The 72089-nt window shown below is 38.1% G+C and overlaps 1 non-coding gene across 1 annotated transcript; it reads left to right on the top strand.

Annotated features, from left to right (window-relative positions):
• The first annotated feature begins 44315 nt into the window (after nucleotides 1-44315).
• Nucleotides 44316-44418, top strand: LOC128280327 (small nucleolar RNA R71). Its single transcript, XR_008270507.1, has one exon. It is a non-coding gene; the product is annotated as a small nucleolar RNA R71 (small nucleolar RNA).
• The last annotated feature ends 27671 nt before the right edge of the window (nucleotides 44419-72089 follow it).

Raw genomic sequence — 72089 nt, 5'->3', positions numbered from 1 at the left:
TTATGATATGGCTATGGTTTGGTAAGAAAAGGGTTTGTAAATGATTAGCCATTGGAATGGCCAATCTAAGTCATATTTCATGTTATGTATGTTTAAAATGCTATTTAATCCATGAAAATATATAGTAAAGTAAAATTTGCCATAAAACAGAATCTAACAGCAGAAGTGATGTAAACTTGAAAAATCACTAAAAATAGTATAAATGGAATTAAATGATGAGTAAGTCATGAAATTGAAGCTTGGTGAGTCTATTTTCATATGGATGGAACAAAACATGTATATGAGTTATATTTTGTAAGATATTTAAGTTTTGGTGGAACAAGGTCAGAGTGATCTTTGTATCCCCTATTCTTAGTTTAAAAATTTACTATAAATTGTACAAAAACAATTACGAGTTTTATCTTACATTTATTAAATCCTTATTGAGTCTAGTTTTCTAAGAAACAAACATCATAGTCATTGAAACTCTGTACAGGGAGATATCTGATTTGTAATACATAGGGGTCAGAGTAGTCGAACCCTAAAATAGGGGAGACTTTAACTAAGAAACTATACTAATTGGCTCAACCAAAAATTATAGAAACAAATTAGTAAATATATATATGAGTCTGGTTTCAGGAAAAATTTACAGAATTGGATTTCGAGTTTCGGAACTCGAGATATGAATTTTTAAGAGACTATGATGCAGATTGCCAGCTTGACTGGAAATTTTAAAAATAAATGGTTTGAGCTGTTTAAGTAATGAATTAAGCCCGTTAACACCTTGTGTTCGACTCCAGCGACGGTCTCGGATATGGGACGTTACATTTGGTGGTATCAGAGCAGGTTTAGTCGGTTCTCGGACTAATGTGTTGTATGTACGGGTTTTGCTATACATGCCATATATATTGTGATAGTGTGACGACTTCTGACCTTTTAAATGATTTTTTTATAGTAATTGGATCCCGATCCAGTTGCGGCTGATGATGTAGAAAGTAATGCATCAGCTCCAGCTGAAGGGTGGTGCCAACTAAAAATCCACCTCCTACTGTTTGTCAAGGAGGAGGAGAAGGGGCTCAGGAAGCCTTTCTCCAGAAGATGAATGCCTGGTATACTGAGTTCGTTCGTACGAGCCCGAATGCACAACCTCCCCCACCTGCCCCGATTCCTCAACCTGTACCCTCGATGCCTCAAGGTGTAAATCTGATGAAATTTCACAGAACTCCAGTTGACAGAATCTGTAAGCAAGGGGTCGAAGAATTCAGGGCAAATATTGATGATGATGCCGAGAAAGTAGAGTTTTGGCTTGAGAATTCTATTCGAGTATTTGATGAATTGTCTTATACACCTGAGGAATGCTTAAAATGTGCCATATCGTTGTTGAGGGATTCAGCTTATCATTGGTGGAAGACATTGACTTCAGTAGTACCGAAAGAGAAAATAACTTAGGAGTTCTTTCAAGAAGAATTTCGGAAGAAATACATCAGTGAAAGATTTATTGATCAGAAGCGTAAAGAGTTTCTTGAATTAAAGCAGGGAAACATGATAGTTACTAAATACGAAAGGGAGTTCGTCAGGTTGAGTAAGTATGCTAAAGAATATATTCCTACAGAAGCTAAAATGTGCAGACGATTTGAAGACGGACTCAATGAAGACATCAAAGTATTTGTTGGGATTCTTGAATTAAAAGAACTGGTAGTACTGGTTGATCAAGCTTGCAAGGCTGAAGAACTACTTAAATAGAAGAAAAAAGTAGAGGCTGAGACTAGAAATTGGAAGAAAAGATCGACGAGCAGTTCATTCTCACAGCAATCTAAAAAATCTAGAAATATGAATTCTCGTTCTCAGGTTTCGATCGGACAAACATATGGAAATTTTAAGAAGCAAAATGTGGGTCTTAAAACTCAGACTACTTCCGTGGCTAGTGTCGAGAATTTGAGATTTGCTAAGCCCGAGTGCCAGCAGTGTGGTAGAAATCATTTTGGCCCGTGTAGAGCGAATGAATGTTTTCGGTGTGGTTATCTAGATCATTTTATTAGAGACTGCCCAGAGAGAGTTGAGAAAGAAAAATTTCAGAGTGTAAAAGCTAGTGGTACAGACTCGAGGGGAAGATATTCGAGAAAAGCTGGAAATGAAGCAAGCAGCAAAAATGTAGTTAGAGATTCAGTACTGGTATATTTTCTCTTTATAATGTTAATGTTATTGCTTTGATTGATCCCGATTCTACTCATTCATATGTATGCATGAAACTGGTGTCTAGTATGAATATACCTGTTGAGAACACAGAATTTATGATTAGAGTGTCAAATCCATTAGGCAATTGTGTGATAGTTGATAAAGTATGCAAGAAATGCCCTTTAATGATTCGGGGTCATTACTTTCCGGCCGACTTGATGTTGTTGCTGTTTGATGAATTTGATGTTATTTTGGGTATGGATTGGTTGACATTGCATGATGCTATAGTAAATTGCAAAGAAAAGGTTATAGAATTAAAGTGTGAAAGTGATGAAATTTTGCGGGTTGAACCAGATAAATCAGAGGCATTATCTAGTATGATTTCTTCGATGTCGGCTCAGAGATATTTGAAAAAGGGTTATGAAGCTTATTTGGCGTATATAATTAATACAAAAGAAGTTGAAAAGAAAGTTGAATCAGTGCCGGTTGTGTGTGAATTTGTAGACGTATTTCCAGAAGAGTTGTCGGGTTTGCCTCCAGTCAAGGAAGTAGAATTTGGTATTGATTTGATACCGAGAACAGCTCAGATATCGATTGCTCCGTATAGAATGGCACCAGCAAAGTTGAAAGAATTAAAGTCGCAATTGCAATAGTTGACTGACAAAGGCTTTGTCAGACCGAGTTTTTCACCTTGGGGTGCTCCCTTGTTATTTGTGAAAAAGAAAGATGGTTATATGAGATTGTGTGTTGACTATCGGAAATTAAACAAGGTGACAATCAAGAACAAGTATCCATTGCCGAGAATTGATGATTTGTTTGATCAGCTGAAAAGAGCACCATGGTTTTCAAAGATTGACTTGAGATCTGGGTACTACCAGCTACGAGTAAAAGAGTCGGATGTGCCTAAAACTACTTTTAGAAGAAGGCACGGTCATTATGAATTTTTAGTTATGCCATTCGGGTTGACAAATGCTCCTTCTGTGTTTATGGATTTGATGAATCACATATTTCGGCCATACTTGGACAAATTTGTTGTGGTATTTATAGATGACATCTTAATTTATTCGAAAGATGAGACAACGCATGCCGAGCACTTGAAGATAGTTTTGCAAACTTTGAGAAATAAGCAGTTATATGCTAAGTTTAGTAACACCTCGTACTCGACTCCGGCGACGGTCTCGGGTACTGGGGCGTTACACCTGTAGAATGCATAAAATGTGTTGTTTCCCTCCTGAGAGATACGACGTATCATTGGTGAAAGACTTTGACGTCTGTGGTTCCTAGTGAACGAGTTACGTGGGATTTCTTCCAAGCTGAATTCCAGAAGAAATATATCAGTCAGAGATTCATTGATCAGAAACGCAAAGAGTTTCTCAAGCTTAAACAAGGTCGTATGTCTGTCACAGAATACGAGTAGGAATTTGTAAGGTTGAATCAGTATATCGGTGAATGTGTATCTTCGAAAGCAATAATGTGCAAGAGATTTAAAGACGATTTGAATGAAGATATTCGTCTGTTAGTTGGGATTCTAAAAATAAAAGAATTTGTAGTGCTTGTTGAACGAGCATGTAAAGCTAAAGATCTCGGGAAACAGAAAAGAAAAGTTAATTTTGAAACTAGAGAGGTATGAAAGAGATCATCGAACAAATCATTTCAATCTGGATCAAAGAAGTTTAGAGATGATAGCAGTCGTTCAAAGACTAGTGGGGGATATTTGAACTGAGATCGTGTTAGATCGCAATCAAATTGTTGCTAGTGTTGATAATGCAAAGAATGAAAAGCCTGAGTGTGATCAATGTGGAAGATGGCATTTCAGATAATGCTGAGGAAAAAGTAATAATTGAGCTTGTATAGTTGTGGTTCAAGAAATCATTTTATAAAAGATTGCCCAGATTTAGTTGAAAAAGATAATGTTCAGAATCCAAGGCAGAGTGGTAATGATACTCGTGGTAGACCTCCCAAAAATTTGAAATATATAAGTGGTAGTCAAAGAGGAACAAAGGACACAGCTATTAGATTTGAGGCTCGTGCACCTGCCAGAGCCTATGCTATCCGAGCTCGCGAGGAAGCTTTATCGCCAGATGTGATTATGGGTACATTTACTCTTTATGATACTTATGTTATTGCTTTGATAGATCCTGGATTGACACATTCATATATATATGCATGAGCTTAGTGAACAATAAGACTTTCCTTGTAGAGTCTATTGAATTTGTAATTAGAGTTTCGAACCCCTTAGGCAGATGTGTTCTGGTTGATAAAGTATGCAAGAATTGTCTGTTAATGTTTCGGGACACTTGTTTTCTAGCTAATCTAATGTTGTTACCTTTTGATGAGTTTGATATAATTTTGGGTATGGATTGGTTAACTTTGCATGACGCTGTGGTGAACTGTAAACAGAAAACTATTGATTTGAGATGTAAGAATGATGAAATGTCAGAATTGAATCTAGTGATTTGAATGGATTGCCTGCTACAATATCTTCGGTGCAAGCTTTAAGTATTGTGAGAAAGGGTTGTGAAGCTTATTTTCCATACGTGATTGATTTGAGAGTGTCAGAAAAGAAAGTTGAATCAATGCCTGTCGTGTGTGAGTTCCCTGATGTATTTCCTGAAGAACTTCTGGGATTACCTCTGGTTAGAGAGGTAGAATTTGGTATTGAATTGGCACCTAGTACTACTCCGATTTTAATAGCTCTGTACAAAATGGCTCCGACCGAGTTAAAAGAATTAAAGTCTCAGTTGCAAGAGTTGACCGATAAAGGATTTGCTAGACCGAGTTTCTCACCTTGGGGTGTTCCGGTTCTATTTGTGAGAAAGAAAAATGGTACGATGAGAATGTGTATCGATTATCGTCAGTTGAATAAAGTGACTATCAAGAATAAATATCCTCTACCCCGAATTGATGATCTGTTTGATCAGGTGAAAGAAGCTACTATGTTTTCGAAAATAGATTTGAGATCAGGCTATTATCAGTTGCAAGTGAAAGACTCAAATATTCTGAAAAATGCTTTTAGAACGAGGTATAACCACTATGAATTCTTAGTTATGCCTTTTGGATTGACTAATGCACTTGCTATTTTTATGGATTTGATGAATAGAATTTTCAGACCGTATTTAGATCAATTTGTTGTTGTATTTATTGATGACATTTAATTTATTCACGTGATAAATCCGAACATGCCGAGCATTTGAGATTAGTGCTACAGATTTTACGAGATAAGCAGTTGTATGTGAAATTCAGTAAATGTGAGTTCTAGTTATGAGAAGTTGGTTTCTTGGGTCATATTGTATCAGTATCTGGTATCCGAGTTGATCCAAGCAAAATTTTAGCTATTCTGGATTGGAAACCTCCGAGAAATGTCTCTGAAGTCCGTAGTTTTCTGAGACTTGCTGGTTATTATAGAAGATTCATGAAAGGTTTTTCGATGATTGTGACTCCGTTGACAAAACTGCTACAGAAACATGTCAAGTTTGAGTGGTCCGAAAAGTGTCAGAACAGCTTTGATTAGTTGAAAACATTGTTGACTGAAGCTCCAGTATTGGTACAACCTGAATTGGGTAAAGAATTTGTGATCTATAGATGTGTTTTAATGCAAGAAGGTAAAGTCATTGCTGATGCTTCGAGACAGTTAAAGCCGCATGAAAAGAACTATTTGACACATGATCTTAAACTAGCTACGATTTTGCTTGCTCTAAAGATTTGGCACCATTACTTGTTCGGTGAGATGTGTCACATATACTCTGATCATAAGAGTTTGAAGTATTTGATGACTCAGGAAGATCTAAATTTGCGACAGAGAAGATGGTTAGAACTGCTAAAAGATTATAAACTTATGATTGATTATCATCTGGGAAAAGCAAATGTTGTTGCCGATGCCTTGAGTCAAAAATTGTTGTTTGCTTTGCATGCGATGAATACTTATTTGGTTTTATCAGATGATGGTTTAGTTTTAGCTGAATTAAAAGCAAGACCTTTGTTCTTACAGCAGATTATCCAAACTCAGAAGATTAATAATGAAATTTTAGCTAAACGAGCTCAGTGTGATGTAGAGTCTGATTCAGAATTCACAGTTGATAAAGATGATTGTTTGAGATTTCGAAATCGAATATGTTTTTCAAGAAATCCAAAATTAATTCAAATGATTCTGAGTGAAGCTCACAGTAGTCATTTATCTGTGCATCCGGGTAGTACGAAAATGTATAATGATCTGAAACAACATTATTGGTGGTCCGGAATGAATAGAGATATATCTGAATTTGTTTCTAAATGTTTGATCTGTCAGCAAGTTAAAGTGGAACATCAGGTGCCATCGGGATTGTTACAATCGATTATGGTTCCAAAGTGGAAATGGGATCGAGTGATCATGGACTTTATTTCGGGTTTCCCCTATCTCAGAGAAAGAAAGATGCAAGTTGGATTGTGGTTGATCGTTTGGCTAAATTAGCTCATTTTATTTTGGTTCGATCCAATTACTCACTTGATAAATTAGGTTAGTTATATATTTCTGATATTGTGAGATTGCATGGTATGCCATTGTCTATAGTGTCAGACAAAGATCTGAGATTCACATCACGATTCTAGAAGAAGTTGCAAGATGCTCTGGGTACTAAATTGCATTTCAATACTGCTTTTCATCCGCAAAGGACGGTCAATTAGAACAAATTATTCAGATACTCGAGGATATGTTGAGATGTTGCATTCTTGAGTTTGAAGGTACATGGGAACAATTTCTGTGACATCCCAAAATTGACCCTAGTCGGGATGTGGTTTCGGGACCACAAAACTGAGGCATAAAAATAATTTATAATTTATTTTGATGCCTATAATATGTGTTAATTCATGTGTGACATTTTTGATGTTTCGATTTAGAGTTATAAATGTGAATTTCACTAGAAAGGGCCTAGTAGTAAACATTGAAAGTATGATGGGGAAATGTGGGATGACTAGTTGATAATACATGCAAAAATAAGGGATTTGCATGTCAAATTTCCCCCCCCTAACATGAAGTGGCCGGCCATGACAAGGAATCATGGGCTAAACATGTCATGAAACATGTTTTGTTGGTGCACTAGGAGAAACAATAAACAAATGAGTATGGGTAATAAAGAAAGAAAAAAAAAAAATGTGTGTGTGTGAGTGAAACCCCCTTGCCGTGCATTGTGGAAGAGAAAAGAAAAATTTTGTTCATCCATTTTCTCTTCTTTGGCCGAAAATACTAAGGAAAAGGGAGGATTTTTGCTTCATGCTTGGTTTAGAAGAGAACTAGAAGGATTTGGCTATACTTGCATCAAGATTAAGCTCAAGAAGCTAGAGGTGGAGAATCAAGCAAAGGCAAAGGAAAGATAATCGAGTAGTCGATTGGAAATCGTTTCATCCAATATAAGGTAAGTCATTAAGCATATATTTGGTGTTGATGTAAATGACCATAATATATACACAATTGTGTTTAAATGAATTGATGTGTAAATGGAAATGTATGTGTATGGAATGATGCCATTGTTGAATGTATAAAGGCAGCAAAATGCATAAGGTATTGGTCTCGGCACTAAGTGTGCGGGTATAAATGGACACGGTGACAAGATTGGCACTAAGTGTGCGGGTTTAAATTGTACAGCACTAAGTGTGCGAGTTTGATTATATAGCACTAAGTGTGCGAGCTGAAAATTATATAGCACTAAGTGTGCGAGCTGAAAATATATAGCACTAAGTGTGCGGATTCACTATATGCTCTTGTATTACAATTGGCACTGAGTGTGCGACATTATCGAGTTAATCCGGACAGCGGATCGGGTAAGTACCTCGAGCTCATGATGAATAGAGAATACGTTCATGCTTGGGGTTGAATTGGTAAGCCTTAAATCTATGTGATGATTGAAATTGTATGGTTGTGCTGGAAAATGAGTTAATGTGTAAAAATGCTTGATTATCTTGTTGTGTAGAATATGAAATGTGGATGTATGACTTGATGCGAGATTGGACCGAAAGGTCCGAGGTATTATGGTATAGATTCGATATGGATGAGTACCTAGCCTCGTTCTTTGTACATGTTGTAGTGATATATCGGTGGATTGATGAATGCTTATGACTTACTGAGTTGTAAACTCACTCGGTGTTTTTTCTTGTCACCCATTTTAGGTCTCTCGGATTCGTATTGCTTGCGTGATCGGGACCGTCGTTGAAGTCATCACACGGCTGAAATCTTGTGGTATTGTTTTCGTTGTTGAAGAACATTTGGCATGTATAGGCTATTATATTTTGTCGAATTGTGGGTTGTAAACTTTAAGCCATGTGAAAATGGCCTATGTGGTCGTCGAGTGGGATGCTAGAACCTATAGCCACGAGTCTTAGAAACTCTAATTTTGATAAGGTGGCCACAATTTGTGTCATGTATGATGGATGATTAAGGCCAAGGAAAGATTCATGAAATTGGCATAGTCTACTGCAGTAACTGTTGCGGACAGCAGCAGTGAGATGAGATTGAAAAATCACTAAAAATAGTAGAAGTAGAATTAAATAGTGGGTAAATTATGAAATTGAACCTTGATGAATCTATTTTCATATGGATGAAACGAAACGACCATATGAGCAGTATACTGAGAAATATTAAAGTTCTCGTGAGACAGGGCCAGAACGGTTTCTGGGTCCCCTGACGCGACTTTGAAAATTTACCATAAATTATCCAGAAAGAATTAGGAGTCATGCCTTATATGTACAGATTCCATTTTGAGTCTAGTTTCATTAGAAACAAACGGCACCAGTATTATAGCCCTGTACAGAGAGATATTCAAGTTGTAACGCGCAAAGGTCAGAGCAGTCGATCCCTGTAACATGGGTGACTTTAACTAATAAACTGTACCAATTGGCCCGACAAAAAATTCTAGAAATAAATCCATGGATGGGTATGTGAGTCTAAATTCAGGTAAAATTTACGAAACCAGTTTCCGAGTTTTGAAACTCGAGATATGATTTTTAAGGCGACGGTGACGCAGTTTTCCAGCCTGACTGGAAATGACAAATTGGTTGGTACCTTGAGAGGATTTGGCCGTTAACCTCTCGTGTCCGACACCGGCGACGGTCACGAGTTAGGGGTGTTACAATTTTATTGGTATCAGAGCTATGGTTTAGTCGGTTCTAGGACTACCATAGCGCGTGTGAGTCTAGCTATACATGCCAAATTGTTAGTGCTGAATAATGTGATGACTTCTGACGGTTGAAATTTTTGTTTTAAATAGCAATAGAACCCGGATAGAGAGACCCTTGGAGGATGACGTTGAAGGTGTAGCGGCTGCTCCGACAAGGGACACCGCCTGTTGAGCCTCGGTCATCCGCGAATAATCAAAATGAAGGGCGAAACAAGCCTTCTTCACCATGATGAATGAGTGGGTCGCATAATATGCCCGAACCGACCCATTGTCCAACCATTCCCGAATTTAAATACTCCACCCAAGAGCCCGTAATGCCATGCGATTCTTGATCTGTGAGGCTGAGTAAACCACCGTGGACTTGATTAGGAAGCGTGGGGCGAGGAGTTTAAGGCCATAGTTACCGCGATGCCGAAAGGGCCGAAGTTACGGCTTGATAACACCATTAGAGTGTTTGATGAATTGTCATGCACACCGATGAATGTCTTAAGTGTGCTATATCTTTGTTGCGAGACTCACCTACTATTGGTGGAGGACCTTGATTTCCATAGTCCCAAAGGAACAAGTTACTTGGGATTTCTTTCAAACGGAATTTCGGAAGAAATATATTAGTCAACGGTTCATTGATCGAAGCGTAAGGAGTTCTTGGAACTCAAGCAAGGCCATATGATCAGATCTGAATCTGAACATGAGTTCGTAAGACTTAGTCGGTATGCTCGGGAGTGTGTGGCTGATGAGGTTGCGATGTGCAAAAGATTTGAAGAAGGATTGAATGAAGAGTTAAAGTTACTAGTGGGAATTTTGGAGATAAAGGAGTTCGTGACACTAGTCGAACGAGCACGCAAGGCGGAAGAACTTGGGAAGGAGAAGAAGAAGGCTGAATTTAAAGCAAGAGATTACCGTAAAAGATCGACGAGTAAAGCTCCGTTCTCGGCTGTAAAGAGGTTCGGGAGGACACCGAGAAGTCGAGGACGATCGGGAATTTCCATTAGAGCCCGACCATTGACGGACTCGAGAGCTACTTGATAGCTAGTGTGGGCAATAATCGTCAAGAGAGACTGAATGCCCCAATGTGGAAGACGACACCTAGGTGAATGTTGGGGTAAGTCATTAATAGGGCTGTTATGGATGCGGTTCAAGGACCACTTCATTAGAGATTGCAGAGCTAGATGAGAGGAATAAGGCGCAAGGTGCAAGGCCGGTGGAACGACGGCTAGAGGTAGGCCCCGAGAATCTCTGGAGGTAGGGGTGGTAATCGAGAGGAGCCTCTAATCTGGCTGTCCGATCCGAGACCGTACTCTGCTAGAGCATATGCCATCCGCGCACGAGAGGAGGCATCCTCCCCGACGTTATCAACGGTACTTTTACTCTCTTTGATACTAGTGTGATTGCATTGATTGACCCGGCTCTACTCATTCATATGTATGTGAAACCTTAGCATCCAAAGAAGACTCTACTGTTGAGTCTCTCGAGTTCATAATTCGAGTGTCAAACCCTTTGGGTCGACATTACTGTTGATAAAGTGTGCAAGAGATGCCCCTAATAATTCGAGAATCTCTGTTTTCCGGCCGATCCGATGCTTCTACCATTTAATGAATTCGATGTTATTCTTGGTATGGATTGGTGACCGTACATGATGCAAAGTGGTGGATCGCAAAGGAAAACCATTGATTTGAGGAGTGCAAATAATGAGATAGTCCGAGTCGAGTCTCTCGATTTAAAAGGAGCGCCAATGATAATATCTTCTATGACCGCTCGGAGGTATGTGAAAAAGGGTGTGAAACATACCTTGCGTATGTGTTTGGAAGTAAAGAGACGGAAGGAAACTCGAATCGGTACCGGTGGTTTGTGAGTATTCGGATGTTTTTACGAGGAGTTCTGGGATTGCCACCGGTTCGAGAAGTGGAATTCGACATCGAAGTTGTACCGGTACTACGCCGATTTCAATAGCCCCGTATCGTATGGCATTAACAAAATTAAAGGAATTGAAGGTTCAATTGCAAGAATTGACGGATAGAGGTTTCGCTCGACCGAAGTTTTTCTCTATGGGCGACTTTGTATTGTTTGTGAAGAAGAAGGACGGAACCATGAGGTTGTGCATCGACTATCGTCAACTCAATAAAGTGACGATAAAGAATAAATATCCATTGCCACGAATTGACGATTTGTTTGATCAATTAAAGGGAGCCTCGGTGTTTTCAAAGATAGATTTGAGGTCGGGGTACTATCAGTTGAGGGTCCGAGAATCGGACATACCCAAAACCTCTTTTAGAGCGAGGTACGGTCACTACGAATTCTTGGTGATGCCGTTTGGGCTCACTAATGCCCCTGCGATGTTTATGGATTTAATGAATAGAATTTTCAGGCCATACTTGGATCGGTTCGTAGTTGTATTTATCGATGACATTTTGGTCTATTCGAGAGATGAAACCGAGCATCTTGAACACTTGAGGCTAGTGTTGCAAATCTTACGAGATAAGCGATTATACGCAAAGTTCAAGAAATGTGAATTTTGGTTGAAAGAGGTTAGCTTTTGGGGCACGTGGTGTCCGTGATCGGGTATCGAGGTGGACCGAACAAAATTCAGCCATAGTCGATTGGAAACCACCAAGGAATGTTACGAAGTTAGGAGCTTTTGGGGCTTGCCGGTTATTACCGACGATTTGTAAAGGTTTCTCGACGATAGCCACGCCAATGACGGCTACTCCAAAAGGATGTTAAGTTCGAATGGACGGAGAAATGTCGAAAAGTTTCGATCAACTGAAAGCTTATTTGGTGAAGCCCGATTCTAGTGCAACCCGAATCGGGCAAAGAGTTTGTCATTTATAGTGACGCATCCCTACTTGGGTTGGGTTGCGTATTGATGCAAGAAGGGCGAGTTGTGGCCTATCGTCGAGGCAATTAAAGCCACATGAGAAAAATTATCCGACCCATGATCTCGAATTGGTCGCCATCGTATTCGCCTTAAAGATATGGCGACATTACTTATTTGGTGAGAAGTGCCATGTGTATTCGGATCACAAAAGTCTCAAATATTTGATGACCCAAAGAGACTTAAATCTGCGACAAAGGCGATGGCTCGAGTTGTTAAAAGATTATGAGCTCGTCATTGATTATCACCGGGAAGGGCTAATGTGGTTGCGGATGCCTTAAGCCGAAATCACTATTTGCTTTATGACGATGAATGTACACTTGTCTATCCTACCCGACAATGTGTTAGTAGCTGAATTGAAAGCCAAACCATTATTGATCGTCAAATTCGTGAAGCTCGAGAAAGTCGACGATGAGTTGGTTGCAAAGCGGGATGAGTGTGTTCGAACAAGGACTCGGAATTTCAAATCGATGATGACGATTGTTTGAGGTTGAAGTCGTCTGTGTGTCCCAAAGAATTGAACTTATTCCGATAATTTTGAACGAAGCCCTTTGTAGCCGAATGGCAATCCACCCGGAGTACGAAGATGTACAACGATTTGAAACGTCGGTTTTGGTGGCATGGTATGAAGCGGGACATCTCAGACTTTGTTTGAGATGTTTAATATGTCAACAAGTGAAAGCGGAACATCAAGTGCCTTGAGATTGCTTCACCGATCACGATACCCGAGTGGAAATGGGATCGAGTCACAATGGACTTTGTGTCCGGCCGCCATTGTCGACTAATAAGAAGGATGCGATTTGGGTTGTTGTTGATAGACCGACTAAGTCGGCTCACTTTATCCCGTCGCGTCACGGATTTTTCATTGGATAAACTAGCCAATTGTACGTTTCTCAGTTGTGAGATTACACGGGTACCGATTTCTATTGTGTCGGATAGAGATCCGAGATTTACCTCGCGATTTTGGAAGAAATTTCAAGAAGCTTTGGGTACCAAGTTGCATTTCAAAGACCGCCTTTCACCCCAAACCGATGGTCAATCCGAACGGATAATTCAAATACTCGAGGATATGTTGAGATGTTGTATCCTTGAGTTTAGTGGTTCATGGAAGCAGTATCGCCTTTGATTGAATTCGCACAACAATAGCTTTCAATCAAGTATTAAGATGGCGCCTTACGAGGCTTTATACGATCGTAAATGCCGTACCCTATTATTCGGGTGAACTTAGTGAAGGTAAATTCTTGAGGTTGATTTGGTTAAGGATGCCGAGCAAAAGTTCGAGTGATTCGTGAAAGTTTGAAGGCGCTACGGATCGCCAAAAGTCGTATCGGATTTGAAAAGGAAAGACATTGAATATCGGGTTGGAGACAAGGTATTTCTCAAAGTCTCACCACGGAAGAAGGTGCTTAGATTTGGCCATAAGGGCAAATTGAGTCCGAGGTTCATCGGTCCGTATGAAGTGTCTCGAACGAGTTGGGCGATGGCGCATCGATTAATTTTACCCCCTCACTCGAAAAGATTCTAGCGTTTTCCATGTTTCGATGCTTGACGATATAGCTCGACCGACGCACGTAATTACTCCATCCGAGGTCGAGGTTTAGCCTAATTTGAGTTATGAAGAAGAGCCGGTTCGCATTACGATGCGTGAAGTAAAAAGCTACTGAAACAAGAAAATCCCATTAGTGAAGGTGTTGTGGCATAAACACGAATTGAAGAAGCCACTTGGGAACTTGAGGACTCTATGAGAGAGCGATACCGAGCCTATTTACCGTAAGATTTTGGGACGAAAATTTCTAAGTGGGGAGAGTTGTGACATCCCAAAATTGACCCTAGTCGGGATGTGGTTTCGGGACCACAAAAGCGAGGCATAAAAATAATTTATAATTTATTTTGATGCCTATAATATGTGTTAATTCATGTGTGACATTTTTGATGTTTCGATTTAGAGTTATAAATGTGAATTTCACTAGAAAGGGCCTAGTAGTAAACATTGAAAGTATGATGGGGAAATGTGGGATGACTAGTTGATAATACATGCAAAAATAAGGGATTTGCATGTCAAATTTCCCCCCCCTAACATGAAGTGGCCGGCCATGACAAGGAATCATGGGCTAAACATGTCATGAAACATGTTTTGTTGGTGCACTAGGGAGAAACAATAAACAAATGAGTATGGGTAATAAAGAAAGAAAAAAAAAAAATGTGTGTGTGTGAGTGAAACCCCCCCTTGCCGTGCATTGTGGAAGAGAAAAAGAAAAATTTTGTTCATCCATTTTTCTCTTCTTTGGCCGAAAATACTAAGGAAAAAGGGAGGATTTTTGCTTCATGCTTGGTTTAGAAGAGAACTAGAAGGGGATTTGGCTATACTTGCATCAAGATTAAGCTCAAGAAGCTAGAGGTGGAGAATCAAGCAAAGGCAAAGGAAAGATAATCGAGTAGTCGATTGGAAATCGTTTCATCCAATATAAGGTAAGTCATTAAGCATATATTTGGTGTTGATGTAAATGACCATAATATATACACAATTGTGTTTAAATGAATTGATGTGTAAATGGAAATGTATGTGTATGGAATGATGCCATTGTTGAATGTATAAAGGCAGCAAAATGCATAAGGTATTGGTCTCGGCACTAAGTGTGCGGGTATAAATGGACACGGTGACAAGATTGGCACTAAGTGTGCGGGTTTAAAATTGTACAGCACTAAGTGTGCGAGTTTGATTATATAGCACTAAGTGTGCGAGCTGAAAATTATATAGCACTAAGTGTGCGAGCTGAAAATATATAGCACTAAGTGTGCGGATTCACTATATGCTCTTGTATTACAATTGGCACTGAGTGTGCGACATTATCGAGTTAATCCCGGACAGCGGATCGGGTAAGTACCTCGAGCTCATGATGAATAGAGAATACGTTCATGCTTGGGGTTGAATTGGTAAGCCTTAAATCTATGTGATGATTGAAATTGTATGGTTGTGCTGGAAAATGAGTTAATGTGTAAAAATGCTTCGATTATCTTGTTGTGTAGAATATGAAATGTGGATGTATGACTTGGTACGAGATTGGACCGAAAGGTCCGAGGTATTATGGTATAGATTCGATATGGATGAGTACCTAGCCTCGTTTCTTTGTACATGTTGTAGTGACTGTATCAGTGGATTGATGAATGCTTATGACTTACTGAGTTGTAAACTCACTCGGTGTTTTTTTCTTGTCACCCATTTTAGGTCTCTCGGATTCGTATTGCTTGCGTGATCGGGACCGTCGTTGAAGTCATCACACCGCTGAAATCTTGTGGTATTGTTTTCGTTGTTGAAGAACATTTGGCATGTATAGGCTATTATATTTTGTCGAATTGTGGGTTGTAAACTTTAAGCCATGTGAAAATGGCCTATGTGGTCGTCGAGTGGGATGCTAGAACCTATAGCCACGAGTCTTAGAAACTCTAATTTTGATAAGGTGGCCACAATTTGTGTCATGTATGATGGATGATTAAGGCCAAGGAAAGATTCATGAAATTGGCATAGTCTACTGCAGTAACTGTTGCGGACAGCAGCAGTGAGATGAGATTGAAAAATCACTAAAAATAGTAGAAGTAGAATTAAATAGTGGGTAAATTATGAAATTGAACCTTGATGAATCTATTTTCATATGGATGAAACGAAACGACCATATGAGCAGTATACTGAGAAATATTAAAGTTCTCGTGAGACAGGGCCAGAACGGTTTCTGGGTCCCCTGACGCGACTTTGAAAATTTACCATAAATTATCCAGAAAGAATTAGGAGTCATGCCTTATATGTACAGATTCCATTTTGAGTCTAGTTTCATTAGAAACAAACGGCACCAGTATTATAGCCCTGTACAGAGAGATATTCAAGTTGTAACGCGCAAAGGTCAGAGCAGTCGATCCCTGTAACATGGGTGACTTTAACTAATAAACTGTACCAATTGGCCCGACAAAAATTCTAGAAATAAATCCATGGATGGGTATGTGAGTCTAAATTCAGGTAAAATTTACGAAACCAGTTTCCGAGTTTTGAAACTCGAGATATGATTTTAAGGCGACGGTGACGCAGTTTTCCAGCCTGACTGGAAATGACAAATTGGTTGGTACCTTGAGAGGATTTGGCGTTAACCTCTCGTGTCCGACAATCGCGACGGTCACGAGTTAGGGTGTTACAATTTTATTGGTATCAGAGCTATGGTTTAGTCGGTTCTAGGACTACCATAGCGCGTGTGAGTCTAGCTATACATGCCAAATTGTTAGTGCTGAATAATGTGATGACTTGACGGTTGAAATTTTTGTTTTAAATAGCAATAGAACCGGGATAGAGAGACCCTTGGCGGATGGCGTTGAAGGTGTAGCGGCTGCTCCGCACAAGGGACACCGCCTGTTGAGCCTCGATCATCCGCGAATAATCAAAATGAAGGCGAAACAAGCCTTCTTCACCATGATGAATGAGTGGGTCGCGCAATATGCCCGAACCGACCGGCTGTCCAACCATTCCGAATTTAAATACTCCACCCCAAGAGCCCGTAATGCCATCGATTCTCGATCTGTGAGGCTGAGTAAACCACCGTGGACTTGATTAGGAAGCGTGGGGCGAGGAGTTTAAGGCCATAGTTACCGAGCGATGCCGAAAAGGCCGAGTTCGCTTGATAACACCATTAGAGTGTTTGATGAATTGTCATGCACACCGATGAATGTCTTAAGTGTGCTATATCTTTGTTGCGAGACTCACCTACTATTGGTGGAGGACCTTGATTTCCATAGTCCCAAAGGAACAAGTTACTTGGGATTTCTTTCAAACGAATTTCGGAAGAAATATATTAGTCAACGGTTCATTGATCGAAGCGTAAGGAGTTCTTGGAACTCAAGCAAGGCCGTATGATCAGATCGAATCGAACATGAGTTCGTAAGACTTAGTCGGTATGCTCGGGAGTGTGTGGCTGATGAGGTTGCGATGTGCAAAAGATTTGAAGAAGGATTGAATGAAGAGTTAAAGTTACTAGTGGGAATTTTGGAGATAAAGGAGTTCGTGACACTAGTCGAGCGAGCACGCAAGGCGGAAGAACTTGGGAAGGAGAAGAAGAAGGCTGAATTTAAAGCAAGAGATTACCGTAAAAGATCGACGAGTAAAGCTCCGTTCTCGGCTGTAAAGAGGTTCGTGGAGGACACCGATGAAGTCGAGGACATTGCGGGAATTTCCATTAGAGCCCGACCATTGACGGACTCGAGCTACTTGATAGCTAGTGTGGGCAATAATCGTCAAGAGAGACACGAATGCCCCCAATGTGGAAGGCGACACCTAGGTGAATGTTGGGGTAAGTCTGCATTAATAGGGCTCTGTTATGGATGCGGTTGAAGGACCACTTCATTAGAGATTGCACGGAGCTAGATGAGAGGAATAAGGCGAAGGTGCAAGGCACGGTGGAGCGACGGCTAGAGGTAGGCCCCGAGAATCTCTCGGAGGTAGGGGTGGTAATCGAGAGGAGCCTCTAATCTGGCTGTCCGATCCGAGACCCGTACTCTGCTAGAGCATATGCCATCCGCGCACGAGAGGAGGCATCCTCCTGACGTTATCACTGGTACTTTTACTCTCTTTGATACTAGTGTGATTGCATTGATTGACCCGGCTCTACTCATTCATATGTATGTGAAACCTTAGCATCGAGAAGACTCTACCGTTGAGTCTCTGAGTTCATAATTCAGTGTCAAACCCTTTGGGTCGACACGTACTCGTTGATAAAGTGTGCAAGAGATGCCCCTAATAATTCGAGAATCGCTTTTCTACCGATCCGATGCTTCTACCATTTAATGAATTCGATGTTATTCTTGGTATGGATTGGTGATCAGTACATGATGCGGTGGTGGACTGCAAAGGAAAACCATTGATTTGAGGAGTGCAAATAATGAGATAGTCCGAGTCGAGTCTCTTGATTTAAAAGGAGCGCCCGTGATAATATCTTCTATGACCGCTCGGAGGTATGTGAAAAAGGGTGTGAAACATACCTTGCGTATGTGTTTGGAAGTAAAGAGACGGAAAGGAAACTCGAATCGGTACCGGTGGTTTGTGAGTATTGGATGTTTTTCCGAGGAGTTTACGGATTGCCACCGGTTCGAGAAGTGGAATTGACATCGAAGTTGTACGGGTACTACGCCGATTTCAATAGCCCGTGTCGTATGGCATTAACAAAATTAAAGGAATTGAAGGTTCAATTGCAAGAATTGACGGATAGAGGTTTCGCTCGACCGAGTTTTTCTCTATGGGCGCTTTGTATTGTTTGTGAAGAAGAAGGGCGGAACCATGAGGTTGTGCATCGACTATCGTCAACTCAATAAAGTGACGATAAAGAATAAATATCCATTGCCACGAATTGACGATTTGTTTGATCAATTAAAGGAGCCTCGGTGTTTTCAAAGATAGATTTGAGGTCGGGTACTATCGGTTGAGGGTCGAGAATCGGACATACCCAAAACCTCTTTTAGAGCGAGGTACGGTCACTCTGAATTCTTGGTGATGCCGTTTGGGCTCACTAATGCCCCTGCGATGTTTATGGATTTAATGAATAGAATTTTCAGGCCATACTTGGATCGGTTCGTAGTTGTATTTATCGATGACATTTTGGTCTATTCGAGAGATGGCCCGAGCATCTTGAACACTTGAGGCTAGTGTTGCAAATCTTACGAGATAAGCGATTATACATAAAGTTCGATAAATGTGAATTTTGGTTGAAAGAGGTTAGCTTTTTGGGGCACGTGGTGTCGCGATCGGTATCGAGGTGGACGAACAAAATTCAGCCATAGTCGATTGGAAACCACCAAGGAATGTTACCGAAGTTAGGAGCTTTTTGGGGCTTGCGGTTATTACCGACGATTTGTAAAAGGTTTCTCGACGATAGCCACGCCAATGACGGCTTACTCCAAAAGGATGTTAAGTTGAATGGACGGAGAAATGTCGAAAAGTTTCGATCAACTGAAAGCTTATTTGATGAAGCCCGATTCTAGTGCAACCCGAATCGGGCAAAGAGTTTGTCATTTATAGTGACGCATCCCTACTTGGGTTGGGTTGCGTATTGATGCAAGAAAGGCGAGTTGTGGCCTATCGTCGAGGCAATTAAAGCCACATGAGAAAAATTATCCGACCCATGATCTCGAATTGGCGCCATCGTATTCGCCTTAAAGATATGGCGACATTACTTATTTGGTGAGAAGTGCCATGTGTATTCGGATCACAAAAGTCTCAAATATTTGATGACCCAAAGAGACTTAAATCTGCGACAAAGCGATGGCTCGAGTTGTTAAAAGATTATGAGCTCGTCATTGATTATCACCGGGAAGGGCTAATGTGGTTGCGGATGCCTTAAGCCGAAATCACTATTTGCTTTATGACGATGAATGTACACTTGTCTATCCTACCCGACAATGTGTTAGTAGCTGAATTGAAAGCCAAACCATTATTGATACGTCAAATTCGTGAAGCTCGAGAAAGTCGACGATGAGTTGGTTGCAAAGCGGGATGAGTGTGTTCGAACAAGGACTCGGAATTTCAAATCGATGATGACGATTGTTTGAGGTTCGAAGTCGTCTGTGTGTCCCAAAGAATTTGAACTTATTAGATAATTTTGAACGAAGCCCTTTGTAGCGAATGGCAATCCACCCGGGAGTACGAAGATGTACAACGATTTGAAACGTCGGTTTTGGTGGCATGGTATGAAGCAGGACATCTCCGACTTTGTTTGAGATGTTTAATATGTCAACAAGTGAAAGCGGAACATCAAGTGCCTTGAGATTGCTTGACCGATCACGATACCCGAGTGGAAATGGGATCGAGTCACAATGGACTTTGTGTCCGGCCGCCATTGTCGACTAATAAGAAGGATGCGATTTGGGTTGTTGTTGATAGGTGACTAAGTCGGCTCACTTTATCCCCGCGTGCACGGATTTTCATTGGATAAACTAGCGAATTATGCGTTTCTCGATTGTGAGATTACACGGTACCGATTTCTATTGTGTCGGATAGAGATCCGAGATTTACCTCGCGATTTTGGAAGAAATTTCAAGAAGCTTTGGGTACCAAGTTGCATTTCAGCACCGCCTTTCACCCCCAAACCGATGGTCAATCCGAGCGGATAATTCAAATACTCGAGGATATGTTGAGATGTTGTATCCTTGAGTTTAGTGGTTCATGGGAGCAGTATCGCCTTTGATTGAATTCGCACAACAATAGCTTTCAATCAAGTATTAAGATGGCGCCTTACGAGGCTTTATACGATTCGTAAATGCCGTACCCTATTATTCGGGTGAACTTAGTGAAGGTAAATTCTTGAGGTTGATTTGGTTAAGGATGCCGAGCAAAAGTTCGAGTGATTCGTGAAAGTTTGAAGGTGCTACGGATCGCCAAAAGTCGTATCGGATTTGAAAAGGAAAGACATTGAATATCGGGTTGGAGACAAGGTATTTCTCAAAGTCTCACCGGAAGAAGGTGCTTAGATTTGGCCATAAGGGCAAATTGAGTCCGAGGTTCATCGGTCCGTATGAAGTGTACGAACGAGTTGGGCGATGGCGCACCGATTAATTTTACCCCCTCACTCGAAAAGATTCAGCGTTTTCCATGTTTCGATGCTTGACGATATAGCTCGACCGACGCACGTAATTACTCCATCCGAGGTCGAGGTTTAGCCTAATTTGAGTTATGAAGAAGAGCCGGTTCGCATTTCGATGCGTGAAGTAAAAGAGCTACGAAACAAGAAAATCCCATTAGTGAAGGTGTTGTGGCATAAACACGGAATTGAAGAAGCCACTTGGGAACTTGAGGACTCTATGAGAGAGCGATACGAGCCTATTTACGGTAAGATTTTCGGGACGAAAATTTCTAAGTGGGGAGAGTTGTGACATCCCAAAATTGACCCTAGTCGGGATGTGGTTTCGGGACCACAAAAGCGAGGCATAAAAATAATTTATAATTTATTTTGATGCCTATAATATCATGTTAATTCATGTGTGACATTTTGATGTTTCGATTTAGAGTTATAAATGTGAATTTCACTAGAAAGGGCCTAGTAGTAAACATTGAAAGTATGATGGGGAAATGTGGGATGACTAGTTGATAATACATGCAAAAATAAAGGATTTGCATGTCAAATTTCCCCTAACATGAAGTGGCCGCCATGACAAGGAATCATGGGCTAAACATGTCATGAAACATGTTTTGTTGGTGCACTAGGAGAAACAATAAACAAATGAGTATGGGTAATAAAGAAAGAAAAAAAAAATGTGTGTGTGTGAGTGAAACCCCCCTTGCAGTGCATTGTGGAAGAGAAAAGAAAAATTTTGTTCATCCATTTTCTCTTCTTTGGCCGAAAATACTAAGGAAAAAGGAGGATTTTTGCTTCATGCTTGGTTTAGAAGAGAACTAGAAGGGGATTTGGCTATACTTGCATCAAGATTAAGCTCAAGAAGCTAGAGGTGGAGAATCAAGCAAAGGCAAAGGAAAGATAATCGAGTAGTCGATTGGAAATCGTTTCATCCAATATAAGGTAAGTCATTAAGCATATATTTGGTGTTGATGTAAATGACCATAATATATACACAATTGTGTTTAAATGAATTGATGTGTAAATGGAAATGTATGTGTATGGAATGATGCCATTGTTGAATGTATAAAGGCAGCAAAATGCATAAGGTATTGGTCTCGGCACTAAGTGTGCGGGTATAAATGGACACGGTGACAAGATTGGCACTAAGTGTGCGGGTTTAAAATTGTACAGCACTAAGTGTGCGAGTTTGATTATATAGCACTAAGTGTGCGAGCTGAAAATTATATAGCACTAAGTGTGCGAGCTGAAAATATATAGCACTAAGTGTGCGGATTCACTATATGCTCTTGTATTACAATTGGCACTGAGTGTGCGACATTATCGAGTTAATCCCGGACAGCGGATCGGGTAAGTACCTCGAGCTCATGATGAATAGAGAATACGTTCATGCTTGGGGTTGAATTGGTAAGCCTTAAATCTATGTGATGATTGAAATTGTATGGTTGTGCTGGAAAATGAGTTAATGTGTAAAAATGCTTGATTATCTTGTTGTGTAGAATATGAAATGTGGATGTATGACTTGGTACGAGATTGGACCGAAAGGTCCGAGGTATTATGGTATAGATTCGATATGGATGAGTACCTAGCCTCGTTTGCTGTACATGTTGTAGTGGCTGTATCAGTGGATTGATGAATGCTTATGACTTACTGAGTTGTAAACTCACTCGGTGTTTTTTTCTTGTCACCCATTTTAGGTCTCTCGGATTCGTATTGCTTGCGTGATCGGGACCGTCGTTGAAGTCATCACACCGGCTGAAATCTTGTGGTATTGTTTTCGTTGTTGAAGAACATTTGGCATGTATAGGCTATTATATTTTGTCGAATTGTGGGTTGTAAACTTTAAGCCATGTGAAAATGGCCTATGTGGTCGTCGAGTGGGATGCTAGAACCTATAGCCACGAGTCTTAGAAACTCTAATTTTGATAAGGTGGCCACAATTTGTGTCATGTATGATGGATGATTAAGGCCAAGGAAAGATTCATGAAATTGGCATAGTCTACTGCAGTAACTGTTGCGGACAGCAGCAGTGAGATGAGATTGAAAATCACTAAAAATAGTAGAAGTAGAATTAAATAGTGGGTAAATTATGAAATTGAACCTTGATGAATCTATTTTCATATGGATGAAACGAAACGACCATATGAGCAGTATACTGAGAAATATTAAAGTTCTCGTGAGACAGGGCCAGAACGGTTTCTGGGTCCCCTGACGCGACTTTGAAAATTTACCATAAATTATCCAGAAAGAATTAGGAGTCATGCCTTATATGTACAGATTCCATTTTGAGTCTAGTTTCATTAGAAACAAACGGCACCAGTATTATAGCCCTGTACAGAGAGATATTCAAGTTGTAACGCGCAAAGGTCAGAGCAGTCGATCCCTGTAACATGGGTGACTTTAACTAATAAACTGTACCAATTGGCCCGACAAAAAATTCTAGAAATAAATCCATGGATGGGTATGTGAGTCTAAATTCAGGTAAAATTTACGAAACCAGTTTCCGAGTTTTGAAACTCGAGATATGATTTTTAAGGCGACGGTGACGCAGTTTTCCAGCCTGACTGGAAATGACAAATTGGTTGGTACCTTGAGAGGATTTGGCCGTTAACCTCTCGTGTCCGACACCGGCGACGGTCACGAGTTAGGGGTGTTACAATTTCTGCCCTTGATTTAATTCTCTTGGCACCATACGAAGCATTATATGGTCGTAAATGTCGTACACCTTTGTATTGGACGGAACTCAGCGAAAATAAGATTCACGGGGTTGGTTTGATAAAAAAGACTGAACTGAAAGTAAAAATGATTCGAGATAGTTTGAAAGCAGTTCCAATCGTCAGAAATCATATGTAGATTTGAAAGGAAAAGACGTTGAGTTTGAGATCTGCAATACAGTGTTTTTGAAAGTGTCTCCATGGAAGAAAGTGCTTCAGTATGGTAGAAAAGACAAGTTAAGTCCAAGGTTCACCGTGCCGTATGAGATTATCGATCGTATTGGGCTGGTAACGTATAGATTGTTATTGCCCCCAGAACTAAAAAAGATTCACAATATGTTTCACGTATCGATGCTTCGACGATACAGATCCGATCCTTTGCATATAATTTCTCTGTCTGAGATTGAAGTTCTGTCTGATATGACTTACGAAGAAAAGTCGATTCGTATCTTAGCTCGCGAGGTTAAAGAACTGTGAAATAAGAAAATTCCATTAGTAAAAGTGATGTGGCAACGACATGGTATTGAAGAGGCCACTGGGAGCCTGAAAATACAATGAGACAATTATCTCTGAATCTATTCAATGGCAAGATTTTCGGGGACGAAAATCCCTAAGGGCGGAGAATTGTAACATTTCAATTTTGACCCTAGTCAGAATAGTGGTTTTGGGACCACAAATCTGAGTTAGAAAAATATTTTAAATATTATTTTCTGTGCTTGTGATATGTGAATTAGCATGTGAGAAAGTTTCGTATTAAAATTTAATCGTATGTGTGTTTAATGTGATAAAAGGATCTAATCGCGTAAAATGTAAAAGTTGTGTGCCAGATGTTAAAAGTGCCTATTTGGCTTCGCTTTGTTTGTGAGAGGTCCTTATGTGGTTATTATGCCTTTTAAAAGGTTAATGGACATAAATGACCATTGTAAAATGGTTTGTTAATGTTTTATACTAAGGATAAATTGGTAAACTAATTATAAAATGAATTATAATTAAAATAAGGTATGAAAATAAGCCATTATACATGTTCTTGGCCAAAAATAAGAGAAAAAGAAAAGAGAAAATCTTTGGCTAGGGTTCGGCACTTGCAAGCTTTGATTTAGGTATGTTTTTGCTTCAATTTTTGATAATTTCTACGTTTTTGTAATCGTTACTTCGTATATTATCGAACCCATGCCTCAATTTCTTATTTTGTTGATGATTTTGAAATCTGCCATGGATGGATTTATGAGCTTTGTGATGTTATGAGATGAAAAATTAAAGTTTGATATTGGGTTTACATGTTTTGTCTTTGGATTTTTGATGAAATTGAGTATTTTAGGCTAATTTGTAAAAAAATTATTTCGAGGGACTAAAATGTGAAATAAATGAAATGTATGGACTTGTATGAGGGCTATGAAAATTCGGCTAAGCTTGTGTATAAGAAAATTTTATGTATTTTGTGATTTTGTGATTAGAGACTAAAGTGTCGAAATGTGAAAATATGAGGGCTAGTTTGCAAAATGCTCCAATTATGTGTTTATGGATTGTTTCAAATAATTTGGTGAATAAAAGGGTTAATTTTAAATAAATTTAGATCAAGAAAAGAGTAATTTGGATTTAGACCGAGGGAAGTCGAAGATTGTAGAATAAACAGTCCGAGTTGACAATTCAGAGTACGAGGTAAGTTCGTACATAAAACATGGTGTTATAAATATATTTTGTTGTTTTGATTATACCTAGATTGTATATATATTTGTTTTGGATGAATAAATTGATAAATGAAGGGTATTTGGCACTAAGTGTGCGATTTAAACTAGCTTCGGCTATATAAGGCAGTAAGTGTGCGATTTAAACTAGCTTTGGCTATATAAGGCACTAAGTGTGTGACACCGAAATAGATTCGATTAGTTGAGATGGCACTAAGTGTGTGGAAATATTATATCTTGGCTAACCTTAAAAGCACTAAGTTTGCGAATGATTAAAGCATTGATGATCTTCAGAAAATTTTAAAATATCCGAAGGAGAGGTGAGAATGAAAATGAATGAATGCGAGAATGTTCAGGTAAGTATAATACCTATGTGGTAGATGGTATAATGCATAAGTTTATTGAATTCGGTATAAACATATGGATTATGTTGGCAAGGACTTAACGAATGAGTTGAGAATATATAAGTACTTATGTGTTGGTGTTTCATATTTCATGTACTGTTGAAGTTTTTAATACGAGCTTACTAAGCTTTTGATACCCTACTTTCTATATGTTTGCTTTGTTTTATAGATATCGGCGCTATTGTAAGCTTGGGGGTCATCAAGGATTGTCACCACACTATCGAACATCATTTTGGTACTTTTGAGAATGCATATTTCTAAAGTATGGCTTATATAGACTAGTGGTTATGGGATCATGTTTTGTGATGTATATACTTAGCCATGTGATTTGTCTAGTTGGTGTTTAAACTCATAATTGATAATGGCTTATGGTATGTGATATTAATATGCAATTGTGGTATGTTATATTAGGTAAGTTTTGGTAAGTTTAGTTTGAGATTGAATGATGTATGGAAGGAAATGTTTTGGTATGATCTTATCTTATGTTGGCATGAATTGGTAAGGTTTATAAGTAGGAAAATGGTTGATATTGTTATGATATAAATGATGAATGTTTTGCCATATATTTGGCTGAAATGGTAATGCAATATATGTTTGTTTCTTTGCTTGTAGGTTGACCCAAATTTGGGGTGGCAAATTGGCTATTCAAATGGCCTATTTTTGTCCACACGAGTAGATACACGGGCGTGTGTCTCAGCCGTGTGCGACACACGGCTATGTTGCACGATCGTGTGTCCGTTAAGGTACCTTACAATTGTAAGTCAGGCCCGAACACAGTCAACACACACAGGCGTGTGGCTACCCGTGTGGCCTAAGTCAGGTTGGACCACGGCCAAGGCATACGGGTGTGTTTTGGAGCCGTGTGAGCAAGTCAGTAGATATGCCCTGTTTTAACACGGCTTAGACACCACGGGCGTATATAACACCGTGTGAGGCACATGGCCTATTCATACAGGCGTGTGACCTTTGAAAAGTTGAAAATTTTATAAGTTCTGAAACTTTTATATGTTATCAATTTAGTTCCTAATACACGTTTACATATCGTATGCTCGATTTTATGATCTTAATGAATGTGAATGAATGACATTTACTGTAATGATTTGATATTTGATATACGATTATTCTAAATTGTGTTGTGGGTTAAGTAATGCCTCCTAAACTATTCCAGCGGTGGTTACGGGTTAGGGGTGTTACACATGATCTTACACTGACTATCAAAATTGAGGCCGACGCCATGTCCTAGACATGGTCTTACACTAGCTCTTACATATCCATGCCGATTCCATGTCCTAGACATGGTCTTATACTAACACATCTCGTAGCCAATGCATGTCCCAGACATGCCTTACACTGGCTCGTGTCTCAATGTTGATGCATGTCTCAGACATGTCTTACACTGGCATTTCATAATGTGGTTGATGCATGTCCCAGACATGTCTTACACTAGCACACACATATCGCCCAAATGTCATGGCATGAATATTCGTTTATTCCTAAGGTTCAACCGGGAGATTCCTCTACATCAATCCTCATCATACATAATCATTTCAACAATCAAGCAATTTATGCTATATCTATTCCAATAGGTGTAATAACGATGTAGTTATATTATTTACATACGACTTACTCGTTTCTATGGGATATCATATTCCATTGAATTTCTAATGTATTCTACCATCACGTGAATGTTATTAACTTTTGGCATCACTTTCATCATACTCAATATCATCAACATATAATTCAATATAACCGAAGCAAGATAGATTCAAGTACATTAACAATAACATGGATAACATGTTTATTTAGTCATACGAACTTACGTCGAATACGAAAACGACAATTTTACCATTAGTCCACAACCTTGTATTTTCTTGATTTAAGCTCGAATCTCGATTTCCTTGATCTATCATTTCAAATATAGCCCATTTAGGACTCACATTATTCAAATTGACCCAAAACTCATATTTTGACAAATTTAAAATTTTGCCCCTAAATTTTGCCAAAATTACATTTTTGTCCCTAGGCTTGTAAAATGATTTTTATTCAATTTTCTTACTCTTTAAGCCTAGTCGAACCATTTTCATAGCTATAGCAACTCAAGATTTCGTTTATTACATACATTTACTCTCTAATTTGCAAACTTTATAAAATGATACTTTTAGGTGTCTTCATGCTAACACCTTTCACAAAAGTTGTTTATTTCACAACTAAGATTCATTTTCTTCCAAAAAAATGCAGCAAACAACATGAATATTCTTAAGGGAGAGAAGAGTGTTGAATGTGTTAATGAAACCCTAATCGTTTTAATCCCTAAAATCGAAAATCCTTGTGAGATGGCTAATTTCTGTCCTATTAGCCTATGCAGGTTTGTCTATAAAATGGTTGCTAAGACGCTTGCTAACCGGCTCAAGAAGGTCCTTCCAGAGTGCATAAGCCAAAATCAAAGTGCTTTTTTCCCCAACCACATGATTCACGACAATGTTCTCATATCCCACGAGCTTGTGCACTATCTTAGGAGCTCAAAAAACAGCCCGAACAAAGGATGTGTGATCAAACTGGACATGAGCAAGGCGTATGATAGGGTGGAGTGGAGTCTTATTAAGAATGTGATGGAAAAAATGGGTTTCTCTTCTGTTTGGGTTAAAAAAATCATGGATTGTGTTTGTACTGTTAAATATAGGGTTAAGTGTAATATGATTCAGTCGGATGTTATTATCCCGGAGAGGGGTCTTCGTCAAGGGGACCCTCTATCCCCCTATTTGTTTCTGTTCTATATGGATGCTCTGCCTCGTATGCTAATCCATGCACAAGAGACTAAGATGATTAAGGGCATTCGTGCTAGCTTCAATGGCCCTCGGATTAATCATTTATTCTTTGCTGACGATGCCCTTTTATTTGTTAGGAATAAACAAAGTGAAGTGATGGCGTTTTCGAAGATATTGGAGTCCTTTGAACGTATTTCGGGTCATCGCATCAATTTTGACAAATCCATGGTGTATTTTAGCCCGAACACCCTTGCTTCTCAGCGGGAAAGGTTGAGCAGCTTACTTAGGATGAGGGTGGTTCCCAACCTTGATGCTTATCTGGGGTTGCCTATCCCGGTGGGTAAAAAGAAGCGCGATGCTTTCAAGAGTATCCTGGATCGAACTGCTTACAGGATTAATAATTGGTCAAAGCGACTTTTATCTTATGGGGGTAAGGAAATTTTTATTAAATCGGTCCTTCAAGCAGTCCCTACGTATGCGTTTTCGGTTTTCTTTGCTCCTAATGGCGTGTTGGAGGAACTTCAATCTATGATCAGTCGGTTTTGGTAGGGTGGTCAAGATAATAATCGATGCTGGCATATGCTTTCTTGGGACCGCATGTGTTTTCCTAAAGGGATGGGGGGTCTTGGTTTTAGGGATCTTCGTCGCTTTAACGTGGCCTTGCTTGGTAGACAAGTGTGGCGCCTTATGAGCTATAGAGATACGCTTTGATTTCGGGTCTTGAGCGCCAAGTATTTCCCGGATAGGGACGTCCTTCACCCTAAGCGTGTTGAAAAACCCTCCTTCACTTGGCAGAGCATTGCAAAAGCGGCCAGTACGTTGTATGACAGTTTTGGGTAGAACGTGGGTCGGGGTGATAAGATTGATATTTGGCGTGATAACTGGGGCTTCAATAACCTGTCGGGTGCCTCTATTAAGCTTAGCAGGAAGGAGGTCCATGAGGAGAAAGTGAGTGACTTGCAAAATATCGAGAAAGATGGGTGGAATGTGAGAAGGGTTCTTGCGATCTACGGTGAAGACTTGGGGGACCAAATTTACAAAATCCCCATTATTCATAATGGCCCTAACGATGACCGTATCTTGTACCACAACTCCCTTGGCTATTATTTGACCAAGTCAGCCTACTCCTGGCTGACTCTGAAGCATGTGGGCCTCGGTCCTCACCGGTTTATTTGGAAGCTAGCGTGGAAACTTCAGACTCTCCCGAAGATTAAGGCTTTTTGTTGGCGAGTGGGGCACAATATCCTTCCTACGTACGAGAATATCTCCAGCATCCGTAGGGAACAGAGCAGCAACTGTCCAAGATGTGGGCTGGCTAGAGAGAACCTGCTTCATGCTATGAGAGACTGCCCTAGTGCTAAAGCGGTTCTGGTTCATGGAGGCCTGAATAATAACTTGCTTGAGGGTAGCTATGGCCGTTGTGTGGACTGGCTTGAGGATGTGGCTCGTACACTTGATCTGAAAGCCTTTTCTGATTTTATTACGGTGCTCTGGAATATTTGGAATAGTAGGAACACTAAAGTTTTTCAGGATGTGGAGGAGGAGGCTAGAGTGACGTGGGAAAGGGCTGCTGTGTTGAACAGGGATTTTCGTATTTTTAACTTCATGGATAAGCCGCTGCTTCCTAAGCCGATTATGGAGAAAGGTTGGAAGAAGCCAGATCAGGGGGTTGTTAAAATTTATTTTGACGCGTCTCCGAACGATAGGAAGTTGCGTTTTCGGCTGGTGGCGAGGGATCACGACGGTTTTGTCCTTGGCGGGCGGGCTCGTATGGTAGCGCAGAATGTTCAAGCCGAATGGGCTGAGTTTCATGTGCTGGTTGAGAGCTTCAAATTTGCACGCTCCAGGAACTGGCTTAAGCTGGAAATTGAAACCGATTGTGCCAGCTTGGTGAATAGGCTTAATAGGCGGTGGGTTGATTTGTCCACTATGGGCTACAGCATTCGGGAGAACATTAAAATTTTGGATTTTTGTGATAGTTATATTTTTGTTTGGGCCCAGCGTAGTTGTAATAAAGCTGCTGATTCTCTTTGTAAATGGGCTAAGGCTTTGAATTGTATTAAGGATTTCGATATGGATCATCCTGTCGAAATTCATAATGTTATTTTAAGTGATGCAATAAATTGAGGTCGACCTTCGGGTCTTTTATCAAAAAAAAAAACTACAAGGGTTCTAAAAGTACAACAATTATAAAAAATAAACATCTAAATCACTTACTTGTAAGGGTGAAGAGTTTGCTGAAATTTCAAGCTTCCAAACCCTTATTTTGCTAGTATTTTTGGTGAAGAAAGATGGTGAAGAAGGGTGACTACTTTTGTTTTATTTTATTAGTGTTTGCTTATGTCATCAAATACCAACCATACCAAATTTTGACTTTTCAACTCTTTTGCTCCCCCTATGGCCGACCATCACTTATTTAATGGCCTAATTTCACTTTAAATACCCCCAATTAAGGTTCTCTAGCAATTTGACACCTTTGACTATTAAAACAAAACTTTTGCCTTTTATGCGATTTAGTCCTTTTTTGCAATTAAGCACTGAAATGCCAAAATTAATTCACCAAAATTTTCATGCACTTATAGAATCATGCTATAACACATAAAATAATATTAAAATAATTTCTTGACCTAGGATTTGTGGTTTCGAAACCACTGTTCCGACTAAGCCCTATTTTAAGATGTTACAAACGTAGATCGGCAAAAGCCAGAAAACTATGACTATAAGCGCTACATGAGTGTACACTCGCTCGTGTGGTAATCCGAACACATAAAACATGGGCGTTTCATCGTAGAGGCCACCATGAGCGATTTCATGGGTTTAGGCTATTTTGGGCCACGTTGGGCCGAAATAGGCCGTGTGGGCCCCACGGGCTCATGGAACCCACACGAGTAAACCACACAATCGTGTGGAGATTAGAGGGCCAGGCTGTGCAGTTTACATGATCATGGCCATTGTTGGGATTTGTGGGCCACACGGGCGTGTGGGCCTACATGGGGTCATGTTATGGGCTTTGGGCCCATTTCCATTGTTTGACCGTTAAGGTTGCACGAGTCGCTCGAGACGACTGTGGACCTATTGTTGAGTCGGTAAGTACACTTGGACCCCATACTGATGAAATGACTGTTATACCCCTATGAGGTAAAATAACTAATATACCCCTATGATATGTATAACTGTATTCGAGCATGATATTTTTGCCTACACGTATGATATTATGACATTACATGTTGCATGGGGGTGGGTTTGATCTATTTGGAGGAAGTGTATTGTACTGGCAGCTCTATTGCAAATACTGTTTAGTGTCACAACCGGTACTATATTTTAGACTGTAGGGATGGGTGGGTCGATTTTATCCCCCACATTGAGTGTAGGGTTGCACGGAGTGGAGTGTAGAGGATAGATGGGTAGGACTTCTAATTGTATTTCTATTACTGTACTGTAATGGGCTAAGGCCCACACTGATATTATTACTATAATGGGCTATGGCCCTAACTGATACTAGACTGTCACAGAAACGAGTTCAAACTGTATTTTCCTACTGTTTGACTGACTATTGTTAAGGGATTATACACTGAGTTTACTTAAACTCACCCTTCTGCTATTTTGCGCAGGTAATCCTTAGACGAATTGGTACTGCGAGGGACTCGAGGGTCGCCACACAACTGTGTTTGCTTCTTTTTAAACTTTTAATTTATAAGTAGGTTAATTTGGGGTTTTTGTTTGTAATAAGCCCTTTTTAAGTTTTTATTTTGATTTTGGGATTTGTTTACTTTGAATTCTATCTGTTAGAAGTAGGCGGTTTTACAAAGAGATAAATGCATTTCAAAAGACCACGCTATTGCAACACATTTTAAAATGCTTCCGCAACAATCATGGTTTTTTTTTAAAAAAAAGGCAATAACAATCTAATATGATTAACACTTTGCTAAACAAACTTGAGTTTTAACAATGAGCAAGTTATTCTAAATTTTTCGTAAAGATCACAAAGAGGTTTTAACAGAGAACAATTGTAACGCCCTCACGCCCGAGACCGTTGCCAGAGTCAAGCTCGAGGTGTTACTAAACTTAATTCATCAATTTAACAGCTCAAACAATTTATTTTTAAAACTTCCAGACAAGTTGGCAATCCGCGTTATAGTCATTTAAAAATTCATATCTTGAGTTCCGAAGCTCAAAATCCAATTCTGTAAATTTTTATTGAAACTACACTCATATATCTATCTATTAATTATTTTTCTAGAATTTTTAGTCAGGCCAATTAGTATAGTTTATTAGTTAAAGGCTCCCCCTGTTTCAGGGTTTGACTACTCTGACCCCTGTGTAATACAAATTAGATATCTCCCTGTACAGAGTTTCAATGACTATTCCATTTCTTTCTTATAACACTAGACTCAATAAGGATTTCATACATGTAAACTACAACTCCTAATTGTTTTCATACAATTTATAGTGAATTTTTAAAGTCAGAACAGGGGATACAGAGATCACTCTGACCCTGTTCCACTAAAATTTAAATATCTCACAAAATATAACTTATATACCAGTTTTGTTTCTTTCATATGAAAATAGACTCATCAAGCTTAAATTAAATAAATTATTCATCATTTAACTCCATTTCTACTATTTTTAGTTATTTTTCAAATTCACGTCACTACCGCTGTCTGAATCTATTTTATGGTAAATTTTATCTATTTCATGGTTTCCATGGATTAGCTAGCAATTTGACATACATAACTCCAAATATGATCGTGATTAGCCATTCCAATGGCTAATCATTATCAAGCATTTCCATACCACTCAATAACCATATCATAAGACCATATATACAAAATGATTATAATGCTATACATGCCATACCCAAAATATACAAGCCATTATGCCAAGATGGTATACGGATAGTGTGAGCGAGCCTCCGACCATTCCCGATTTCCGAGCTGACTTGTCAAAACTACAAGGAATGAAAAGGAGGGAGTAAGCATAAATGATTAGTAAGTTCACATGCAAATAGCAAGTAACATAACCATATAAGCAAACATAAAACATCATTTGCATAATCATCACCAAGACATTCATATCATATTTTCATTTATCATCTTACCATATTGTTGTTATATTAAGTTTTCAACCCGAGGGTTAAGTACATACCTGTTCAAAGTATCCATTTCACAGCACTTACCAAAATTTCCGTTTCATCTCGAGTATTCCTCCATTTGAGTAGAACTTTACCCGTTGAACACATCGGAATATAATTCGGATACATGGAAAGTTTGCACATAAGTGCCACATATGTAGCCAAGCTACCATGTAACCCGCCCATAAGCGAACTCGGACTCAACTCAACGAGGTCAGGCATTCGTATCCATAAGTGAACTCGGACTCAACTCAACGAGTTCGGATGCCTAGTTACATCTCATGAACTTGGACTCAACACAACGAGTTCGGACATTCGCATCCATAAGTGAACTCGAACTCAACTCAATGAGTTTGGATGCCCAAATATCCCAGTGACATGTCACTTGTATCCTAATCCATTCCTAAGGTTCAACGGGACCTTTTTCCCAATCATGTGTCTCAACCATCTTCTACGGAATGCCAATACCGATACTCGGTAGTATTTCACATTTTCCAAGTATATCACATAATTTGACATATTATCAAACAATTATCACAAGTATAATATTTCATAATAATTATCATATCATTTAAATAACATTAAAACATTTAAAATAATAACTATGTTACCGACATTTACATATGAACTTACCTCGTAGACGAAAGTGGCTGCTTTTACCATTTCGTCGACAACTTGGTATTTTCCCCATTTTAACCCGAATTTCAGTTTTCCTTGCTCTATCATTTAAAATATAGTCTAATTAGGACTCACATTATTCAAATTGACCCAAAATCATATTTTAGCAAAATTATAGTTTTGCCCCTAAACTTTTGCATATTTACACTTTTGCCCCAAATCTCGTAAATTAAACTTCTGCCCATTTTCTTATGTTTTATGACATGATGATCATTTTTCCCTTCTATAGCAACATCAAATTCTCACTCTAACATGTACTTATGACTATTAGGTATTTTTACCGATTAAGCCTTTTACTTGTTTTCACTTAAAACCGAGTAGCACAAGTTGTCTAACATTATTTTATTACCTCATATTCTATCATAAAACACCAAAATACACAAATTTCACCTATGGGTATTTTTCCAATTGTGAACCTTAGGTTGAATTATTGCTAGCATAAGCTAAATCAAGTTACTAGGACTCCAAAAACGTAAAAAATATTAAAAACGAGGCTAGAATAGACTTACAATCGAGCTTGGAAGCTTGAAAAACCCTAGCCATGGTTTCTTCTTGCTATATTCAGCCATGGGGTTGAAGATGGACACATTTGGGTTTTAAAATTTGTCTTTTAATTCATTTTACCCCTAAATGACCAAAATGCCCTTTTTACTATTCTTTAAATTTTTATCCAAGCCCATTTTTGTCCAGATTTTTTAGAAATTGGTCAAATTACTCTTTAAGGACCTCTAATTAATAATATAATTCAATTTTATGCAAAATGCTTCTAGAACACAAGTTTTGCAATTTATTCAATTTAGTCCCTAACTTCAAATTAAGCACTTTATGCATAGAATTTCTGCATGAAATTTTCACACAATCATGCAATCATATCATAGACCTCAAAATAATTATAAAATAATTATTTCTATCTCAGATTTATGGTCTCGAAACCACTATTCCGACTAGGCTCAAAATCAGGATATTACAACTCTCCCCCCCTTTAGGGATTTTCGTCCCCGAAAATCTTACCGGAAAAGTGGTATTCACTTAGATTCCTCAATTTCGTATTCAGTGCTGAAGAACTTTCACTCAGGCGGTGCCTTCATTATATCTATTTAATTTCTCATATATTCTGAAAGCTTACGGACTCATCTCTTAATTGTTCTTAAATTTTCAACCCTTCTCAGTTTCCCATGATATCATGATATAAAACCCGGATCTCAACTTAATTTAATAGAGACCGAAATTCTAAGAAATCCAACAATCAAAGAGACCTGAAATTCCATGAATCTGATGAGTAGGAATTCATTCAATACTGATATGATTCATAGATCTCGCCAAACATTTAACAATAGGATACATCACATTTTCCTCTTTTCGCCATGGAAATAATTCTGATATGGCCTCAAGAATAATCCTTCTCATTTCCATCCCAATATCAACACTGACAAGAATAATTTTGATAGATTCCAATGCTTGGCTTTAACCCCTTTAACAACTCAGATTTTATGTAACATCGAATGCTGTAAACTATCACATTACCTCACTATCTTGAAACACATCACAATTTATACAACAGTACATTACTGAAAGTCAGGAAGTCTTTACTCAATGTAGACTAGTCTAGTTCAGACGCTTCAGTTACCAATATTCTCATCTATCTGAACTTTGTCAACATGTAACAAAATTTTCAGCTTTCACAAAACAAAAACCTTATCATTCGTAGTGACTTTAACTAATATCAAACTCTTTCTAATAAATATACACTTCTTGTTCAGACTATTTACTCTTTTATCCGTACAAAATGAAATTCTATTATCAGACTTGGGAAAAATAATCCTGACATAATTGTCACATGAAATCTTTCAAATAAATAATTCACCATACCAACTGAAACTTGCACTTTTATCACTTATGCCTTTACTGATGTCAAATCCTTACACAGAAATTATAAAAATCCCAATACTGAAATCACCACATCACCCAAATCAAATCAGAAGTATAGTCATACTTTACATGGTTATCACGAGCTGAAGAATGCACTCCGAACATGAGTCATAATTGACAAATTACGGAATAAAGATAACAAGAAAACCGAATAAAGAAATTCAAGATAGAAAAACCCAGAATAAAGAAATTCAAGATCCAGGATAAAGAAACCCAAGATACGATACTATGTCGAAAAATCGAAAACCAAAGTCATAGAGAAAATACAGAATACCCCGATAATTCTTCAAGAAAGAAAGTCCAAAAGAAAACATCATTTAATCCCACTGAATCAAATATAACAAGAACAATATATCTTCACATACATATATATCAGATGAAGCATCAAGCAGAAGAAACAGAATCATAATATCATATGTATTTTCTCATCAATTCTTATCAGACAAAATGAAATAGAATACCCGATGAAATAGAGCAATATAAATTATAAACCAGTCAGACTACCAATGCCTTCATCCAACACCAGAATTAGAAGACATTCCCATATAACAAAAATTTCTTCAGAAGATTAATAGCCATAGAAATATTTCTGAGAACGGGTAAACACATAGAATGTGACAGCCCTAAAGTGACCCTAGTCGGAAAGCAGTTTCGGGACCGCTAAACCGGGTCACCAAACTATTTGAATATGATATTTATTGTCTAAAATATGTGATTATGAATGTGTGAAAGTTTTAAGCTTCGATTTAGTAAATTGCATGTGAAATTAGTCAATAGGACTTATGTGTGACACTTTTGAAATGTGATAGGTTAATCTATAAGGATCTATTAGTGCATGTAATCAAAGGGGTGGACTTGCATGTCAATTTCCCCCATTTAATTACTAGTGGCCGGCCATGACAAAGGGTGATGGGCAAAACATGTCATAAAACATGTTGTGATAATGGTTTATGTTAGAAAAAAATAAAATAAGGAGTATGGGCAATAAAATAATAATGGGAAGGTAAATGATGACAAAAAAAAAATGTGTGTGGTTGCCCCACCCCCCATTGCCGTGAATTGAAAAAAAAAAAAAGAAGTTCTCATGTTCTTCTTGGCCGAATGGGAGAAAGAGAAGAAGGGGGAAGAGCTTTGAGAAAATCGGCTATGGTGGGTTGCTAGACTAAGGTATGTTTGATGTTGTCCATGAGATTCATGCATGTTTTTAGTTGTTAGTTTGAGTTCTACCTAGCCCATGGTTTAAATCTTTGCTATGAGATGGAGATGATATTCGGCCATGGGTGTTGTCTTATTGGTTGATGTTTGATGTTGTGGTGATGAGGCATGAAGATGAGTCAAGTTTCGGCTAAGGTGGATTTGTGTTGATGTCATTTTCATGCTAAGTGTGAAGCTTTGTAATGATACATGTGATGGTGATTGATGACTCTTGGATTTTCTTTTTGGCATTTTTGAGTTAGACATTAAGTTCCTTGTGTAACCCATGACCAAAATTGAATGGTATGGTGTCTTGATGCATTCGGCCATGGTAGGAAGTAGATGTGAAATGGTAGTAAGGTGAAGTGCAAAATGTTAGTATTTGATTACTAGTGTATATATGCGTATTATTTAATTTTGAACTTGAAACAAAATGATATATAATCAATACAAGTAACCATACTTGTAGGAAGTATTAAGCATATAATCGGCCTCAACATAGACATGCATATTCGGCCATAGGAAGAAGATTGGTGTTGCATGTATTCGGTTAGAGGCAAGCATATTGATGCTTTTATCTTGGCTTAGACAATCGGCTAAAAGAGAGTGTGGGCTAATATGTTGAGTTGATTCATGATTTCATATGTATGTGACTTTAATGTCTAATGTATATATATATATATATGGGCTAAGTACCTTGAGTTCCTCTTTTGATGCTAAAATGATTAAATCAATTTATTTGTTAAATTAAGCTCAAGAGCAAAGGGGAACTAAATCCGATAAAGGGAAGGAAAAAGTGGGCGAATAGCCATCGAAATCGTTCGACAACATCCGAGGTAAGTTTTCGAGCAATGAGACTTAGTTCATGATTTGATTAAGTCATGATGTATGAGCATAACAAATATACGGTGATATGATGATTCTACTTGAATTATATGATGAGTTAATTAGTCTATACGTATGACGGGTAGCCGTATGTGCATAGAGATCGTGTCATAAAGCAAACTAAACCATGCTGTTTGTATGTGGCTAGTGAGCCGAAAATGGGAGTGCTTAATACATGACTTGTGTTTGAACTCTAATTATGAAAATGAGATATAAATGTGTCATGATTTATTGATATGTGCATGAATATTCGGATGATAACCGGGCTAAGTCCCGAAGGCATTTGTGCGAGTTATTACATCCGGGCTAAGTCCCGAAGGCATTTGTGCGAGTTATTACATCCGGGCTAAGTCCCGAAGGCATTTGTGCGAGTTATTACATCCGGGCTAAGTCCCGAAGGCATTTGTACGAGCTACTATATCCGGGCTAAGTCCCGAAGGCATTGGTGCGAGTTACTATATCCGGGCTATGTCCCGAAGGCATTGAGCGAGTAGCTATATCCGGTTAAATCCCGAAGGTACTTGGCTTGGGAATGAGCGACCTTGCTGTAATAGTTTCAATTAATATGCTCGTAAAATCCCAGCAATGAGGTATGTCTCGTACATGCATTGATTTAGTTGATCCCTTACAGTTAGTATTCGCTCAGTCGATAAATGAGCTACCGGCCTTTGGCTAAGTTGATCTTTTGTGTATGAATATAAGGGTTGGTAATGTGAAGTAAGTATGATATTGAGAATTTGTGCATATGAAATTATCCGTTTAGCCATATGAATGCTACGCTTTAGTTGTGTCTAATTTCATGGCTCAAAACTTACTAAGCATTTAATGCTTACTCCGTTTCTTTGAATCTCTGTTTTATAGATTTTGGTTCGCCAGCTATCGGACTCGGGATTATTGAAGTCGAAGTCGCCCACACTATCAAAGCCCCTTTTGGTACACTTTTGGTTGAACTTTGAAATGGCATGTATAGGACTACCCTTTTTGATGTTGGCCATGTACCTTTCGGTAATGTACAAATTTGGATAGCCATGCGAAAATGGCTTATATATATTTTGAGCATAATGTTATAATCATCTTGTATGTATATGTTCATTAAGAGGCATGAAAATGTTTGGAAACTATTAGCCATTGGAATGGTTAATCATGATCATATTTTGTGCTATATATATGCAAAGGGCTAGTTGAATCATGGAAACTATGAAATAATCAAAGTCTACCTTAAAGGCAGATGCTGACAGCAGCAGTGTTGTAAATTTGAAAAATCAGTAAAAATAGTAGGAATGGAATTAAATAGTGAATAAATTATGTAATCGAACCTTGATGAATCTACTTTCATATGAAAGAATCAAAACGATCATATGAGTTGTATGTTAAGAGATATTTAGGGTTTTACGAAACAGGGCCAGAACAGTTTCTGGATTCCCTGTTCCGACTTAGGAAATTCATTATAAATTAACCGGAGATAATTAAAAGTCATACCATATATGTATAGATTCATTTTCGAGTCTACTTTCCATAGAAAGAAACTGCATCAGTATTGAATCCCTGTACAGGGAGATATCTAAGTCGAAATACAGGAAGGTCAGGGTAGTCGAACCCTGTAATAGGGGAGACTTTAACTAATAAACTGTACCAATTGGCTCAACCAAAAATTGTAGAAAACACTTTTTGGTTGGATATATGAGTCTAGTTTTAGGGAAAAATTACGAAACTGATTTTCGAGTTTTGGAACTCAAGATATAAGGTGACAGTGACGCAGTTAGTCAGCTGTCTGGAAATTTTTAAAATGAAGCTGTGAAAATAAGTGAATTAAGTCTGTTAACCCTCGTATCGACTCAACAGCGGTGTCAGTGCGGGTGTTACATAGAACATCTCAAAAGAGATGCTAAATCTGTCCGATCATAACTGTCACACTCAGATAGTTCACATTTCAAATATCATTTCCCCAACTAGTTACGCCATCACAAATTTCATATTAAACCATTACTAAAGAAGGCCGATTCGAATAATTTTGATTTACACTTTTTCGACCTTGCACCTGAGTAATTCGATTTACCAAAGAGAATACCTTCTCTAACTGGGACAGTGCATAACTCCAATAATCTTTACGTCAATCCGATACTTTACTGGCTCTGACTTTACTTATCAGCTCATTTTCAATCTCTGATCATACTTATAATTGTTCTATCACTGAACTCTTTGGCTTCTCAACCGGAAACTTATTCAATACAAATCTCATGAAATTCCATTATAAGTACCATTTCGGTAAGGGGGAGGGGTTGTAGGACCTCTGTCTAGACTTTTTTTTTTATACATACACATATGACACAACTTCCATCATCATAGCAACATCATCAAAATCATGTCATTCATTCGGGCAATGCAACATTCATGTTGGATTACACCAATTTTCCTATTGTCCCATTCAGACAATATACTTATGCATACATTCTATGTTTTCTAGATAGCTTTACTTATCCATTCATTTAATTAAATTAAGTCATGGTCATGACATCATATAAGGCCAAACAAACATAGATATTTGAATCACAATCACAACTTTCAATTCATGCATCATCATGTACATATCATTACAATCATATAATTCAGTCCAACAATTTAACATAGATAAGTTCATTTTATTATAATCCTTTATCTCATAAAAATTATATATCATTAACATTCATCAACATTCGACGTCCAACCAAGACAAGGACATTTTCATTCTTATCATAATATTATGACCTTTATTCATACCTATACTACTTTTTATTTATTTCGTTCATCTTATCAAGTAAGCCACATACACTACATCATATGAGCATTAAGCAAATATGGATATTTATCACATATGTATCATAAAATTTTATTCATACTTTTCTGAACCGAGACTTATTATAATCACGATTTTACTCAAATACCTTCACATAACATTGAACATGGTCGGCGCAGCTCGGTTGGAGAGTACCCTGTCTAAATAAGACGATACTCATACGCGTCGGAAGACATCACACTATCACAGATCAGTGGCATGTATAGCTAAACTTTTACACATGCTAGGTTAGTCCGAGAACCGACTAAACCTACTCTGATACCACCAAATGTAACGCCCTCACGCCCGAGACCGTCGCCAGCGTCAAGCTTGAGGTGTTACTAAACTTAATTAATCAATTTAACAGCTCAAACAATTTATTTTTAAAACTTCCAAACAAGCTGGCAATCTGCGTTATAGTCGCTTAAAAATTCATATCTTGAGTTCCGAAACTCAAAATCCAATTCTGTAAATTTTTCCTAAAACTAAACTCATATATCTATCTACTAATGTTTTCTCTAGAATATCTGGTCTGGCCAATTAGTACAGTTTATTAGTTAAAGGCTCCCCTATTTTAGGGTTTGACTACTCTGGCCCCTATGTATTACGAATCAGATATCTCCCTATACAGAGTTTCAATAACTATGCCGTTTCTTTCTTATAAAACTAGACTCAACAAGGATTTCATACATGTAATATACAACTCCTAATTGTTTTTTTATAATTTATAGTGAATTTTTAAAGATAGAATAGGGGATACAGAGATCACTCTGACCCTGTTCCACCAAAACTTAAATATCTCACAAAATATAACTTATATACCTGTTTTAGTTCTTCATATGAAAATAGACTCATCAAGCTTCAATTACATAACTTATTAATCATTTAATTCCATTTCTACTATTTTTAGTGATTTTTCAAATTCACGTCACTACTGCTATCTGAATCTATTTTATGGTAAATTTTATCTATTTCATGGTTTCCATGGATTAGCTAGCAATTTGACATACATAACTCCAAATATGATCATGATTAGCCATTCCAATGCCTAATCATTATCAAGCATTTCCATACCACTCAATAACCATATCATAAGACCATATATACAAAATGATTATAATGCTATACATGCCATACCCAAAATATACAAGCCATTATGCCAAGATGGTATACGGATAGTGTGAGCGAGCCTCCGACCATTCCCGATTTCCGAGCTGACTTGTCAAAACTACAAGGAATGAAAAGGAGGGAGTAAGCATAAGTGCTTAGTAAGTTCACATGCAAATAGCTAGTAACATAACCATATAAGCAAACATAAAACATCATTTGCATAATCATCACCAAGACATTCATATCATATTTTCATTTATCATCTTACCATATTGTTGTTATATTGAGTTTTCAACCCGAGGGTTAAGTACATACCTGTTCAAAGTATCCATTTCACAACACTTACCTAAATGTCCCTTTCATCTCGAGTATTCCTCCATTTGAGTAGAACTTTACCCGTTGAACACATCGGAATATAATTCGGATACATGGAAAGTTTGCACATATGTGCCACATATGTAGCCAAGCTACCATGTAACCCGCCCATAAGCGAACTCAGACTCAACTCAACGAGTTTGGATGCCTAGTTACATCTCATGAACTCGGACTCAACTCAACGAGTTCGGACATTCGCATCTATAAGTGAACTCGGACTCAACTTAATGAGTTCGGCTGCCCAAATATCCCAGTGACATGTCACTTGTATCCTAATCCATCCCTAAGGTTCAACGGACCTTTTTCCCAATCATGTGTCTCAACCATCTTCTACGGAATGCCAATACCGATACTCGGTAGTATTTAACATTTTCCAAGTATATCACATAATTTGACATATTATCAAACAATTATCACAAGTATAATATTTCATAATAATTATCATATCATTTAAATAACATTAAAACATTTAAAATAATAACTATGTTACCGGCATTTACATATGAACTTACCTCGTATGCGAAAATGGCTACTTTTACCATTTCGTCCACAACTTGGTATTTCCCCATTTTAGCCCGAATTTCAGTTTTCCTTGCTCTATCATTTAAAATATAGTCTAATTAGGACTCATATTATTCAAATTGACCTAAAATCATATTTTGGAAAAATTATAGTTTTGCCCCTAAACTTTTGCATATTTATACTTTTGCCCCAAAGCTCGTAAATTAAACTTCAGCCTATTTTCTTATGTTTTTGCCCCAAAGCTGATCGTTTTTCCCTTGTATAGCAACACCAAATTCTCACTCTAACATGTACTTATGACTATTAGGTATTTTTACCGATTAAGCCTTTTACTCGTTTTCACTTAAAACCGAGTAGCACAAGTTTTCTAACATAATTTAAAACCTCATATTCTATCATAAAACACCAAAATACACAAATGTCACCTATGGGTATTTTTTCCAATTATGAACCCTAGGTTGAATTATTGCTAGCATAAGCTAAATCAAGTTACCGGGACTCCAAAAACGTAAAAAACATTAAAAACGAGGCTAGAACAGACTTACAATCGAGCTTGGAAGCTTGAAAAACCCTAGGCATGGTTTCTCCTTGCTGTATTCGGCCATGGGGTTGAAGATGGACACATTTGGGTTTTAAAAATTGTCTTTTAATTCATTTTACCCTTAAATGACCAAAATGCCCTTTTTACTATTCTTTAAATTTTTACCCTTCCAAGCCCATTCTTGTCCAGATTTTTTTAGAAATTGGTCAAATTACTCTTTAAGTACCTCTAATTAATAATATAATTCAATTTTATTCAAAATGCTTCTAGAACACAAGTTTTACAATTTATTCAATTTATTCCCTAACTTCAAATTAAGCACTTTATGCATAGAATTTCTTCACGAAATTTTCACACAATCATGCAATTATATCATAGACCTCAAAATAATTATAAAATAATTATTTCTATCTGGAATTTGTGGTCTCAAAACCACCATTTCGACTAGGCCCAAAATCAAGATATTACAACAATTTTTCAATGGAACTATGTTTTTCAAAATACACTACAATGTGACATCGTAGATTCAGCCATAATGTCTTGGCTGGGTTTGGGGTGTTACAATACCTGAGCAAATAACGAAGTGAGAGCATCAACTTCATGAACTCTAGCTACACATCATCCTGAAGCTGTTCGATTTGTTGGTCATTGATAGTTATTGCTTCAGATCCTCTCGATGATCTCATAAGCCTCATTATAAGACTTAGAAAAAATTGTTCCATTCGCAGAAGCATCTACCATCAATCTTGTATGTGCATTGAAACCATTATAGAATGTCTCCAACTGGATACAATGAGGAATCCCATGTTGAGGACACTTACGAAGTAACTCCTTGAATCACTCCCAAGCCTCATACAAAAACTCTCCAATTGTTGGAAAGTTGTGATCTTGTTCCTCAACTTAGCATTCTTGCTAGGTGGGAAATACTTAACCAAAAATATCTCTGCTAATTCTTGACATGTAGATATGGAACTTGGTGGCAATGAATTGAGACATGCCCGTGCTCGATCTTACAACAAGTATGGAATAAATAACCTCAGTGTGTCTTCAGTCACACCGGCTATCTTGAATGAATCACTTACCTCTATAAACAATCGAAGGTAGAGATGTGGATCTTCCATGGGCATACCACTAAATTGGCCAATCGTTTGTAGCATTTTAAACATCACTGGCTTCAATTCTAATTGGGTTGCCTCAATATCTGGTCTTCTAATTCCTAGATTTAACTCATTGAAAAGTGGCACAGCATATTTTTTGATGCATCGAACCCTATCATCAGCAATGAGGATGGGATTTCGTACATGATCAGCTTCATTACCTTGGTCTTGATTCTAAATTTCAAGGTCCATCTCGACTTGTCTTTGATCTCTTTATTCACGTCTTCTTTGTCTGAAAGTTCGCTCAATTTCAGGGTCTACTGGGAGTAAATCGATAATTTGATCTATGCTCATAAACTCCTAAGAAGAAAATCACAAAATTTAAAAGAATAAGTTGTTAATGTTAGAAGTAACCAAATAGAAAATAAATAATTTCACAAAAAATGACTATGGTAATAGTTGACAATCCTTGGCAATGGCGCCAAAAACTTGTAGTGCTCGGGTTTGTGCAGGTATACATAGTCGTTATCAAGTAATAAGTAAGTGTCGAGTTATCATCCCCACAGGGATTGTATTTGTGCTAATCCAATTAATTTGTAAAATTATATTAACAATTTGATAAATAAAAAACAATATAATTGAGACGTGATGGAAAAATTAAGTATATGAAACTAAATGCAATGATCCCTAATGCAATTTATCCTAAGTATGGAAACTATATGAACGAAATAGATTTTAGTAGAATTAACACAATAAACAACAATTAAAACATAAATAAGTTAGGACAATTACTTTATTTAAACTCAAATTATTATCAACATGCTTATCAATATTTGAAAAAATATTCCACGGCAACTCGATCTTTCATGAGTTTGGAATCCACATTAGGTCCTTTTGGAATCCTTTACTTAGTAAATACTCATTTTACCTATCCTTATTTACTAAGGGTTTCTTAGTATTTGTGTGAGGTAACAGGGACGTGTTAGGTTTGAAACAGTTTAATCATACAAATCTAAAAACTATGCAGATAACAGAGCTTGGTTAGGGTCGTTATACAACCTGCAGTTTAATCGGGTTAGGATCTAAATTAACCATGCTCATTTCAATTATGTGTCCATTAGCCATCGTCAGGTTAGGATCGCTCAGCTAATTCAGGTGCATTTCAATTACGTATGAATGAACTACAAACTTGATTTTAATTGAAAACATGATCGAATGAGGCACAAATCTTATAAGAATGAATCAAATAAATATTATTCAACCAAAATAATCATCCTAGCTTAAATAAAATTAAGCTTTCATTGTTGTAAACAAGAACAGTAAACACATAGCAAACATTCTTAAATTAAGTTAAAGAAAAGAAAGATTAAACCCAACTCAAAGTGGCTCTCACCCAAAACTCTAACTGATGAGGGCTCCTTTGTTCCTTCGCTTCGCTCCTTTGCTGATGGCTCTCCAAGGTGGCTGACCAAGGTGTCATTAAGAGGCTAACTTGCTAAAAATTTTTATGCAAAGATGATGATAGGTGTGAGGGCTAAGAGAGTTGAGAGAGGAGAGAATGATGGATGAGTGAGGGATGATTAGAAAAGTGAGAAATGAAGTCTTATTTATAGGTGAGGCAAGGGAGCTAGTTTGCTAAAAATAGAAGTGTCCATCTTTTGAAAATTCTTCCAAGGGTGGCCGGCCATGATTTTTGGAAATGTGGCTGATTTTTACTTGATTTAAGTGCCACACATCATCAGGATTAGGACTCAATCAATTGCAAATCTCCGGGGAAATCTTCCATTTCTTCAACTTTTCAAGGGCCTTGTGCAATTAAACCAAAATTTGATTTTTGAACATCCACATGCAGCCGAATTTTGGGTTTCCCTAGTCCTTCATTTGGATGGTCTTGTAATCAAAATAAAGCTCTCAGACCTATCCAAAAATAATAGATAATTTAGAGGACCAAAGAAAATAATTTAACCACTTTAATTAATCAATTTACTTAATTAATTAAAACCCAATTTATTAATGAAACATATTAAAATAAATTATTAAATATAACTTTATATTTTATTATTTAATTTAATCATTCATAGCCCACTTTATAGCTTGAAAATATAATATGCTCAAATTAATATAAAAGTAGCCATTTTCTACATGAAAACTATATCGAAAGCATACAATAAAATTTTAATAATTTCTATGTCTCAATTTCATATTTTCATATATTTCATTAATTTATTAAGTAATTACTTGGTTTTAACAACAAATTTAAGTAAAATGTGACGACTTATATAGGAAAAATCCTATATATTTTTTAGTTTACAATAAGCCATCCATGTTTGTTTGGTATTCATGTGATGTTATGTGCCCAACATATTTGATTAAGTGAATATGACAAGTACACTTACACAAATTGACGAAAGCTGTGTTTATGTAAACTTGCTTGAATAAGTGTAATCAGTATGTTCATATGGTTCAATATTATGTTTAATTGTTAAATTAGAGAATATATTATGTTTTTTTTTATGACTTTGTTGTGGAACCCTAAATATTACAATAGTATGAGAATTGAATTGAAAGATCAAATTGAGTAGAACGTAGGAAATGAGCACGATCGTTTGATGATGAATTGATATCAAATTGAGTAGAACATAGGAAATGAGCACGATCGTTTGATGATGAATTGATGGATAAGACCATGGTTGGACCATGGCAAAGTATGGAATGTAAGGCCATAGCCGGGCTATGGCATTCCAGTGAAATGACCATAACTGGGTTATGGCATTGTGATACGTGTAAGACCTTGGTAGGGCCATGGCAAAATATGTGTAAGGCCATAGTTGGATTATGGTGTCAAGTAAACGACGTACTCAAACCCATAAGGCGTTCTCTAATTTGACGAATGTTGGTAAGTAAAATTGAAGCTAAGTGTTGGAATTTACTTAGATATTAATATTGAGCTCGAGTAAGTAAATTCATTGTTTGAGATTATGGATGACAAAAAAACATTTGTAAAATGAATAAGTGTGATAATTTGCTTGGAGTGAACTATGTGATTATAATGATATGACGTTAATGATGAATGCTAAGTCATATATGTGTATTTATGAAGGTCGAGTTAAAGGCTTTACGACTTCACCCCCTTACCAGAGTTGCGTTATGATGAGAGTTTGCGAGAATTATGTTGAATACTAATAAGTGTGAAACTAAAAAGTTTAGTGGTGAAATAATTAGTAAGGCATACAAAGATAAGAATAGTTTGGAAAGTGAAAACAATTTTGGAGGGATATCAGAATGTTTTAAAGATTATACAAATTATGCAATGTCATGGATAAAGAAGAAGTTAGTCTTGGCTAATCGACTCAATTAGGTATGAAGTCTAAAGATATGTTTGCTAAAATTTCTCCTGAATTGGTTTCTTTTAGTGAGTGGAATAATACGGGGTTCATGATGACAGAATTAGTCAGAAGAATGATATTTGAGTAGTAAAGATGTCTGTGTGTGTGACAATTACAGTTGAAATGAATATGATGATCTTTTCTAGGTATTCTATATATTATTTTATCCTCAAAGATATGTGTGTGATTGTTCAGTTTCTAATGGAGTTCTTATGTTGCGAGGATGCTAGTTAACCATGATATTAGACGAAAGCCCTATTGGTCTGGTCAGTTCATGACCTGTATTTTCTTATCTTTCTTTCAAATTCTATTCTATATTGTTTGGAATAAAAGTCAATGGTGGATTTATAAGAGGCTATTCTTCTGTTTCTGCTAGTTATTGTTCTATTTTATATGCACATATAGAAAAGATGTTATCTCTGTTACAATTGATCCCAGAGCGTGTAAGCATTGTTTTCTTCTGGTTTTCTCTGAAGAATTATCAGGATCTTTATTATTTTCTTATGAGTTATGTTATTGGATTTCTGGTATGGCATCGTATCTTGGATTTCTGTATTCCAGTTCTCTTCTCATTTTTATTTTGTGAATTATCAATCGTGGCTCATCTTTAAAGTGTGTTCTTTATTTTATGATAACTGTGTCTATCATGGTTGTATTTCTAAATCGATCACAGGAATGTGGTAATCCTGATATTCGGATTTCTATAATTTTCGTGAAAGGAATTGACATCGGTAATAGTATAAGTGGTGAAATCTCAAGCTCCAATTTGTATGATGGACTTCTTTTCTCAGGTAATTTAATGAAAGCAATTCATTCAATTAGGATATCTTAGTTTCTTTGAGCTAATGCAATTGTAAAGGTCTTGATTAGCATGATAAGAGAATTTTGAAAGATTGTGTGTTTGAGTTGTTTTAATAGCATGGAGAAAGGAGCATTTTTATATGTTATAATCTAATAGTTGAAATCGACTCAGTTTTTTTGCCAGAACAAACTGGTCAGTTGAAATGTGATTTGGGTTATATGTATTCAAGTATATCCACAGATAAGAGAATGAATTCTGTGTGTGGATGAATAGTCTAAATGAAGAATTGATATTCTTGAAAGTATGATACAGAGATATATCTATTAGATTTGTTCTAATTGAATGATGTTATTACGAATTAAAGTTGTTTCGATTGGTAAAGTTATCATAGTTATGAAAGTTTGAATGATCTGTGCATAATAACAAAAGTTGGGAACAGTTGAAAGCATTATTAACCGAAGCTCAAGTTTTGAGTTCAGTTTGAATTGAGTAAGGAATTTATGATTTTTCAGTGATGCACTATTGAATGGATTGGAAGGTGCTTTATTGTTAGAATGTAAAGCGATAGTTCATGTTTTGACAGTAAATGTCACATTAAAAAAGAACTGTTTGACTAGTGATTTGGAAATGCCCACTTTTATGACTGTATTGTGAATTTGATAACATCGTTTGCTCGACAAAAAGTGTCACATGTCCTCTGCTTTCAAGAATTAAAGCATCAAATGTCATAGAAAGATCTGAAGTTAAGATACTATTAAAGACTTGAGCTATCGAAAAACTGTGAGTAATTATCGATTTACCTTTATGAAAACAAGTATAGTTACGAATGCTTGAATGGAAAATCTTGATTATTTTGTGAATGTTGGTCACATGATTGATCTTATTTGATGACGATTCGATTTCAGATAAAGTAAATGCTAAAATGATGTTTCTTTGCAAGTTTGAGAAACTTAGAAATGTGTTAGTGAGTGGTTAGCTAAATGAGTATAGTGAGGATCGACTTTTAATTCCAAATTTTAGGTTGGACAGAATTCATGTTATTATTATTTCAAGATGGAATTTGTGTACCGAAGAATCTGGGGCTTATGCAGAATTTTTTTTATACGAAGTTCACAATAGTGGCTTGTCTGGTTATTTAAGAGTAATAAAATGTACAGTCAAAGGGAATAGATTTTTTGATAATTGTGAATGTTACATGATATTTTGAATTTATGGTCAAACGTCTATTTCTAAGCGAGTAAGCCAAACATTAAGAGCATTCAGGATTATTGCAGTCAGTGATAATACTAGTGTGTTATGAGGTAGAATTGCTATAGATTTCGTATCAAGATTTTTATATCTCTGAAAAGGGAGATGTTAATTGGATTGTGGTTGATCATTTGACAAAGAAAGATTCATGTGACCATTCCAGTATGTACAGAGTTCTTATTTGACGGATCAACTGAGCTATGTGTTCCCGAGAGAGTAATTTAGGATTTTGACAATATGTTCCTGCATTGTGTTCTGAAGTTCAAAGGTTATTGGAAAGAGATATATGAGGTGAATTTGGTTTGTGATTCTGAGAAAATTGTGAAAGTGTTTTAGGAGAGTTTAAAGCAACTTCTTCTGGTAAGATTTTCGGGGACAAAAATCCTTATAGGGGGAGAGTTGTAAAACCCCGATTTTGGGCCTAGTCGGAACAGTGGTTTTGAGACCACAAATCTGACTTAATAAAATTTATTTTTATTATAGTTTTATGGTCTACGATTTCATGAAATGATTTCATGAAAATTTCGTTTGAAAATTTTGACGTTCGAGCAGTCAATTTAGTCAAAAGGACTAAATTGTAAAAAGTGCAAAACTTGAGTTCTATATGCTAGAGGTGTCCAATTGTTATGAAATTTGAAATTGGAGGTCCTTAAATGGTAATTAGACCATTGGTTAATTTTTTGTACAAGAATGGATATGAAATAGGTGAAATAGAATATTTTTAAATTAGGGGCATTTTGGTCATTTAGTAATTAAATGATTAAATAAACAAAATAAAAGCCAAATTTTGGTCATCTTCAACCCCTTGGCCGAAATTTTGAAGACCACCATGGCTAGGGTTTTGTTCAAGCTTTCCAAGCTCCGTAGTAAGTTTGTTCTTGCCCTGTTTTTAATGATTTTCACATTTTTGAAATCCTCGTAACAAGATTTACCTATTTCTACCCTTGATTTGAAGTAGGGTTCATGTTTAAAAATTTACCCATGTGTGACATGTTTGTATTTTGATGTTTGATGGAGGAATATGAATGTTTGTTGAGTGCTAAATGACTTTTACTAAGTAGTTTTCAGTGAAAATGCTAAAAAGGACTAATTTGTAAAAGTTATAAAATTTGTTGTAAAAGTGTGATTTAGTGGACATTGTGGGCTGCTATAGTTATGAAAACGATTCGGCTAGGCTTGTATGTTAAAAGATTTGAATAAAAATCATTTTACGAGCCTAGGGGAAAAAGTGTAAATATGATAAAGCTTAGGGCCAAAAGCATAATTTTTCCATAGTATGATTTTTGGATCATATTGACTAATGTGACTAATAAATAGACTAAACATGGCATTATAGATCAAATAAAATGAGGTTTGGACCTAGAATGGAGGAAAAACGAGAAATTAACGATTAGGTCCCTTTTTGCCATTTTGGTGTCGAGGTAAGTTCATGTGTAAATAATGAAATGTTGTATCATGTTTTAATGCTTTATTAATGTATGAATTTCCATGTTTAATTATTGTAAAGAGTGTATGAATAATATTATGGTCAGTAAGAATGAGTTTGTGAACGAGTTCGACGAAGATGTATCATCGAGAAAATCCCATTCGAACCTTAGGAATAGTTTAGGATACAAGTGATATGTCACTAGGGACTATGTGATCTGAACTCATGAGTTATGTGGCCTGGGCTCATGATATATGTGACACATGTTATGGGGTTTCGGGTGCTGGTCTTGTACGTCTTACCCGTGGCTGGGTAGTCCAGCATGTGTTGCGGATACTTGACAGCTTGTGTGAGCAGCTCGTGTAGCTACGTCTTGACTGACAGCTTGCATAAGTAGACCCGTGAGTAGCTCAAAATTGAGCATTTATGTGTTATGTGATATGAGATACATTTAACTACAAATGCGGCACTTATGTGCAAGCTTTTCGTGTATCCAATAGTATTCCAAGTGATTAAGAGGTAAATCAGTGAGTTATTTGACAAGTTAGTTAATAATGAGGAAATATGAGAATGTGCTACGAGTTAGTACATGTATGTACATACTTATAACTCATGAGAAAAGGATTCGGTATACTATGAAAATGTGGTAAGAAAGCATACGAGAAAGTATGCGACTATGTTACGTGAAGTACAGGTATGTACACAAACAAGTTATACTTGTGAAACATTGATAACCTTGTGACAAATGATCTACATTTATGATGAATGGATGCATGATAAGATTTGATAATCATCATGTGATAGGCATATGAGCTTAATCGAATTGTGTAGTACGATGTAAATACTTAAACTGTGATTCAATAGATGTCTGAAAGATTGTTAACCTATATGTGGAAATTATTACTCATAAATGATGTGCGTGTTGTTAAGAGAGTTGAAATAACTTGTTAAATAATGTGATTTGCTATAATGAGGAGATCATGGTTGTTTACCTAATGCCAAGACATGCAACTAGTGTTTGTAAGATAAAGAGTAAGCATTATGAATGAGTAAGTGGTAATCATGAGATTTAATGCAAAATGTATTAGTAATATTCTTATGAATGGGTAAAATAAATGAATGTTAATAGTTGTTTATTATTTGCATATGAACTTACTAAGCTTTGAACCTTACTCTGCTTCCTTTCTCATCTCTTATAGGTTAATTTAGGTAGCCGGAGATGCCATCACACTATCAAGCTATCATTTGGGTATAAGTGAACACAAGTGTTTTAAATTTATGGCATGTGTAGGGACTTTGTCTATTGATTAATTATGTCATTATTAATTTGGCCAAGTGTGTTGACTTATAATGATTTAGTGATTCATTTTGTATATGGCCATGACATGTGGCTCATATGTTGTATTGGGTTGTAAACATATTCATATATGCATGCATGTGCCTATGCAATTGTGATCTGGTTGGTTGTTGTGTGTATGTGACTGAATGTTATGTGGCTATGGATGTAACAGCTCATTTTTAGGGTTAATCAGAATAGTGGTTTTGAAACCATAACTCTAACGTAAAAAAATTATTTTATTTGTAATGCCCCGAATTTGGGCCTAGATGTATTGAGCTTTTAGTATGGGTCCTTAAGGAGGTTGTATATAAGTATTTAATTGTGCAGAGAAATGACACAACTGTGTATTTGCTTCAGTGGTTAAGTGCTCTGTGAAGTATCTGAGAAATCTTGGGTTCAAGCCTAGGCTTTAGCAAAAATTTTGGTTTTCAGTGAATAAAACCCTGGGTGCTTGGATGAAGGCCTTTTAAATTATTGTGGCAAATAAATGACACAAGGAAGCAAGTGGTCTAGTGGTTATGGCATCATTAAGGTTGCTAGGGAGCCTGGGTTCAAGTCTTGGCTCTTGCAATTTATTTTAGTTTTTCTTTTACAGGAACCTAGACTTTGGCCTATAGACCTTATATTTAAATGAGGCTAAAATGGTGACACAAAGAGCGTTATGGTGTAGTGGCAAGGCGGCATGTTGTGTAACTATGAGGTCTAAGGTTCAAGTCTTAGGATGCGCAATGGGGTATTTATTTTGCTATTTGAGCTGTGTAGGAGGTAGAGTTGGACTAGAACTCTGTTGTTGAAGTGATCGTATAAAAATAAGGAATTTTCCTAATTGTTGAAAGTAACCCCATATCAGGAAGCTAACATGGGAATTGGTGAGAAGTTGGCTTTAAATAGAGCAAACCAGATGAGTTGGTGAGGGAAAAGTGATTAAGACTCAATACAGGATGTGCCAAAGTTGGTGATCGTGGACTTCGGCCCGTTCTCATAAACAGGTGCGTATGCACGCCCTTTTTTGTTAGAAGTCGGCAAAACCTAAAAAGTTGAAACCTCAGCATTAGGGGCCTCACGAACGTGCGAATGCACGAGTGGCAAACCGAGCCCACAAATCCTGGGCGATAGATTGTAGAGGACGCCATGAGCATTCTCTTGTGCTGGGGGTGTTTTGGGCCTCGATAGGCCTGATGGACCCGTAGGCCCGCTTGTGTAAACTTCACTAGTAAGTGGGATGTAGATAGACTTGTCATGTCGTGCACATGACTTAGGTAGTTCTAGGCCACGTTGGGTCTAGATGGGTCTTGTGAGCCCAATGGGCTCATGGGCCCTGTAAACCCCTAGCCCATACCCGATGCCGAGCCAGGGTTCGAGGTGTTACCTGACTTAAACTCAATCAATCACACAAAAACTGGGCCGTGAAATTTCAAACAATTTAAAACTTTTCATTTCACAAGCAATCTATCTCGTATACGGGCTTATGAGGCCCAAAACATAGATCCGGGGTGATTCGGAACCCAACCGGGACCTTATGAAAAGCTTAGAAAATTTCATGCATCAAGGCTCCACACGCCCGTGTGGGTGTAGAACGCACGACCGTGTGCTAGGGACACGCCCATGTCCCAAACCCATGTCTAAAAACCTGGGCATTCTGCCAAATTTACACAGCCCAAGCACACACCTATGCCCTATAACCGTGTCCTTCACACGGCCGTGTCTCTTGTCCATGTGCTACAAGCATGCATACTGACTTTATGAATTTTACATTGAAACATGCATAAATTAATGCTTATTATTCATATGAACTTACCTCGATACTAAAACGGCCATTTTACCAACTTTCCCGATTTTTGATTTTTCTCCCATTCTAGATTCAAATCTCATTTTTCGGGATCTAAAACATCATATTTTACTTATTTAATTAATGTAATATTCAAAACAGTCCTTAACTCAAACTTTGGCAAAATTACAATTTTGCCCCTAAACTTTTGCATATTTACACTTTACCCCTAGGCTCGGGAAACTTCATCCCTTCTTCTTATGTTTTATGGCATGCTAATCATTTTCCCCTTCTATGGTAACATCAAATTCTCACTCTAACACATAGTTATGAACAATAACAACTTTTATCGATTAAGCCGTTTTACTCATTTTTGCTTAAAACCGCTTAGCAAAAGTTGTTTAACATAATTTCAGCCTTCATATTCTACTATAAGACATCAAAATAAACACATTTCACCTATGGGTATTTTTCCAAATATGAACCCTAGCTTAAATTATTGCTAGAATAAGCTTAATCAAGTTACCGGGATTCCAAAATCGTAAAGAACTTGAAAAACGGGGCTAGAACGGACTTACTATTGAGCTTGGAAAGCTTGAAAACCCTAGCCATGGCTTCTCCCATGCTAATTTTGGCCTCCATGAAAAAGATGAGTCAATTTTGGCTTTATTTTCCCTTTTTTATTTCTTTTAATTACCAAATGACTAAAATGCCCTTAAGGCCTTTCTTTAAAATTTTGTCCTATTCATGCCCATTTTTGTCCAAACAAAATATAATGGTATAATTTCCATTTAAGGACCTCCTCTTTAAAACCTCATTTCAATCAAGTACTTATGAATTAGAACACATATTTTTCAACTTTTCCAATTTAGTCCTAAAAGTCCAATTAAGCACTTTATCAGTAAAATTTATTAACGATAGTTTTACACAATATTTTAATCAATAAATAAACCTTAAAACTTAATCGGAATAATTTTTTTGACTTCAAATTCGTGGTTCTAAAACCATCGTTCCATTTAGGCCCTAAATCGGGCTGTTACAGCAACTTCTGCAAATAAGCCCTAATAGGCAAATTAAACATGCAATCTATAAAATTTCTTATCAATACTCTAACACATGCATCTAATCACTCGGTAAATCATAAAAAAATTAGTCGAAATAAACTTTTCTATCTCAAATTTGTGGTTTCACAACCACTATTCCATTTAGGCCCAATTTCGAGATGTTACAGAAATGACACAACTCTGTATCTGCTTCAGTTGTTAAGTGCTCTATGGAAGTATCTGAGAAATCTTGGGTTCAAACCTGGGCTTTAGCAAATATTTTGGTTTTAAGTGAATAAAACCCTAGGTGCTTGGATGAAGGCCTTTTAAATTATTGTGGCAAATAAATGACACAAGGAAACAAGTGGTCTAGTGGTTATGGTGTCATTAAGGTTGCAAGGGAGCCTGGGTTCAAGTCTTGGCTCTTGCAATTTATTTTGGTTTTTCTTTTAAAGGAACCTGGACTTTGGCCTATAGACCTTATATTTAATTGAGGCTAAAATGGTGACACAAAGAGCCTTATGGTGTAGTGGCAAAGTGGCGTGTTGTGTAACTATGGGGTCTAAAGTTCAAGTCTTGGGATGTGCAATGGCGTATTTATTTTGCTGCTTGAGTTGTGTAGAAGGTGGAGTTGGACTAAAACTCTGTGGTTGAAGTGGTCATATAAAAATAAGGAATTTTTCTAATGGTTGAAAGTAATCCCACATCGGGAAGCTAACATGGGAATTGGTGACAAGTTGGCTTTAAATAGAGTGAACCAGATGAGTTGGTGAGGGAAAAGTGATTAAGACTCAATGCAGGATGTGCCAAAGTTAGTGATCGTGGACTTCGACCTGTTCTAATAAACGGTGTGTATTCACGCCCTTATTTGTTGGAAGTCAGTAAAAGCCGAAAAGCTGAAACCTCGAGATTGGAGGCCTCACAAATGTGCGAACGCACGAGGGGCGAACAGAGCCCACAAATCATGGGCGATAGACTGTACAGGCCGCCACGAGCATTCTCGTGTGCTGGGGCTGTTCTAGGCCTCGATGGGCCCGATTGGCCCGTGGGCCTACTTGTGTAAACTTCATTGTTAAGTGGGATGTAGATAGACTTGTCATGTCATGCACACGATTTAGGTAGTTTTAGGCCACGTTAGGCTTAGATGGGTCGTGTGGGCCCAATGGGCTCGTGGGCCCTACACGGGTTGAATCTGTAACTTATGATAATTATTGGACTGGGCTATGTAGGTCATATGACCATAACTGAAATTGGGCTAAATGGGCTACACGAGCGTGTGGGCCCACTTGGGCCGAGTAATGGGCCTTAGGCCAATTTGCACTGTTATGCCTGTTTAGGTTACTTAAGTCACTCGAGGCGACGGTGGACATTCGGTTGGGTCGTTAAGACCCATTTTGTAAAATCACTAAAATACCCTTGTAGTGCAAAATGACCGTAATACACCTGTATGGTAGAATGACGATTATGCCCTTATGTTCCGTATGACTGACGTGCCTACGATTTACATATATAATTATGCTGAGTATGACTTTGCATGCACGTAATATTTATGACATGACATATTGCATGGGGTTGGGTTATTATGGACGGAGGAAGTGTATGGCCTGTAGCCATTCTATACAAGGCTTTCAGCCTTTTTGCGATACTTATGGCATATAGCTATTCTGTTAACTGGCAGAGTTGCTGTGGTATTTACGACCTTTAGCCATCCTGTCTACGACGTTGACTCGTGCTATTTACGGCGTTAAGCCATTTTGTTGACTTAGTGTCGCAATTGGTACAAAGCTCAGTGTGTTGGCTGGGTGGGTCAATTTTGTCCCCACATGGTGAGTTGGTTAGTATCAGTGGTGTGTTGGTTGAACTGGGCTGGGAATCTCTCTGTATATCTGAATCTGATACTGATTCTGTACAGGGCTGAGGCCCACCCAATTTTGTTAATGGGGTAGGCCCAACTGTTATTGATTTTGAGAATGGGCTAGGCCCAATTGTGTAATATCCTGATTTTCGGGTTTTGTCGTGATTCTTGAAATTTTGGTAAAGTTTTTAAAATTTGGTATTTGGTTTTGAAATTCATAATTGGAGGGTGTAAATGGGCTTATGGAAGGCCCATGTGTTGGCCAAAACCCGATAGTATTTTTGAATTTTGGACTTAAGAAGTTAGGGGATCTGGATATGTGGTCTTATTAAAAATTGTGGGTAAAATGTATCACAAAAGAGCCTCTGGTAAAGTGGCTAAGTGACGCCACTAAGGAGCTAAAAAGGGTGGCGTGTTAGTGGTTGGGGGAAGACCTGGGTTCAATTCCCTGTGATGGCAAATGTGATATTAATTTTTATGCTTTGAGCATGCACGAGTTGTAGCCGAATAGAACTTTGTGGGAGAGAGTTTGAATCAGTTAAACGCATGGATTAAAGAGTGATAAGGGGAGAGATTTTAGGGATTTGAAAGAGGGATTAGATTAGGTCGAATAGGGGGGATTAGGGGGGAGAAATCAGCTAGGGGGGTTTGAGGGTTGTATATTCGGCATTAGGCTATAGTTGTGCCGATTTTCCTCTGTTTGAACACCGTAGAACCATTCTTTTCTTTTATTTTCTTATCTAACCGAAACTGTCACCCTTCCCATTCATCCTTCTCTCTTTTCTTTTTCGAAACTAGTCCATTATTCCCTTTCGCTTCATCTACTATTTCCTTTCTTATCTTCACCTTAGCCGAAAAGCCACAAAAGCCGAAACTTGTGAAGCTTGGTTGTGCCGATTCCATTGTTGACCAACAACCTACTTTTCTCTTCACTTTTTGGTGGCCAATTCCTTCTTCTGTCGAACTCTAAGTGGTACAAAGGAAGACGGTGGTAAGTATTCGTACTCTAATCAATTCAGTAGTAACTGTTGACAAAAGCCGAAACCCCCTATAGTTTAGGGAGGTTGCCAATTTGAGATATAGGCCTTATTGGGCTTTTTCATTTGATTCTTATGGTTTGTATAGCAGAGTAGATAACTTTGGAGGAGCAGCAAGGCTTGGGGTATCGATTTGGATAACTTGGATCAAGCATCGGACTTGGTGAAGGTAAGTGATCTATGGCCATTAGGGGGTTCTTTGGCCGAATATGGTAGGGTGGATTTTGGGTTTGATAAGCATGGTTTGTACACTAAGTATGGTTATGGTTAATTGTAGGTTGGCCTGGGGGACTTTGCTAGTGAACGTCACAAAATAGGTGTGTAACGGACCCTCTTTCGTAGCTTAACTCGATATTTGCCGGAAAGCCGAAATGCCGAAATGTCAAAATTTTGGCATTTCGAGGACTCGTGAGCATGCGAACACTCATAGGTTAGTTAGATTCACTAAGTTCGATGATCAGGATCATTGGAATAGGTAAGGGCACGATTTGGTGCACGATGGTAAGTTGGGCCTCGAGGGGCTGAAATCAGGCCCAATGGGCTTCCGGGCCCATTTGGGTAAAGTTGGTAGAAAATGGAATCCTATCAGTTTGCGCATTAATACGACTTAGACCGTTATGGAAAATGGGCTAAATGGGCCTAGATGACTAATTCGGCTATGTAGGGCCCATTAGGGACTTTTGGCCCAATAACTCGGTTTCGCTAAGAATGGGCTAGAATCACTGTCAAAACATATGGAATTGTTAGTAACTGATAATGAACATGTGAAGCCTAATATTTGGCAAAATTATGAAATTACCCTATATTATGAAAAATGACTGTTTTGCCCCTAGGTAAAAATGACCATTTTACCGCTAGGGTTTAGGTATGAATTTGATGCATGAGATTTTGATATACATGATTTGACATGATATGCACATGATATGTATGATATGCACATGATGTATTTACTTATGCATGGGTTGGGTTTATATGGATGGAAGAAGTGCAAAAGGGCTATGCCCGGGCCATCAAAAGGGCTATGCCTGGCCATCAAAAGGGCTTTGCCCCAGTTTATCAAAAAGGGCTTTTCCCCCAGTTATTAAAAGAGGCTAGGCTTCCAGTTATATGATAAAGCAGCAATACGGCCAGTGGAGAGTTTGGTTGGGTGGGTTGAGTTATTCCCACATGGAGAGCTTGGTTGGTACGGGTGGAGAGTAGCGGTTGGTGGGTTGAGTAGTCTCCCCAAATGGGCTTGCATATGTTCATTGATGTTGTATGTATTATTGAAATGGGCCTATGGGCCATATTGTTACAGTAAAGGCTTCGGCCCAGTGATATGAATAATGAAAAGGCTTCGGCCCAGTGATATGAATAATGAAAAGGCTTCAGCCTAGTGATATGAATAATGAAAAGGCTTCATCCCAGTGATATGAAAAATGAAAAGGCTTCAGCCTAGTGATATGAATAATGTAAAGGCTGCGGCCCAGTATATGCTGAGATTGAATTTGGACTTAGGCCCAGCAGGCTGATATTGTTTTGGGCTCTAAAAGGGGCTTGCTGCACACTAAGTTTCCAAATTCACCCCTTTTCCTTAACCTTGTAGGTGAGTTTTGATTTAGGGACTTGGAGCCGGAGGGGATTCAGAGTGGCCACGGTGATCGCTTTTGGGCTTTTGAAATAAGTGATTGGTTTTCTTTAGTTTACCTTATTGAATATTTATTTTTGGGTTGTAAAAAGGCCATTTATCTTTATTTTTTTCATTTTTTTCCTTTTCTAGGATTATTTTATTTTTAATAACTTTAAACTGGTTGATAATAATTCAAATGGGCTAGACTTAGACCACATTTTCAAAATGATACTTGTTTTCAAAATAACACAACGTCACGATCATTCGATTTATCAAATATATCTACTCAAAGAGATTTCAACTCGTTATAACCAAGTGTGGCAATGGTTGTGGGCATGTCTAGGATTGGATCCAATCGAAGAGCTTGGTACTTAAGCAGCCTTCATGACTCACCTCCTCTGTTACGGATTCCTACCTACTGCCCAGCTTCCATTCACTTTGTTAGCTTAACATAAGTCGGTTTATAAAACACTAAAACGAAACATGGATTCAACCATAATGTCCGGGCCGGGTTTGGGGTGTTACATTTAGTGGTATTAGAGCCAAGTTACAACAACTCGGTTGTGGATCGGGTCCGAAAATCTTTTCAAAAAACTTAGGCCTAAGAGGGGTATCTCCGGAAATGCTTTTGAAAAGTTCTTTTCAAAGATGTTTTACAAGGTATACATGATAAAATGGTTCAAGTTTTTTCTGGTTTTTAAAACAGGGCTAAAATCAAGAGTTTCAAAACAAGGGTGTGTCAAGTCAAAATTAAAATTTCTACTTGTTGTGACCAAATGCATGTTTTTTTTTTAGAAAGAAGTGGCACACTGAATCCCCGGCACCAAGTCTGTAAGTATACTCTCTTTTACGTTATGTGATAATGATATGATGCTATGGATAGAACTGAGACCCTACTATGATACTTTAGATAGGGTAGAGCTGTAAAATGGTAGGAATGAGACTTTAGCTAAGCTACGACATTGTGAAAACAATCCTTGAACTGCTATATTTCTATAAGACATCTCGTAATAAATAATTGAACTTTATACTAATATCATAAAATTCGTAATCAGATAATTCGATATGAGTACAAGAGGAACTCGTGGACGAGGCTGCGGACGTGGTCGCGGAAGGGTGCAAGCGGAATCTTCATCCTCAGGGCATAGGCCAGCTGAGGAGGTATCCGTGCCACGGGCAACTGAGACTGGGTCTTATGATTGGGCTGCGGGGGATGATGCTTTGTCCCAAGCAATGTTAAAGGTTTTGGAAAGAGTTGCTGGAGCTAACACTGGGACAATAAATAGGGGATCCATCTCGGAGCGACTCCAGGCTAATGGAGCAGAAGTTTTCAGGGGCGTATCTGGAGTAGCCCCAAATGTGGCTGAATATTGGCTGGAAGCAACAGAGCAGATTATGGACGATTTAGATTGGTCAGAAGAGCAAAAGCTGAAGGGGGCTGTGTTGTTGGTACGAGACAAGGCATACCGATGGTGGATCACCGTAAGGGATAGCACCTCGATTGAACGAGTAACCTGGGAATTGTTCAAGATTGCCTTTAAGGGGAGGTATGTTGGAGCTAGTTATGTGGATGCTCATCAAAAGGAATTTTTGAATCTGACTCAGGGTAATAAGACTGTCGCGGAGTACGAGACGGAATTCTTGAGGTTGAGTCGATACGCTAGCGGGATAGTTGCGACTGAATATGAGCGTAGTGTTCGCTTTGAGGATGGCCTCCATGATGAGCTTAGGATACTGATAGCTCCACAGAGTGTGACAGCCCAAAATTGACCCTAGTCGGGAAGTGGTTTCGGGACCGCTAAACCGAGTCACCGAAATGTTTGAACGTAATATTTATTGTCTAGAATATGTATTTATGAATGTGTGAAAATTTCAAGCTTCGATTTAGTCGATTGCATGTGAATTCAGTTATTAGGACTTGTGTGACACTTTTGAAATGTGATAGGCTAATCTATAAGGACCTAATAGTGCATGTAATCAAAGGGGAGGACTTGCATGTCAAATTTCCCCCCTAATAGCTAGTGGCCAGCCATGACAAGGGATTATGGGCAAAACATGTCATAGACATGTTATGTTGGTGCATCATGGGAGGAAAAAAATAAATTAATGGTTATGGGTAATAAAGAAATGAAAAAAAAAAAGGGAAAGAAGGTGTGTGATTCCCCCCATTGCCGTGAGTTGAAGAAAAGAAAAGAAAAAAATTTGTTCATCCTTTTCATTCTCTCTTGGCCGAAAATTTTAAGGAAGGAGGAGGGAATTCTTGCTTCATGTTTGGTTTGGAAGAGGATCAGGAAGAGGTTTGGCCATACTTGTATCAAGATTAAGGTATGTTTGATGTTGTGCCATGAGATTCATGCATGTTTTTGGTTGCTAACTTGATGTTCTTATTAGCCCATGGTTCAAATCCTCGCTATGTCATGGGGATGGTATTCGGCCAAGGTGGATTTTGTGTTAATGCCATTGCATGTTAAGTATGAAGCTTGCTAATGATACATGTGATGGTGGATTGATGGCTCTTGGACTTTCTTTTTAGCATTTTTGAGTGAGACATTAAGTTCTTTGTTTAACCATGACCAAAATTGAAATGGTATGGTGTTGTGATGTATTCGCCATGGTACATCCATAAGTATAATTTATGCTTATTGCATGGTAGGTAAGATTTGTGTTTTGGATTTATGTTCATGTTTAGTTATAATCAACTTTGAGATTCGGCTCTAGCATATATATATATATATATATATATATATGTTTGCACATGATGTATTGGTATGACATATATACTATCTCAAGGTATATATTTTCATATGATGATGTTTCGGTTATGAAGTAAATGATTGATGCGTATTGAGTTACAATATGGAATGCGTTAGTTAGTAAAATGTATGCCGTTTATGTGTGGTATTAAGTGTATAATTGGCCTCAACATGGACATGCATATTCGGCCACATGAGGGGGATTGGTGTGCATGCATTCGGTTAGAGGCAAGCATATTGATGCCTATTCTTGGCTTAGAAAATTCGGCTAAGGAGTACTAACTAATGTGTTGAGTTTGATTCATGATTTCCGTACATATGTGACTTTAATGTCTAATGAAAATATGTGGGCTAAGTACCTTGAATTCTTCTTTCGATGCTCAAATGATTAAATCAATTTATTTGTTAAATTAAGCTCAAGAGCAACGGGGAGCTAAATCCGATAAAGGGAAGGAAAAAGTAGTCGAATAGCCGTCGAAATCACTCGACCACGTCCGAGGTAAGTCTTCGAGTAATGATCCTACTTGTATTATATTGAAATGATTTGTCATATTATGGCGGATAGCCGAATGTGCGTAGGGACTACGTTGTAAAGTCAATTGAAATCATGCTCTTTGTGTGTGGCTATTGAGCCGAAATTGGAAAGGTTTGATAAATGTTTTGTGTTTGAGCCTTAGTAACGAAAATGAAATATGGACGTGTCGTGATTTTTGATATATGTGTGCGTGAGAAATTGAATGATACCCGGGCTAAGCCCCGAAGGCATTTATGCTAGTGATTATATCCGGGTTAAGACCCGAAGGTATTTGTGCGAGTTGCTATATCCGGGTTAAGACCCGAAGGCATTTGTGCGAGTTGTTATATCCGGGCTAAGACCCGAAGGCATTTGTGCGAGTTGCTATACCCGGGTTAAGACCCGAAGGCAATTGTGCTTGTGGTTATATCCGGCTAAATTCCGAAGAAACTTGGTTTGAAGGTGAGCGTTTTGTGCTGCAATAAATTCAATTAATACGCTCGAAAAACCCAAACGATAAGGCATGTTTTCATGTGCATCGAAAAAGTCGATTCGTTTGAAATAGTATTCGTTCAATCGACTAACGAACTTTCGGCTCTTAGATAGGTTGATACCTTGTGTGTGTATATGTTGATGAAGTGTGAAGTAAGTATGATTATGAGAATGTGTATTACTAAAGTGATTCATTTAGCTATGTGAATGTAATACTTTAGTCAAAGCTGATTTCATTACTTGAGACTTACTAAGCATTAAAATGCTTACCCCGTTGCTTGGCTCTCTGTTTTATAGATTTTGCTCGTTAGCTATCGGATTCGGGATCATCGAAGTCGAAGTCATCCACACTATCAAAGCCCTTTTGGTACTCTTTTAGTTGAACTCTGGATATGGCATGTATAGGACTACCCTTTGCTGTTTTTTTTTCAAGTACGTTTTGTGATGTATGTGTATGACCATGAGAAAATGGCTCGTAAAAGTGGAGTATGGCATTAGACCATTTGTGTTTATGTATATATGTATGGTTTCATGATGTGACTATAGACTGGAATGGAAGTGTTGGGCAAATGATCAGCCATTGGAATGGCTAAATATGATTATATGTGGACCTATGTATGACAAAACTCTAGTTTGTCCATGGAAACCACGAAATAGGTAAAGTTTACCTTGAAAACAGATGCTGACAGCAGCAGTGGTGTGGATTTGAAAAATCACTAAAAATTGTAGGAATGGAATTAAATAGTGAATAAATTATTTAAATGAACCCTGATGAATCTACTTTCATATGGAAGAAACGAAACAGTCATATGAGTTATATGTTAAGAGATATTAAAGTTGTTGTGAAATAGGTCCAGAACTGTTTCTGGATCCCCTGTTCCGACTTTGGAAATTCATTATAAATTAACCAGAGATAATTAGGAGTCATGCTATATATGTATAGATTCCTATTTGAGTCTAGTTTCTATAGAAACAAACGGCATCAGTATTGAAGCCCTGTACAGGGAGATATCCAAGTCATAATGTGCAAATGTCAGTGTAGTCGATCCCTGTAATAGGGGAGACTTTAACTAATAAACTGTACTAATTGGCCTAACCAAAAATTCTAGAAAAAAATATGTAGATGGACATATGAGTCTAATTTCAGGGAAAAATTACGAAACTGATTTTTGAGCTTTGAAACTCAAGATAAGATTTTAAGGCGACAGTGGACGATAACCGAACTTTTTCGGAAAATTTTAAATGGATGTGAAAATAATTAAGTTAAGTCATGTGCACCTTGTGTTCGACTCGATGAAGAGACGGAGATGCACGGGTGTTACAATTTTATTGGTATAGAGCTACGGTTTAGTCGATTCTAGGACTACCGTAATACGTTTGGGTCTAGCTATACATGCCATTATGTGATTAATTGATAGTGTGGTGATTTCGACATTTGAATTTGTGTTTATTTATAGTAATGGATCCCGATCCCAACCGAAGCGATAGTGATGATGTGGAGAGTGTGGCGCTGCTCCCGACAAGGGCGATCTTGGCGGACTCTCAACCTATTGCTAGCAATCCGAATGATGAGGCTAGGCAAGCTTTTTATAGCGTGATGAATGATTGGTTCAACCAATACATTCGAACTAATACTACTGTTCCACAACCTCCATTCTCGACTAATACAACCCCGCACCTACAATACCTCCGTGAATCGACCAAATAAGGTCAAATAAGCCCCAGATTGATGAATCCGAAAACATGGGGCTACTAAATTTAAAGCTACGGATAGCGACGATGCGAGCAAGCTGAATTTTGGTTGGACAACACTATCAAGATTACTCGATGAGCTATCTTGTACACCGATGAATGCCTAAAGTGTACTATCTCCTTGCTACGTGATTACGCCTACTATTGGTGGAGTACTCGACTTCATTGTGCCCGAGAGCAAGTAACTTGGGAGTTTTCCAAACTAAGTTTGAAAAAGTATATCGATCGAGATTTGTTGATAAAAAGCGGAAGGAATTTCTTGAGCTTAAGCAAGGTTCTATGTCGATTCATCGATTCTGAGCGAAAATTTGTTAGACTTAGTAGATACGCCGGGAATGTGTTTCGTCCGAGGTTGTCATGTGTAAACGCTTCGAGGATGGGCTGAATGAAGATATAAAATGTTCGTTGGCATTCTTGAAATACGAGAGTTCGTAGTACTTGTCGAAGCGAGCTTGTAAAGTCAGAAGAGCTTAGAAAAGAAAAACAAAAAGTTGATGTGGGAATTGGAGAGTTTCAGTAAAAGATCCTCGGAAAGTCTCTTCAACAGCATCGAAGAAATTTCGTGATGATATGGGCGGTCTAGAGGCACTTGGGCCTTTTAGGCGAGATCGTGATCGACCCACAATGGTACGAGGCACTTGATGCCAAAGTGTTGGGAATGAACGTCGAGACAGAACGGAGTGTCAGCATTGTGGCAAATGGCATTCTGGAAGTTGTAGATTCTGTGACCGCTCCTGTTACAAGTGCGGATCAGTTGACCACTTCATTAAAGATTGCCCGAGGTTGTCTGAACAGAATGTAGATCAGAGTGGGAAACCGGGCGCTACCACTGCTCGAGGTAGACCATCTAGAAATACGGGCAATGCTAGTGGTGGTCAGAGAGGATCTAGAGATGCTACGACCAGATCCGAGGCTCGGCGCTCTGCTAGGGCTTATGCCATACGCCAAGACGTGAGGATGCTTCCTCGCCAGATGTTATTACCGGTACTTTCACTCTCTTTGTACTAATGTGATTGCTTTGATTGACCCTGGTTCTACTCATTCTTATATATGCGAAACCTTAGCATCCAGTAAGACTTTACCTATTGAGTCTACTGAGTTCGTAATTCGGGTGTCAAATCCCTTGGGTCGTTATGTGCTTGTTGACAAAGTGTGTAAGAAATGCCCCCTAGTAATTCGGGGTTCCTATTTTCCGGCGGACTTGATGCTTTTGCCGTTCGATGAATTTGATGTTATTCTTGGGTTGGATTGGTTGACCGTGCATGATGCGGTTGTGAATTGCAAAAGCAAGACTATGGATTTGAGGTGCACAAATAACGAGATGATCCGAGTTGAGTCTACGGACTTAAAGGGGTTGCCAGCTGTAATATCATCAATGTTGGCCCAAAAATATGTAAGAAAGGGGTGCGAAGCATACCTTGCGTATGTACTTGATGATAAGGAGTTAGAAATAAAACCGAATCTGTGCGGTGGTTTGCGAATACCGGATGTTTTTCCGAAGAATTACGGGTTTGCCACTGTTCGGAGATAGAGTTTGGTATTGAGCTTATACCAGGACTACGCCAATTTCGATAGCTCCGTATCGTATGGAACCAACCGAGTTAAAGGAGTTGAAAGCTCGGTTGCAAGAATTGACGGATAGAGGTTTCGCTCGACCAAGTTTCTCACCTTGGGTGCACCAGATTGTTTGTGAAAAGAAGGACGGAACAATGAGGTTGTGTATTGACTATCGTCATTTGAATAAAGTGACGATAAAGAACAAATATCCGTTATCAGCGTATTGATGATTTGTTTGATCAACTAAAGGAGCCTCGGTGTTTTCAAAGATAGATTTGAGATCGGGTTATTATCGATTCATGGATTCGAGATTGGACGTACCCAAACCGCGCTTGAACGAGGTACGGTCACTACGAGTTCTTAGTGATGTCGTTCGGGCTCACTAATGCCCTCGCGGTATTTATGGATTTGATGAATCGGATCTTGACGAGTATTTGGACCGGTTCAGTAGTTGTGTTCATTGATGACATCTTGGTCTATTCAAGAAATGAGACCGAACATCTTGAACACCGAGATTAGTGTTGCAAATTTTACGGGATAAGCGCTTATATGCTAAGTTCAGCAAGTGTGAGTTCGGTTAAAGAGGTCACTTCTTGGGTCATGTGGTATCTCGACGGTATTCGAGTCGACCGAGCAAAATTTCAGCCATACTTAACTGGAAGCCTCCGAGAAATATTCTCGAGGTTTGGAGCTTTTTGGGACTTGCGGTTACTACCGACGGTTTGTAAAAGGTTTCTCGATGATAGCCACACCCATGACAAAGCTACTTCAAAAGATGTTAAGTTGAATAGACGGAAAAATGTCGAAAAGTTTTGATCAATCGAAAATTTATTTGTGGAAGCCCCAATTTTAGTGCGGCCGAATCGGGCAAAGAGTTTGTCATCTATAGTGACGCCTCCTACTTGGGTTAGGTTGCGTATTGATGCAAGAAGGTCGAGTTGTGGCCTATGCGTCGAGACAATTAAAGCCACATGAGAAAAATTATCGACCCATGATCTCGAATTAGCTGCCATCGTATTCGCCTTGAAAATATGGCGACATTACTTATTTGGTGAGAAATGCCATGTATTTTCGGATCACAAAAGTCTCAAATATTTGATGACTCAAAGAGACTTGAATCTGTGACAAAGACATTGGCTCGAGTTGATAAAAGATTATGAGCTTGTCATTGATTATCACCCGGAAAGGCTAATGTGGTTGCGGACGCCTTAAGCGGAAATCACCTTTGTTTTTATTTCTGACGATGAATGTACACTTGTCTATTCTACCCGACAATGTGTTAGTAGCCGAACTAAAGGCCAAACCATTATTGATTCATCAAATTCGTGAAGCTCAGAAAGTCGACGATGAGTTGGTTGCAAAACGGGCTGAATGTGTTCCGAATGTGGAATCGGAGTTTCAAATTGATGATGGCGATTGTTTGAGGTACAGAAATCGGTTGTGTGTTCCAAGAAATTCATAACTCATTTCGATGATTCTGAACGAAGCTCATTGTAGCCGAATGTCAATCCACCCGGGGAGTACGAAAATGTACAATGATCTGAGACGCCAGTTTTGGTGGCATGGTATGAAATGAGACATCTCTGACTTTGTTTCGAGATGTTTAATATGACAACAAGTGAAAGCGGAACATCAAGTGCCTTCAGGGTTACTTCAGCCGATCACGATACCCGAGTGGAAATGGGATCGAGTCACAATGGACTTTGTGTCCGGACTGCCATTGTCAGCAAGTAAGAAGGATGCGATTTGGGTTGTTGTTGATAGACTGACTAAGTCGGCTCACTTTATCCCCGCGTGCACGGATTTTCATTGGATAAACTAGCTGAATTGTACGTTTCTCGATTGTGAGATTACACGGGTACCGATTTACATTGTGTCGGATAGAGATCGAGATTCACCTCACGATTTTGGAAGAAATTGCAAGAAGCTTTGGGTACCAAGTTGCATTTCAGACCGCCTTTCACCCCCAAACCGATGGTCAATCCGAGCGGATAATTCGGATACCGAGGATATGTTGAGATGTTGCATCCTCGAGTTTAGTGGTTCATGGGAACGGTATTTACCTTTGATTGAATTCGCTTACAACAATAGTTTTCAATCAAGTATTAAGATGGCACCTTACGAGGCCTTGTACAGCGTAAATCTTCGTACACCATTGTTACGGACCGAGCTCGGTGAAAGTAAAATTTTCGGAGTTGATTTGATTAAAGATCTTTGAACGAAAAGTAAAAGTAATCCGTGAAAGTCGAAGGCGACCACAGACGCTGTAAGTCGACGCGGATCTGAAACGAAAAGACATTGAGTATCGTGGGAGACAAAGTGTTTCTTAAAGTTTCACCTTGGAAAAAGATACTCGATTTGGGCGTAAGGAAAATTGAGTCCGAGGTTCATCGGGCCATATGAAATATCCGAACTAGTCGGTCCAGTTGCGTATCGATTGATTTTGCCCCCTGAACTTGAAAAGATTCACGACGTCTTTCATGTTTCGATGCTTCGACGCTATAGATCTAATCCATCACACATAATTAGTTCATCAGAGGTCGAAATTCAAGCTGATATGAGTTATGAAGAAGAACCGATTCGTATCCTAGCACGTGAAGTGAAAGAGTTGCGAAACAAAAGGGTTCTGCTAGTGAAAGTGTTATGGCTCAAACACGGGATGGAAGAAGCTACTTGGGAACCCGAGAACTCTATGAAAGAGCGTTACCCAAACCTATTTACGGTAAGATTTTCGGGACGAAAATTTCTTAAGTGGGGAGAGTTGTGATGACCCAAAATTGACCCTAGTCGGAAGTGGTTTGGGACCGCTAAACCGAGTCACCAAAATGTTTGAACGTAATATTTATTGTCTAGAATATGTATTTATGAATGTGTGAAAATTTCAAGCTTCGATTTAGTTGATTGCATGTGAATTCAGTTATTAGGAGTTGTGTGACACTTTTGAAATGTGATAGGCTAATCTATAAGGACCTAATAGTGCATGTAATCAAAGGGGAGGACTTGCATGTCAAATTCCCCCCCTAATAGCTAGTGGCCGGCCATGACAAGGGATTATGGGCAAAACATGTCATAGACATGTTATGTTGGTGCATCATGGGAGGAAAAAAATAAATTAATGGTTATGGGTAATAAAGAAATGAGAAAAAAAAAAGGGAAAGAAGGTGTGTGATTCCCCCCATTGCCGTGAGTTGAAGAAAAGAAAAGAAAAAAAATTGTTCATCCTTTTCATTCTCTCTTGGCCGAAAATTTTAAGGAAGGAGGAGGGAATTCTTGCTTCATGTTTGGTTTGGAAGAGGATTAGGAAGAGGTTTGGCCATACTTGTATCAAGATTAAGGTATGTTTGATGTTGTGCCATGAGATTCATGCATGGTTTTGGTTGCTAACTTGATGTTCTTATTAGCCCATGGTTCAAATCCTCGCTATGTCATGGGGATGGTATTCGGCCAAGGTGGATTTTGGGTTAATGCCATTGCATGTTAAGTATGAAGCTTGCTAATGATACATGTGATGGTGGATTGATGGCTCTTGGACTTTCTTTTTAGCATTTTTGAGTGAGACATTAAGTTCTTTGTTTAACCATGACCAAAATTGAAATGGTATGGTGTTGTGATGTATTCGGCCATGGTACATCCATAAGTATAATTTATGCTTATTGCATGGTAGGTAAGATTTGTGTTTTGGATTTATGTTCATGTTTAGTTATAATCAACTTTGAGATTCGGCTTTAGCATATATATATATATATATATATATGTTTGCACATGATGTATTGGTATGACATATAAACTATCTCAAGGTATATATTTTCATATGATGATGTTTCGGTTATGAAGTAAGTGATTGATGCGTATTGAGTTACAATATGGAATGCGTTAGTTAGTAAAATGTATGCCGTTTATGTGTGGTATTAAGTGTATAATTGGCCTCAACATGGACATGCATATTCGGCCACATGAGGGGATTGGTGTGCATGCATTCGGTTAGAGGCAAGCATATTGATGCCTATTCTTCGCTTAGAAAATTCGCTAAGGAGAGTACTAACTAATGTGTTGAGTTTGATTCATGATTTCGTACATATGTGACTTTAATGTCTAATGAAAATATGTGGGCTAAGTACCTTGAATTCCTCTTTCGATGCTCAAATGATTAAATCAATTTATTTGTTAAATTAAGCTCAAGAGCAAAGGGAGCTAAATCCGATAAAGGGAAGGAAAAAGTAGTCGAATAGTCGTTTAAATCGCTCGACCACGTCCGAGGTAAGTCTTCGAGTAATGATCCTACTTGTATTATATTGAAATGATTTGTCATATTATGGCGGATAGCCGAATGTGCGTAGGGACTACGTTGTAACGTCAATTGAAATCATGCTCTTTGTGTGTGGCTATTGAGCCGAAATTGGAAAGGTTTGATAAATGTTTTGTGTTTGAGCCTTAGTAACGAAAATGAAATATGGACGTGTCGTGATTTTTGATATATGTGTGCGTGAGCAATTGAATGATACCCGGGCTAAGCCCCGAAGGCATTTATGCTAGTGATTATATCCGGGTTAAGACCCGAAGGCATTTGTGCGAGTTGCTATATCCGGGTTAAGACCCGAAGGCATTTGTGCGAGTTGTTATATCCGGGCTAAGACCCGAAGGCATTTGTGCGAGTTGCTATACCCGGGTTAAGACCCGAAGGCAATTGTGCTTGTGGTTATATCCGGCTAAATTCCGAAGAAACTTGGTTTGAAGGTGAGCGTTTTGTGCTGCAATAAATTCAATTAATACGCTCGAAAAACCCAAACGATAAGGTATGTTTGCATGTGCATCGGAAAAGTCGATTCGTTTGAAATAGTATTCGTTCAATCGACTAACGAACTTTCGGCTCTTAGATAGGTTGATACCTTGTGTGT

This window comes from Gossypium arboreum, chromosome 8 (assembly GCF_025698485.1).
Source record: "Gossypium arboreum isolate Shixiya-1 chromosome 8, ASM2569848v2, whole genome shotgun sequence".
NCBI lineage: Eukaryota > Viridiplantae > Streptophyta > Magnoliopsida > Malvales > Malvaceae > Gossypium > Gossypium arboreum.
Note: the sequence above shows the minus strand (reverse complement) of the source record. Positions and strands in the feature narration are given on the sequence as shown.